The 72089-nt window shown below is 40.7% G+C and overlaps 2 protein-coding genes across 8 annotated transcripts; one reads left to right on the top strand and one right to left on the bottom strand.

Moving 5' to 3' along the window:
- The first annotated feature begins 18521 nt into the window (after positions 1–18521).
- On the top strand, positions 18522–25763 carry ATP4B (ATPase H+/K+ transporting subunit beta). 2 transcript variants are annotated; one of them, XM_042039361.1, is made up of 7 exons: positions 18522–18809; positions 20234–20362; positions 21523–21636; positions 22441–22640; positions 23963–24019; positions 24539–24631; positions 24800–25763. In XM_042039361.1, exons 1-7 carry the CDS (start codon positions 18698–18700, stop codon positions 24959–24961), a joined length of 867 nt encoding a protein of 288 aa, XP_041895295.1. In that variant the 5' UTR covers positions 18522–18697; the 3' UTR covers positions 24962–25763. The 2 variants fall into 2 exon arrangements, with proteins under 2 accessions (XP_041895295.1, XP_041895285.1); XM_042039351.1 differs by having other exon boundaries at positions 23963–24025.
- A 4439-nt stretch (positions 25764–30202) lies between these two features.
- TFDP1 (transcription factor Dp-1) lies at positions 30203–71228 on the bottom strand. Of its 6 annotated transcripts, none has more exons than XM_042039306.1 (12): positions 71130–71228; positions 69639–69720; positions 56804–56870; positions 46246–46352; positions 43026–43147; positions 41437–41602; positions 41096–41242; positions 36551–36619; positions 35075–35226; positions 34347–34513; positions 33703–33784; positions 30203–31535 (listed from the first exon to the last, which is right to left on the bottom strand). In XM_042039306.1, exons 2-12 carry the CDS (start codon positions 69648–69650, stop codon positions 31388–31390), a joined length of 1239 nt encoding a protein of 412 aa, XP_041895240.1. In that variant the 5' UTR covers positions 69651–69720; positions 71130–71228; the 3' UTR covers positions 30203–31387. The 6 variants fall into 6 exon arrangements, with proteins under 6 accessions (XP_041895240.1, XP_041895263.1, XP_041895256.1 ...); XM_042039329.1 differs by having other exon boundaries at positions 69639–69747; positions 71130–71217; XM_042039322.1 differs by lacking the exon at positions 71130–71228 and adding an exon at positions 70513–70625 and having other exon boundaries at positions 69639–69747.
- Positions 71229–72089: the final 861 nt, after the last annotated feature.

Here is a 72089-nt window from a genome sequence, read left to right as displayed (position 1 = left end):
ACTGAATTGAGTCAATAGTTACAAATAAAGAGCTCTGATTTGGGGGGAAGGTGCAGTTTTGTGGTTCTCTGCATCTGTTGGGCTGCACAAGACAGAAAGGGGACAGAACCTAGTTAAAAATAGCTGCTTTCTGCATTTGAATAGCCAGATCTCCACATGCTATGTTTGTCTTTCATTTTAAATAATACTTACATGAAAGTCCAAATGAGTCAGTAGATGTGATCACAGCTGTCAATAGCAACAGGTTCTTACTGCTTTGTCCTTTCATAAAACTTTCAGAAGGGCCTTCATGTCACTGTTAAATTTTGATTTAGGTTCTTTCAAGTAAAGGCATTCTTCTCTCAGCCCAACTCCTTTAGTAATAAATAACCAAATTTACTGATTCACTTGGCTCTTGTCCCTGGAGGGCTTCCTGAGCATAGATTAAAAATGAACATTTCCAATGTCACGTTTTAGTGACTCAAGAGCATTTATGTCCTAAACCAAGTCTGCTTTTATTTTTCATTTCCTTTGCATCCAAATTCCTGCTAAGGGTGATGGCATGCATGAGGGAAGAGGCATCAGTTCCAAGGGCTCTCTATTCTGGCAGTACACTTAGGATAATTCAAGATTTTGATTCTGGTCCTTTCTCTACACTAAAGCTTTTATACATGATGTCAGAATTTGGCACAGTTCAGGTTGGCAAAATGAAATGAGGTAAGCGTAAAGCTTTGGAAACCAGAACTGTACACAGGTCAGAACAAAACAAGGGAGGTATTGATGGCGTTCGGAGTTCAGACTGAGCACAGGTTTCCTGAATGCACTCAGAGACAACTAAGCTGGAACACCAACAGAAGTCACTCATAAACTGTGATATTAATGTGAAAATTATTTAATATCAGCATATGAGAAAACCTCTCTGCAAGCTCCTGGCAATTATTTCCTCAAATCTTATGCTTACCTTGTTAGCAGCAGATATCTGAGAGACACAGGATGTTGGTTTGTACTCACCATTAACAGCAGGCACACAATTGATCCAGGTCCTCAGTAGCCCTTGACTGTGGTGAGATACAAAAATACAAGAGCTTCTCTCTCCTGGATGCCTTTGGAACATGTCTCTGGCACAAGCATCTCTGGGCAGAAACTCAGCCCCATTTTCGTTCAGTTGTAGTACAAGAGAGGAGAAATATTAGATTGTGTCCAGAGGAGGGTGACCAAGAGTGGTGAATGGCCTTGAGTGCCAGACTCGGGAGTATTGGCTGAGGTCACTTGGTTTGTTCAGCTGGGAGAGGACAAGGCTGAGGCGTGACCTCGTCACAGTCCGCAACTTCCTCAAGGGCATCAGCAGAGGAGGCAGTGCTGATCTCCTCTCTCTGCTGTTCTACTGTAGGACACAAGGAAATGGAATGAAGCTGTCAGGGGAAGTTCAGATTAGGAAAAGGTTCTTCACTGCGAGGGTTCACATTAGAACAGGCTCCCCAGGACAGTAGTTGGAGCAACAAGCCTGTCAGAGGTCAAGCAACATCTGGGTGATGCACTCAGTCATATGGCTTGGTTTTAGGTACTCCTGCAAGGAGCAGGAAGCTGCAGTTGGTGAGGCTTATGGGTCCCTTCCAACTTGAGAAATTATATGTTTCTATGTTATGGTGACTGCAAAATCCAACCTGCAAAGCCAGATTCCTTCTGTTGCTTTGGTCATTTTAAGTTGGTCTTGAGTACTCAGTATGAAATGCCATAGTCTTTTAGGGTGAGGAGAATCAATTTAAGGATTGGAACTGAAACTACATTGGGGGCTATAAATCACTTTTCATGGTTTCGCCTCAGTGTGCTCAGCATTTGGGATGCCATGTGGGAAGGCCTAACTCCATATACTCTGAATAAAAGTTCCTGGGCTACGTCTGTTTCAGAGGTCTCAATTCAATTTGGGCAGAATTTGAAGGATCTTCAGCTCATGGGGAAACATCCGTTTTACTATGGCTTGAACTAGAGCTTAAATTTTATGTGTATATCAGATTCCTGCCTTGCTCATGTACATGGTTGTTATCTAAGATAAACACAAGGCCACTTTCCAGCTCACTGGGAAAAAAACCATTTAATTTGAAAAATTATATTAAAGCAGTATGAGCAATAGGAATAAAGCAAGAGATGAAACCATGGTTCCCATTATAATGCAAACAGCTTTTGAAAGAAGTCAAAGAAAAATATAAAACTTCTGATTTATTTATATTGTTCTTTCTGTACACAAACATTTAATACTTTTAATTACTACAGAATCCTTATTAATCTAGAGGACTTCCATACATTTGAACAAAACTGTCTTCATCAGTCTGGAAGATTAGGACCACTTGTTGACAGCAAAGCTTAATGTAACCCAGCCTTCAGAGACTTCTAATTATCATCAAGCTCTTCATGTGCATGCATTTGGGTGTTCAGCTCCACTTTGGACATCAATGTCTCCCTTTTATTTGCCCTTTCAACTATAGTGGACATAAATAAAAACATGAAGCATTTAACATGAAAAATTTCCTTCCTAGAATACTTTGTTATATTTTTTACTTCTTACTTAGACTTTTGGTTTTTAACTAGAAGCTGCTTGTTGATTTATATGATGCAATTTTCTAATTCTATTAAAAATGTTCTGCTACACAGCATCCTACATTTCCCCCACCAAGCAAGAATACCAGGTCTTTAATCTAAATATTACCTCTTCATCTATTTGTATATGACAGCTGTTTGTGGAAAATTCTTTTCACCTATGCCACACCCAACATGTACTGATTTCTCATGCGAGGATAAAAGAAGGACCAGAGTCTACTCTAGAAAGCCTAAACCCGAGGAGAAACACAAATGGAAAGAAAGGAAATAGGACATGAAAATCTTAACTTGGTGCTGTGTACTCAAGAGGTTTCAATTTTGATTTTCTCCTCTGGAAATGTGGCTGAAGCATCCATGCTGCCTGCAAGTGTTTTCTGGGAGGTGTTTCACTAAAAACTTTTGAACCCTGGCCAAAGGGGGACGCCTGAACTTCAGCTCAGGCACATAACACAAGTGGCCGAACACCCTCTGACATGTTCAGGGTGTATATGTGCGAGAGTGTGCCACAGATATGAGGGACCAAGTCTCATATGGGACAAGAGGCCAAGGCAAGACCTTGGCAGGGAAGGAGAATGCTAGAGGAATGATTGAGGAAGAAGCAGGAGGGAGATGGGTAATAAATGCTCTGCTGTTTTAACTCCTCAAATAGCAACTGTACCTCCAGTAAGACATAAATTGACCCCAACCTTATGATGACTTTACAAATAAAAGATAAATTTTAATTAATTGCACAATGAACAAGAGAGAAATGAACACTTCTTTCTATAATGATGATGTGTCTTTGGTAATGCTCTCCTGCTGCCTAAATAAATGGAAGGCAAAGTGTTGTGGTGCTCTGGCAGTGCTACTGGAATTGGATTATCTCCCTTCCTCCACTTGGCATCACAGAACAGTCCCTCTTAGTTGTACCATCTATCAGATTATTAACCACTGCTTCTGATCATGCTCCATCTCTTCCCTTATCTGCTTTTCATTTCTGCATTGCTTCTCTATAATTGCAACTGACCTGCCTCAAGGCCACGAATTATTTCCTATTGTCTTTGAGTGCAACAGATTGTTTGGGGGATTTTGGTGGCTCCCCTCATCTTAGTGCTGCTCACCCCTTGACTGAAATTGACTTTGTTGGGAGCTGGCACTGTCCAAGAGCAGAAGCAGTTCCTACAGGCACTGGTGATAGGGGATGAGGTTTCTGAACCAGCCCAACCTTCATGTGGTGGCAGTCTTCAAACAGCTTTGCAGGCAGCAAAGGTGCTGTGAGCTACAAAATGGGAATCATTGCCCTGCCTGTCCTCAATGCAAATACAAAATATAGTGGTGGCTGCCAGCCCACAGATGTTAGGTGAAGCAATGATTTTTGAATCATGGTCCAGAGGCTCTGGCATAGTGTATGCAGTGCATGCCACAGGTTATGAAATGCACTCTTAAGAAATGCTTCATATATGCAGTCATTGTCTTCTAAAAACCATCACATCAACCCTCCACACAGCCAGACAGGAATAGCCTCAAAGTCATTGAAGTAAATACATTTATTTTTTAAAATCCTAGGAGACAGACAGCCCTTCTTGCTAGGAAGGTGATTAGGCCATCACTTGGAGTCTGGAGTAAAGGAATAAATGAAAGAGATAATAAATCCCTCTATTCATATTACAGATCATGAAGGGGGAAAAACTGGCAAGCATCTGCCACGTAAGAAACTGGTCTGGAAGTTGGGAAACAAGCATGAAAGACCATGACTGGAGTAAGACTTCTCCGGAGAAGCAAAAATACCCGAAATCCCTAAGTACTGGAAGTATCCTACCCAAATAGATAGCAAATACTCAATGAAAATAACATTAATGTTGCTTATTAGATCACTAAATACCCTGTGACGGCCAGCTCTGAGTTGCAGTGCTGAGTACAGCAATGCCAGAAATTTCAGACAGAGAAACTGAATACCAAGTCTGTATTGCTGCTATCAATTACTTTGCTTTCATTTATAAATAATGCTGGTCTGCTTATGTTGCCAGTTAGGAGCTCTAAGACTATCTGGGGTCATATCTCATTCCTTTAGAAAGCCTTAGTTTAGTACATTATATGTTCTAAAGGGCATCACTGAAGAAAGAGGCTCTAAGGCCACAAAGCAAGAATCAGTTGCATGGAAAAAATGAGTTTTCGTCCTGTATCAGAAGGAACCTGAGATCTTCTGCCCTTTTTCCTGTGTGAAAGCAGAGCTACCTACCTCCCAGATTGCCAGTCACTGAGAAGTTGAGCTCACCTGCAGAAATGCTCTGGTCCTTTGGACCCTGGTTTCAGACTCACATTTACTGAACTGAGAAAACAAACCCACACATTCAGAGGAGGCCTGACATCCCCCTGAGAGGAGCTAGTGCCCAGCAGAAGTACCTCTCTGGTGTAGGACTATTCAGTACATTGGCATCTGCACAGGCACACCCATACATATGCAGGGTCAAGGACTGGTGAGCTGGGCTTAGGCGAGGTAAATAAAGTACAGGGGTTTCCATGTGCAGCTACAAATGAAACTCCTCCATACATCTGATCTGCCTGTTGAGACCTGGGAGAGATTTGGCCCCTTTGAAATTGAGGCCCCACTAAGTGATATGCCTACCATTCTTTTTCACTCCAAAATCAACATCAGAGGCACCTAATACATGGGTTTTTTAAGAGGCTCTATGTTATGAATAATTGTTAGGCCCTTTTCTTTTGCTGGTTATTAGTTGGTATGCAGATAACATATCTGTTAATACAACATCTGAAGGTCTTGCCCCATGTGATAATGTTCTTCCACTTGCAGGGATGTTCTTCCACTTCTTTAAGTGGAAGTTCCCTGGGAAGACTCTGCTTTTAACCAATGAACGCATGAAGGTTTCTTAAATGAAGTTATTTTTCTCCTTTTTGTTCCCTCCAGGTGATTTTTATCTTTGCTCCTCCTGAAGCTGGGACTTAGGCAATTGTGGTGCCTATCAGCCTCCTCTAATAACAGTTGAACCCAGTGGCCAGGCATAAACACACTTCGCAGAGGGCTGGCAATCTCAAGGATAACATATCTGGGGGAAAAAGCAACTGGACAATGAAGGGAGAGGGAGTAAATGCATTCACTGCAGAAGGGTTTCAAGGAGAGGTCAATCACATTGGGAAGCACCAGAGAAGTTATACAGGGATAGAAACATGGGAAACAGCCACTGCTGACTCTGCTCATCATGGAGCAGCTTGTCTGAGGAGTGTTAGCTTCAAAAACTCAGATGGACCATTCACACAGACAACATCAAGCCAGCACGTAGATGAACTTCCTGTCCAGCTTTCCAGTAGATTCACAAACAGACGGGTGTCCTGGAATAGTTCAGTCCAGCTCAGTTTTCTTTTATCTACAAAATCAGTTTTGATCTTCTGTGAACAACTTTAATAGACAGTGGTCAGGAGGCAACCCTGGTGCTGGTCCCTACAAGAATCAATTGCTGAGGTCTTACAACCAAGCACTTCCAGAAAAGAGATGTCTTGTAAAAAGTAAGTTGGTTTCCTTCCACTCTCGTCATGGATTGGGTTTCTCTGTTTATCCCACTATACAGGATGACTTTTCTTCTGTACACAAGCAGCATATGTTGAGCAAAAGTGGTGGCATAATGGGTGGCTTCCGGAATAGAAAGCAAATAGGCTGATTTGTGTCACAGTATTTCATCAATGTCCTGAAAAAATTGAAACTCATTTAAAGAAATTATCTAGATATAGGAAGGGAGAGGCAAAATTTCCCATCAGAACCCAGCAAAGTGACACACAGCAGCTGGTGATACCTCCCCAGGCATGTTAGTGCTGCTTGCAGGGGGACCTTCTCCCATAAGGAGAGAAGGCTTTACACTCCCTTATTATGAAAGGACATTTGATAGCCCAGATTGCTCTGCTAGGCAATGTACCATTTATTTATTTATTTATTTATTGGGATTTAATGGGATTGAATATCTGTCTGCCCCTCCTGGATGCATCCTGCTTTCTGCTCTGTATGTGACCAAAAGGCACCAGTAATATTGCGGTGACCAGACACATTGATTTTCGGGGCAGATGATTCTTAAGCTGGATACTGTGTGCTTCTCCCCACATCCAGAAAGCTACAACAGAACTGGAAAAGATGCAAAGATGCTCCTGATTAACCAGTGCATCATCAGTGAGGATAATCAAAGGTACAAAAAGGCCTCTGCACCAGAAATCAATAAATCCCGGAGGGCTCTTCTGTTTGAAGAGAAGATGAGCAGGGGTGGCTTCAGGGAGATCAATAAGACCACGAGAGGCAGTAAGAAAGCCAGCATGGAACAGTTGCCAGCCGTCTCTTCTAATCCAAGCAGCACAGGGCAGCAAGTGACGCTGTCAGGCAGAAGCTTCAAAGGACAGAAAAATACCTGTGCACACGATATGCAGGTCATTTGTGGGCTGACTTGGCAGAGACCTTTTGTTCGTAGGCTCCAAGGTCACCTGGGCTCAGAGAGCACCCAGACCAGTTGAAAAGAGAGTCATCACCACTGGTTCAGATGGGAAAAGTTTCCCTCTGTCCACTTACCCCTTGGAGTCATTTGGGTCCACATCTTATGCCCAGATATGCTGCCTCTCACTCCCAGCCCAGCCTGCGGTGGCTGCTTGAGCAGGACTTCCAACACTGTGGCACATAGTGGGGCTAAATGAGGCCAGAGGGGTCCCCTCTCGTTTCTTGCTGGGAAAGGACTCTCAGGATGCAGAGCAGTTCCCTGTCTCATGGGTGTTGGATCGAGAGTCCCCACAGGGCTCAGCCGCTAGAGCTGGGGAAAAATCCACACTGCAGCTGATGAGATTTCCTGCAAACCATTTGTACAAAAAACCCCAAAACGTAATTTGTACGCAAAGTGTGTGTGCTGGGGAGACTGTCCCTTCATGCCAGCCTCCAAGCCTTGCTCCTGGGACCCAAATGACACGTGATTGTGTTCAGCTCATTTGGCACCCCATACGTGTGCACTGGTGACATCTTATATGCCCTGCTCAGGTTGCTCCTCAAATAGCCAGATTGACATTATTTACTGATTGTATTGGTTTGGTTTGGCAACAGGAAACTGTTCAAGATCAGCTCTGAGAGCCAAAAGGGAGGGATGCTGAGAGGCTGTGCTATCAGTACTGTCCCTGAAAGACTCTGCCTCACCCTTTCCATATGGCTTCATTCTGCTGTTGGAGGATAGAGAAGCCACCCTGGTTGTCCCTACTCCTTGCAGTACAACACACGCCGAGAAACTCTACCCAGTCTTTGTACAGTGATCTCATAGCTTAGGGCTCAGAAGCCATTTACAACTGAATCGGAAAACTGTGGATAAAGTTCCCAAGGAGAGCATAAGCATATAAACGTTGATACTCGGTACTTCACACCTGGCTCAAGAGAAATTTAATTTCCCCTATCCTTAAAACAGTAAAGTCCTCTAAGTAGCAGTAAAAGCAGCTTCAACGTAAAAAGGACTTTACAATTTTTAATAACTAAGGATCTACTTAATAAGCAGATTTTTTTCTATTAATCATGTCCTTTCTGTGAGGTGACCAGTAATTAGGGTCAAACACACCAGTACCAAAAAGCTCTGTGTTTCTGATCCCTGCTCAGGTCACCTGTACAGGCATGTCCTCACCTCCAGAAGCAGGTCAGATTTTGCTGGTGGGCCCTCCCACAGCAGCTATTACTCCCGTGTTGACAAAAATTACCTGACAGGTTTGTCCATCTGCTGTTCTTCACCCTGAACCTTCTCACTGATGCTGTTGGTCTGGAAGTACAGTGCCAGATAACACACGTGACAGTAGATTACAACCTGCTGTCTCATCCATTCTCACTGTCTAGGAGGAAGGTATATATTCACCAAATTATTCAGATCAGTGGAATTGCACATGTGCACTCTTAAAACATATCACTTGAAAGGAAACTTCTAACAGCTACCACACATGCTCAGCTTTTACTCCCTATTGTGCGGGTATGAGGGGGATCAGTGCTGGTCAGGATACTGAGTGATAGTGAATATTGATCCTCTTGTCTGTCTGTCTGGAATGACATTGGTTTATAAATGTATTTGCAGAAATGTTTAGGAAGGCCCAGATACATGTGCATGCATTCCTTGTGGGCATAAATAGAGAAGTGCCATCAGCCTAAATCCATAATCCCCCTCCTGTACCTCCAGCAATACAGGATCCAAACAACTAGACTTTTGGCATTTCAGTGGAATGACACTACACAGGAATCAGCAGTGGGTGTGTACGTATGCACACAGCTACCCTGCTTCTGTCCAGTATGCCTGGGGCATGTGGCAGCTCTGGATGAGTGTTGGTATCTGTAACTGGGCCCTGTGGTGCACTGTTGGGGATATAAATAGACATTCAACTAGGAACATTCTGGATACTTCCAAAAATTATTTTAGATTACCTTCTAAATAAGACAAAGTTTTAGTGAGCCCACATTGCTCAGGCACTTAGACAGCAAACACTTTCCATCATAAGCATTGCCAGCAAGCATTTTCTCACTTGCTTAGCACAAGTGCATCCTCTTTGCAGGGCTTTTGGGTGGCAGCTCACGGGGAACACTGCCCACTGAGCACAGGTAATGCACTTTGCCTTGTGGTCTGGGCTCTGACTGCCCTGGAACAGTTAATGTGACTGACATGGAAATCCCCAAACCCAGAAACCAGCAACCACCTGTGATGTGAAGATGGATGCTGTGTCCAGGAACAAGGCCAGTTACCCCTATTAGAAGCACCCCATTGGCAGCAGCACAAGACGCAGCTGGAGACAGGCAAAGAGCAGTGGGATATGTGGTGGGAGAGAACACTGGATGAGCGGCAGGATCTCTGAGCAGCTGTAAAAGCAGCAGCGAGAGGCAAGGAAGTAGAAGGTGAAACAAAGGAGAGAAACAGAGCAACAGAAAGATAAATGAGGAGAAAGCATGAGCGACCTCATCAGGGAGCAAAACTGCATTCTTTGCTATCCTCAAGGTGCATTGAAAGCTTTCCTTTCTCTTTCAAAACTCATCAGCTTCATCCAGGTCTCAGTGCCAGAGCTCTGGGTCCCTGAGGATGTGTGTGAAATCAGAAATAACCCACATTTTCCCAGTTATTTGGCCACACGTGTGTAACGTGATCATTGTAATCAGGGTGCCTCTTGCTGTGAGGGGGCCCTGGGGAAGTGCCCCTGTGGCTCTGCACTGCCTGAAGAACAAGGCGATGTGAGGAAATGCTGCAGCCCCCAGCGCTGCCGCTACAGCTCCAGTCAGGGCTGCAGGCCAGGTTGCTGTCCCAAAGGTCAGGGGAACGCTCTCTCCACCCACTCAGCAATGGCCAGATACTGTCTCTCCCAGTCCAGCAGCAGAAACACCTCGATGGAAATAAAAGGTTAGAAAAAAGTGGCAATTAAGTGCATTGAGGTAAACGGGGTCACTGGGACATAAGAGGGCTTGGAAACAGTCCCAGGTGCAGTAGTTCTGGGTGACAGGAGGGGAGCAGCAAAACGTGGTGGAGCTTCAGACCCCAGCAATCCTTTGCAGGAGTAGCTGACAGCCTTTGCACCTGCCCAGCTGCATCCCATGCCCAGCTTTGGGACCCAGCAGGCAACCACACAGACCACAATGCTATGCGTCCCCAAGAGTACCCTGGCCTCAGCTCAGGTCTTGTGACCTCTTACTGAAAGTCTCCATATCATGTTACCCATCCTCAGAGCCTCCTGCTAATGATTCATATATCAATAACTGCATTATGCAGTATTGGCATTTATAGTGACTTTACTGAGTCAAGAAAAAGCAGCTGTTTACAGGGGCAAAGAAATCAAAGATCATCAGTGAGACCTTCTGCCGTGTACCTCCCCACTTAAGAGGGTGCTGCTGTCTTGGGGCCATGGTAAGGAATAGCCTGCTCAGCTCTGTTGTACTGCTGCACTGAATGATGATATTGTTGTCACAGCTGCAGAAGAGAGATTGGAATTGAATTTTAGGACATTATGAAAATCTGGCCAGGGAGGAAAATAAAAATACTACATAAAATCTATTTCTGGGCATGTGTGTTTCAGGACTGGAAAAAGCCTTTCTAGAATCATCAAACATGGCCATGTCCAAAATAAGTTTTTGACAAGTCTCATGAATGCCTGCTGTGTCTGTGTCCCCCCAATAAACCTACCTAAGGGTGCTGGCTCCTCTTTGAGAATGCTTTAGGGTGCTGGCTAAGTGGATGTCTGCTGCTGTGCATGAGGCAGGGCTGTTATTCATTAAGAGTACACAGCATTGGACTAGGAAACTTCAAGGAGGCCAAATCGTGCTCCACAGATTTATGAGGGTAATGGGGGGCTTTGCCCTGGGACCAAAAGCAGATGGCTGGCATGGTGTGAACCCCACTCATAAGGGCACCCTTTTATCTAAGAGTTGTGAAATGCAAGCTCAGCCCCCTCCCCTGAGCACAGACAATCCCTGCTTTGGGCAAAGAAAGCCATGGGTGCCATGCGAGTGTTCCTGTGTAGGAGGCAGACCAGACCCCCGAGCTGCCCTCCTCAGGCGACCAAAAATCCTGACTTGCAGGAGATCCCAGCAGGAGACCCCAGTGCAGGCTTCTCACCTTTGGGTGCTGCCAGTGCCTGCCTGGCATCACCAGAGGTGGGAGCACGGCCCACGACGCCCGGATGGAGAGAGACAGGCTGGAGAGGGTCAGCACAGAGCGCACCTGGCTTGTGGAAAGGTGCTGTGTAGGTGACAGGAGGGGAGCAGCAAAACGTGGTGGAGCTTCAGACCCCAGTCATCCTTTGCAGGAGTAGCTGACAGCCTTTGCACCTGCCCAGCTGGTATGGATCACATCTCTGTGTGCCTCTGGTTGATTTACAGTTTGTATAAACTACTTAAAAAGATAAACTTAGCTCCTTTATTTAAAAGACTCCAGTGAACAATTCTGTGGTCTCTCACGTTCCTGCTCTTTGTTGTTTTTTTTCCCCTTGATAACTGCAGTTTTCTGAGGACTGTCATTATACAGATGTCTCTCAGTTCACTGAATACCCTTGGCAAGAAGAGTCCTACCCAGCAGGAGTGGAGGATGAGTGGTGATGGGAGTGGGATTTTCATTGAACTCTCTCTCATGAGTCTCAGGGTTTTTGAAGTCATTGGGGTAGATTGAAGGCTGAATCAGTTGTTTTCTCTCTTTGTTTGAGGGTTTCATGTTCAAGTTTGGCTTTCTGACAATGCTGTATGTGTCAGATCAGAAGCAGGTTCATTGTTTTCTGAGGTGGCCGGTGATCTGTGCCACAGATCCTGCCAAATTCACCAATCTTAATATTTATTTCTAGGAAATCTAGTTACACATTCACAGCAACTGTGATAAATGCAACCAGTACATCTTTGTGCCGGTGTTATAGCTTACAAACAGAAGAAGTTCTTTATAACAACTGGAATATATTTTGAGACCCAGGCCCGGCATTCACAAGTATCTCCACAACTTCTGTTTATAGCAATAGTAAATTCTAAATAGTGGTATTTCATAAGGGTGCCTTGGGATCACAAGCTTCATTATCCATTATGGTTGCTGATCCCAGGCACTCAGATCAATATAAAGATGTACTGATACTGAAATTCTAATGCATAGCCATATTCTGAAATGTTCCAATCCCAGCAGGATGACAGCTAAACATAACAGTGTCATAAATGCTCCTAACCTGTTCTAGTGAAACATTCAGTTCTACAGTAATTTTTCTCAGTCTGGTCTTCTTTTGAAATGTTGACTCAGACAGCATTTGAATTAATAGTGTCTCCATTAAAAGTGTTCACTTTTTCTCTCTGAAGACTCAGTTAAATCCTGTAGCTAAGTAGCCAAAAGTAGAACGTTTTCATCTTTAGCCATGTACCTTTTTAATGCCAGGTTGCTAAAGATAAGATTTTCTCATAAAACAGTGTAGCTTAGGCTGGTGGTTTAATGTCTCTACAAGTAGGTACAACACAGAGATAATTTGATACTAAAACCTGCTTGTTCTCAGCCCTTGTCCTCAGATTTCTCTCACCTCCTTTTTTGTTGAGAATCTTAGCAAAAGATTCTCAACAAAAATCACTCTATCAGGAAAAGTCTTGTCTTTTCCCACTTACCAACATTTCCTGGAACAAGAGAAATATTTTTGCCTCTGGATGAAGACTGAATGCATTATTTTTGCTGTTTCCTGAATCATTTAGACACCATTTAAAAATGCCCTTCAGCATGACTCATTCTGGAGATGTGCAAAGTGAGATTGGCCATGGTTTCTAGAGCTGTGCAGTGATGTGCAGGTCACCACGGAGGACCCTGGGGCTGATCCCCATGCACTCCATCCTCATGGGCAGCCCCAGAGGGATGCTGCAGTGGCTGCTCATGCCAGCACCCTGCTGCTGCTACTTGTATGGGTGCAGGACAGCACCACACAGCTCCACTGTCAGCCCTGCTGTAGTGAGAGGTGGTGAGAGTTGAGTCTTTGGGAAAAAACCAGAATTTTGAGTCCTTTATATCGTAACACCATTCCGTATGCTTTTTGATAGCTCAGAATACTTTATTCAACCAAGTCTCTTTTTATCCAGTAACAGGAGCCACATCAATAAAAAGAGCATTGGTTTGTTGTTGTAACAACAGTTCCAGAGAGACAAGGACTGTTAAAGAATGTGTGCATGTTAAATTGAGCTCATTAACAGCTGAACAGCCACTGTGATTGTACTGGAAGAAAATTCTACATTTTCTAGCTGGCCTTGCTTCCTGATAGCAGCCTGGAAAAAAAAAAATAAAATTCTGTTAAATATATATATAAATGATTGTTATTAGTAGGAGAAATAAGGCCTATAAGGATTTAGCCCTTAACAAATACAGTATTAATCAGACTGACATCAATGGAGGAATCGGCCATGCATATTTGAGGAAATTTTCAATGAGGAAGAGGGCTATCTGTAAAAGTAGATTTTCCCAGTGGCATTTTAACACCCACAGCTTGAGACGACGCTTTCCACTGGTATTGATTTCTCACCTGGTTGGAGCTGACCTTTCACTGCACAGTCTGATGCAGAGTAAGGTCCAAACCAACACTGCCAAAGGCTTTGCAAACCTGCTGTGTGCAGGAAAACCCTGATGGCTCCAGCCTCCCTTACCTTAGTTGGGCTCCCCGTGGTGTTGAGTGGGGCAGGAGCTTTCAGTGCTTGCTGGGGACCAGGTTCTGAAGATGTGACAAAGAAAACAGTCATCTTCTCACCAGGGTCTGGCAAGGCTCCTCCACGGTCAGGGAGTGTCCACTTTGGGTGACACCAGGTTACATTCTCCAAATACACGTGAATTTGCAATTTAATAGGGCTGTGGTAAAAAAAAAAAAAAAAAAAACCAAAACAACAAAAAAACCCCATATGTAATTTTGAGTGGCTTGTGCTGAGACATCATGTTACCAAGCTGACAAAGCAGCATTCCTCTCTTTAGGCCAGATCCCAAAGCAAACTTAAGCCAATGGGCACATTGCCATGGATTTTAGAGGAACTGAGGTTGGTGAGGCCACATCTTGACCACCATTTAATTTTGGACACCTTATTACCCCCAAGTCACTGACAAGCTGGGAGGAGTTCAAAACAAAATGGCAGTAACATAGTTTAAGATAACTGGCTCAGGAAGGAAGACTGAGGAGTTATTCAAGTATTAATACCTTGGCTAAGCAGTATCTCAACAGTCTTTGAAGTAAGGAGGCATAAAGGAAGGAGCAAAAGGTAGAGGGGAGCAGTATCTCACAAGGTGACAGTGCCACTACAGCCATGGTGAGGTCAGGCTGGGAGAAGCCCAGGTTTGAAGGCTGAGTCAGTTGAGGGATGCCTCTGGATGTCCCTGCCTCTGGCTGTCCCTGCCACCCACAATGCCCCACCATCTTAGGACCCCAAGAAGAAGTGGAAGGGGAAATGCAATATCAGGAAAAAAGTGCAGAGGCTGAAAAGTATGTGTATGGCTTTAACGGCGTTATTCTTTCCTGTTACAGCTAGATTTGGAGTAATAATGATCAAACTCTTAAAATTTCAGCTATGTTATCAGTAAATTCTCGGCTTTACTTGATGAGTGTCCCTTTTGTCCACAAACAAGACTTTGAATGTAATGAGAACCAGGGTGCAGCTTTGCAGGTGGGCATTCAGCTGGGCATGTGGCTTATTTTCTTGCAACACCACATGAAACGCTATGGCCTGCGATAGCCTGTGCAGACAGAGACACCTTCCCTTCTGTGGAAGGTGATGAGGTCAGAACTGCTGGAGGTGTTTCACGGGACATTTAATGTTTCCAAGGACTCCATTATTTGCCATCATCTGGAAGACACCACAAGCAGTAGTAAGTTGCCCCAAACCAGCAGGCTTTGGTGTTCAACCATGTCTGAAAGAAACACCATTGGGCTTTGCTAGGTTTATTTTTGAGTTCATTTTAGCAGTTTTTCGTAGCAGTAATTTCCTTTGGATTCTCAGGAGGCAGAGGGGGAGTAGAGGGATCTGGCTAGGCTCATGGTGGGGTCAGCAGCCCTTGGACAGAACAAGAGCAGGACAGAAAAGCGGAGACCAGCCAAGCCCTGAAGAAAGGCTGCTTTGCCTTTTCCACTGCCTGATCATGCTGTGCTATCATAAACCCAGCACAGCACTATTGCCAATACCCTCCCTTGCTCTTATTGCTTTCCCTGAGGCTGAAAACAGTGGGAACATCAGTTCAGTTCAACTTCAAGATGTTTTCACTGTTTTGCTTCCCTGAACTGCTCAGGCTGCAGATCAGATGTCTTTATTTCAAACACAGAATAACTGTTCTCCCCAAACTTGAAAAAATGCCAGTATATTTTCTTTTGTCAAACTGCAAAATACAGGAGAGAGGCAAGTGAGAGGGATTGTTAGTGAAACACAATGCAGAAAAGAAAAAAACACCAAAAAAAATCACGCCTCAAACTCTGAAACTGGAGTTTCAGAAAGCTGGATGCAAAGAGTGTTCTTTCACTGTGCTACACCATCTGAGGGATTGGGATTCTCTTACATTCTAAATTCTTTATTTCAGAAAATTTTCAGGAAAGATTTTTGCCCTCTCCATGAGAAAGGCAGAGAAAGCCTGACATGTCCAGTCACCTTCTGACTTTTTAATACAGAAGACAGACATGGTCCAAAGGCATAGACCTCACTTCTACCATGGAAGGAAGATGAACTTCCAATGCCAGCCTAGCATACAAGCCCCAGGTACATGAGGGAGGGAGCCCATGGGATCCTTCCCCACACCTTGCTACACCAGGATGGATTCTCCTGCCAGCTGATGCCATCCATGCTCCACACTGGGGAGTCAGTCACTAAGGCATCAAGGGATGAACACCTCCTTCAGGAGACAGGCTGAAATCATGGCGCTTGGAGAGGCAGCATCATGGAATCACCCGGAGTGGTGCTGGCAATGCTCCAGTAAGGCTGCAGGCAGTGACCAGTCCCTCCTGGTATTCCCCACCACCACCACCTGCACAGCCTCCGCAAGAGGGAGGAATCGGTGCCCTTATCACAAGTAAACAAAGTTAATGTTTTATTAACATTGACACCGAGTTCCCAGTCAGTGCCAGGTGAACTTAGAGCAGTTCACGCTGGTATGGCATGGAAGGAGCCTGGGATAAAGCCAAGCCTGGTGTGCCAAGGATTGCTGGCACACAGGTCTGCTCAGGACAACATCTCCAAGGGGTAACATCTCAGCCTGGATCTAACGTTTTAGGCACAGTGCTCCAAAAATGGCCTTCAAACTTATTACTCAAATCCTAATTGTGCAAACCACAGAAAGAGGAAAGGGCTTCACCTCCCTGTTTGTACATATAATTCAGCTACCTCTGGTCACAGGAGTGTGACCCTTGCAAGCACATTCTCCATTGGTTTCTTTTGGAGTATCTTGGTCTCCCTGAGCCTAGGCTTTATCTTGCTGGTGCCTTGGTCAGCAAGAGAAAAAGTGCAATGGGTCCTGCCTAGCCCTGCCCACCACCATGCCTGGGCTGTGCAGGAGGGGATGCCAGGCCATGGCCTCACCTCCAGCCTTGTGCCACTCCAGATTCCTGAGGAACCTTCCCTCTCTCCTGCGTGACCTTCCCTCTCAGCCGTCCTTCCCTTTGGTGGCCAGCCCAAGGTCAGTGGTGCAGGCATTAAAAACCAGCCAAGAAAAGCAAACATTAGTCCCTCTTTGAGCAGCTCTGGGTACATTAAACTCAACAAAAGGCTCTGGGTCAGGGGATTGGCACTGCATTGGGACCAGGGCTGGCTGCAATGGCCAAGTGCCAGGGCACTGTGGCAGAGATGGGCGCTGATGGGCAGCCCTGCAGGGGCAGGTGAGGAAAGGGGGCACGGATGAATCTTGATGGACTATAAAGCAACAGGGAGCTTAGACCAGCCCTCCTGTGGGGCCATGAAAAGTTGCCTATTGGTCAGTAACAAGTGTCCTGACAAATTACTGCAGTGTCCAGGAGTCCATAGAACAGCAATTATTCCATCCTACCTTGATAAACCACTTCAGACAGGCAGCGCTCATTTTCACTCATGCACAAACTTTCCAAGAGAATCACAGATTTGTCACAGCTGCACATGGAGGCTGCCCATGGCTCAGCCATGCCGAGCATCCAGCAATTCACCAGGTTCCAGGTCAGCCTGTTTGCAAGGTGGTGGAAAATCCCCAGGTGCCCAATGGGAAACTTCTACACTCAGAACACTTGCTCTTAAGAAGGTGCTGCTCTTGATGGCCCTTCTCTCTCCATGGTCTCTGCTGCTGCAGAATAGAGGAGGGACAGGGGACAAGTCCATGAAGGTGACACGGCTTGGGAGCAGGCTGTCCATATACACAGCATGCAGCACGTGGCCCAGTGTCCCCTCTGGCCCCCTCATGCTGCCACTTGGACCTCACCAAAGACATAATTAATATTTTTGCATGTGTTCCCAGGTCTGGGTTTTGGAAGAGGGGAGGGCAGCTCAACAGGGCGTTTCTGTGATATGAAACAGGGGAGACCTATTGCATGCTCAGGGACAAGGGGTAATGGCCTTAAGCTGAAGGAGAGCAGGTATAGATCAGATACTAGGAAGAAATTATTTGCTGTGAAGGTGATGAGACGATGAAACTGATTGCCCAGAGAAGCTGCGGGTGCCCCATCCCTGGAAGTGTTCAAGGCCGGGTTGCATGGAGCTCTGAGCAAGCTGGCCTAGTGGAAAGTGTCCCTGTCCATGGCAGGGTGGGGGATGGAACCAGGTAATCCTTAAGGTCCCTTCCCACCCAAACCATTCTGTGATTTTGATTCTGGCTTGACTGCGTTGAGCTCTATCCCAGTATCAGTACTGGCCCCTCAGGAACACTGCTCCATACTGGTTGCAGTTGGATGTCCACGTGCTGGGTGCTGCACTGTGGTCCCAGCTGTCATCTAGCTGCCATCCATTGCCCCAGCCCTTCCCAAGCCAGTGCACAGCTCCCCACCTGGCTGCTGTGCCACCAGCTCTGCTGATGTCAAACTGGCTGATGTGGAATTGGAAAGCCTCCATGTTTGCTCACCAGTCCAGTTGTCTCACAGACTGGTGGATGTGGTGCACCCTTAGTAAATCCCAACCACCTTCTTGTCTTCCATCTGCTTGCTAATAGCTTCCAAAAGTAGTTGCATACTTAACAAGTAATTACTTATTTTCTAACTGTCCCCCTGCAATACCCTATGTTCCAACACATGGCTACACATTGTAGTGGGATAACTATATCTACTACTTTCAGGTTAATTGGAAAAAAAGAAAAAAAAAGAAAACCAGAGAGAAACAAGTTCTCCTTTGCTTTATCTGTTCAGATAGCAGCTATCACGCAGAGTCTATCGCAAACCCTACAGGCACTTGGCAAAATGCGTAACTATGCTGACCCACTAAGGCAGTCAAGAGAAAGGAGAAGGGCATTTGATAGGAACAAACTTTCCCTTGCCAGCATTATCAACACCCTTTATAAAGAATTGTATCTGCAGCAGGTTGATAGTGGTGAGCAGGGGCTTTCATTGGCACAGGAAGCAATCTCGGTGACCTTCAGTGGAGAAGAAGGTATAAAACCCAAAGTCTTTTTCTTGGTCAACTGTCTGGGCACCAGCTGAATTTCTTAGTTTCCAAGCAGGACACATTTTTGGGAGCTTTTTTAAGAAAATGGCAACTTTAAATGAAAAGAAGACCTGCAGTGAACGGATGGCAGATTTCCGGCGTTTTGTCTGGAATCCAGAAACAAAGCTCTTCATGGGAAGGTCCTTAATTAACTGGGGTAGGTTTTCATGTGCAAGATTCTTCTCTTCCTTCTGGCATATTTAAAAACTGGGGGGGGGAGGTGTCATCCTAATGAGTGGGACACAATGTAGATATGTTGAAGACAGCAGTTCTCATACGTGTTTCTAAACCACTTTTTGGGTGGCCCTATGAGCTGGATCAAGTAGATCAAAACATTGATCCATGTAGTTCCTGCAAATGTATGACTTCAAAGTGGTTTTGAACCAAGCACTTCAAAATGAGAAAAATTAACATGTTAACAGGTACCTTACTAATAGCTAGGGGTGATGGTTACAGTGTGGTTTTCACATTGCTAATTAAAAGGGGGTTCAGGTTCATGGAGAAATTTGCTTACTTGGTGAGTTTGTCCAATTCTTTGGAAAGAAGTTTTGTTTTTCTGAAATTCATTTCTGAATTATTGTCTGCTCAGTAGATCTTGTTTCTTATCACTGTCTGCTAGCATGTATTTCATACTAGCAGGTATTTCATACCAGCATCTATTTTATACTCGCAAGTATTCCAGCTGAGCCTCCCTTCCTATAGCCAAACTTGTGTCTACAATGATGATCTGTATCATGATCTACATTCTGGGAAGGGAAGCCTGGACCATTGTAAGGAAGATCCATACTGTTCCCACAGACTGTAAGAGTAGCTGCAAGTTCCCAGGTGATTTTTTTCTATCACAAAGCCTGTGTGTGTAGCTTATTGGCTACTCCTAAAACCAGAATTTTACAGACAATGCAACTGAAATGTGAGCCTTTCCAGTTGGTAGAGAAGAAGGTGCTACAAGGCACCTATGATTAAAAGGACAGGTTTCTAATAGCACCCTCCCCAAAACAACCACTGGCTGCTTGTACAGCACCAGCCATGTGTAAGACACTTTACGCACATACAGACAGAAACACAACATTACTCTCACATTATCTCACAGCAGAATAAAGTAGCAAGATGGCACATTTTGCTGTTGGTGATTTCAGCTGTATAAGGCAGTGCAGTGATTATGGGTCTAAACCCAACACACATTAAGTACTGACATCTGTCATCCAAATAACAGAAGGAGAAACTTGGGTTTGTCAAAGAAATACCTCATCATCTGTGTCGCTTTGTCCATGTGTAGTAAGTAGATAAATGGTCTTAATATGTGGAATTACCTCAAGATGCCACATAACCTTTAAACTTTAAATAATCTGAGCTCAGCACCAGCTTCTTCAAAAATCCTTGTAGAACTATACAATTTTTTTGCTAGAAGAATATTCCTTTGAGTGTAGAGAAAATATTCCAAAGCACCTATACAGGTAAAACTTCCCTGGGGACAAGGGTGCAAAGGAGACGGCTGCTGCTGCTGGGATCATCCTGGCTGCAGAAAGAGCACTGCAGGGCCTTGCTCAAAACATGAAATTCTGCCCTTATTCTTTTTCACAGTGTGGATCAGCCTCTACTACCTGGCTTTCTACGTGGTGATGTCGGGGCTGTTTGCACTCTCCATTTATTCTTTAATGAGGACGATTAATCCATACGAGCCGGATTACCAAGACCAGCTGAAATCCCCAGGTACTGCCAGCGTCCTGCAGCAGCTGCATAGGACTGGGCTGGGCTGAGAGGCATTTGGGCAGAGCCCAGGGCTTAGGGTGGGCCAACGTGGAATAAATCAGGTTACTTCTGCCCAAACAATCCCTGCAAAGTTTAACCTCTGCCTGAAAACACTTTCAGGCTTTAAAATAAATCTGGCACATTTATTTACATATTGATATATGAATATACTTATATATTAATATATTTATGAACATATAATATGAAAAATTAATATATCTATTCATTTATTTCATCTTGCTATTGGGATGACCAGTGCCTGCCTGTAGCAGGTCACCTTCACGCTGCATAGGCAGGGGTCAGTCCCTGGGGAAGTCCTAGGTTCTGCTCCAACCCCCCAGCATCACAGACGGCTTTGGGGTGCCCAACAAGATGTAGGGCGATGGGATGAGCAGCCTGGAGTGGGTATTTCCACACTTGCCAGCACCATGGAGAGTCCCTGGGAGAGCAGGAATACCTTGCCCAGCAGGATGTGCTGTGCCAGTGGTCAAGGAAGTAAAAATAAGACAAAGATGCGGGATTAGGAACACAGATCTGTGAGACATGAAAAGAGATAGGGGAGATGATCAGACACCATCGGTGCACACTGCTAAAACTTCACACCCCAATGGCTTGTTTTCACAATGGGAGGGGAAAAAATAGCCCTAAAAATTATTCTGTCAGATGCTTTTGTATTTTGAAGTTTCCACTCCCAGTATTCAGCAAGTTTGGTGTTTGTTGGGAAAATTAATTCCTGTGGCAAACTATATGTGGCTTTTTCAAAAGCTGTTTCTCATGCTGCCTATGATCTGTTTCTTTAACCTGATGTGACTGTTATTGCTAACAAGTCCTGGGAAATCCAGTGCAATTGCTGGAATGATTTTACAAGCTGTTCTTGTAACAGCATGGATATATGTGAAAAGAAAATAATGCAGCAGCAGCACAGGCTTTAGGGTTTTGGTTGAACAACTCACAGCTGAGGTGGTTTCTGTACATTGTTAAATCCTCCCCAAAAAGCCTGGGTGATCTTCTACATTCACAGTGAGTCTTGATGCAGCATAATTGCTACTGTCAATTTAAATAAACAAATCTGTGCATGGCACCTCTCCTCTGCTTTGTCTTCCCTTTTCTTCCTCGTGAAGGTGTAACCTTACGACCTGATGTTTATGGGGATAGAGGACTACAAATTTATTACAACGTATCCGACAACAAAACCTGGGAAGGCTTAGTGACAACTCTTCACACTTTTCTGACAGGTAAAAATAAAGTTTCTTGCATGAAAGTGAAAAAAGGTGCTGCCTTATCTCCCATACTAGGTCTGAGCACCTTAAGTCAGTGCTTCCACTTTACATTTGTCCTTCTCGAATCACAGATTTTGAGTGGAAAGTGCATCTTCTGAAAGGGATGAGCAAATCACCTCATGAATCTATAAATCAAACATACGTACACATCTATTAAAATCCAGGCTCTGCTTCAGGGCTTTTACTTTGTTTAATCCTAAACAGACTTAATAAAATAGACCAACAGAAAGTCTGAAGGAAGATGGAGGACAAAAAGTCTTCAAAACTAGTCTCATCTAAATTAATCTAATTAATTTGTGTGTGACTAGAAACATCAAAATGCCACAATATATCTCATAAAGCTGTTGCATGGTGTCATGAGGGAATACAGTCAAAGTAGGTTATGTGCTCCATTTGCCTGTCCATGTCTTAGCACATTTATATTACTATTGAGCCTTAATATTGTAATTCTTCATGTTTCTCATGCACATACTGAGAAAAATTATATTTGAAATTGACTTTATACGGAGCTATCAACACAAACTGCCAATCTTAATTCAATTTGATCCCTTTTCTTTTGCTTTGCTTGGATATTCTAAAAAAACACAACAAAACTGAACCAAACCCCTAAACAGTTTAAACTTTCCTTGTTCCGTCTAATCCCAACTTCACTTGAAGGACAGTCTCCCAAGATAGAATCTCCAGCCTGATGTTGGGATGTATAATTTGCATATGAAAAGCTTCAGAGGGGATTCTTTCTTTCTTCCTTCACACATCTAGCATATACACCAGCTGCTCAGCATCTGAACATCAACTGCACCAATAACACATACTTCATCCAGGACACCTTTGATGGCCCGAATAAAACAAAACTATCCTGCAAATTTACCTCAGATATGCTTCAAAACTGCTCCGGCATCACAGATCCAACTTTTGGATTTCCAGAAGGAAAACCCTGTTTTATTATAAAAATGAACAGGGTAAGTACAAGTTCAAGGTGCTGAGCAGAAAAATTTAAGAGTAGCTTGAGTCTCCACTGGGGAGTTGCTGTGTCTCTGCTGCCATGGGTTCTAAACTCTGCTTTGTACTGGGAATCAAAAATCATGTGCTTTTCCCTGGCAGACCTCTGGAGTCACCAGGGAAATCCTGAGACTTTTTCATCATCTCTAGGAAAGTAACATAGGGCAGTGATCTCTGAACTGACTCTCTACAGCTTTGGGTTTAGTTTAGTTTAGTTTAGTTTAGTGTCTCTGTAAGGCTCTCATCCCACAGACTAGCACCAGAAGAGTTTCCTCCTGCAATACCACAGCCCTGTGCCTTCCACTGAGGCATCAGGATGTTACAGTAACTGATGCGGTTTCTGAGAGGTGGTATCTTATTTCTCCAGGTGGCAAAGAAAATCTTTAGAAGAACCTATACAACCAAAATTCAAAAATGGCAGATATTTTTCTCAGGGAAAACCACCAACATGTTTTTTGGAGAGGAATAAAGGGAATTTTCAATGCTTTAATTTTTTTCAGGACACAGACAAAGGCATAAGCACTTTGTTTCTGGGTAAAATTCTGAGCCTTCTGATTCAATTTCAGTAGAAAGTGAAGAGCTCGAATTCTCCACCAGTTTCTGACAGACAAAATCATTGCATTTTTTGTTTGGCTTGCACCTTAGGCATTTTCAAGAATCTGTGCAAGCCCTAACTGAGAGGGGAACTGTGCCCCTGATTCGGGCAGGTGAAACAGGCTTTTTCCAAAAATGCCTTCTTCAGCAAGACTAAGTGCCAGCCCCAGCAGGGAAAAGACACGTGGATAGTGACCAGGGCACTTCACCTCCTTTCACCTTTGCTGTTACAGGATGCAACCCCACTAGCTTTATAGGATCAAACCAGCCCAAGGGTTTTTCTGCCATAACCAAGGTTTTCTAAGAAGGGTAAGATCAAAAGCATGGAGATTCAGCTTTTCCTTTACTGACACACAATTAACTGCTTTTAGAGACCCCCTGGCTGCCTGGGCATCAGCAAGGGCAAGTGGTATGGGTGGGTAAATGAGCTGGACTCGGAGGAGGTGCAGTGCTACTTGCTCTGGCCAGGCTAGAGCCCATCTGCAGTGCCCATCCCAGGTAATGTTGAGTCCTGCTTCCTAAGTATCTAGCCACAACAGTTTTTCACCTACATAAATGAGATTATTTGTTTGACAGAGTCTTACATAACATACTAAGCATCTTTTGAAGCTCAGTTCTCAAATAATTGCTTGCTCAGATTTATCTCAAAACAATTTCCAAGTTGACCAAATATGTGTTTCTTTTTCAGATTATCAAGTTTTTCCCTGGCAATGGCACTGCACCAAGGGTGAACTGCACATATGTGGTAAGGGTATGAGGTCTGAGTCCCACACATTTCAAGCACTGCCAGCTCAGAGAGCAAGAAAGTGCAGTGGGGACCAGAAAAAATACACTTGCAACTCTGCAAATCAGATCCCAAATACTTTGAATATTCTCAGTTTCCTTAGAAGACATGCTAAGGAAAAATACTCCAAGTTTGCTTTATTTTAAATCATCTGAAAATGTGTATTTTCATGCAGCAGAGAACATTTGCTGTTTGCTTTCAGCTCCCTGTAGTGACGTCCATGCCTCAGCGCAGCTCCCTCAGGCTCTCAGCAGGTCCAACTCACTGAATTCCCAACTGCTATCAAAGGACACTTGCCTGCTTTTCTTGGCAATAGTAGCAGTGGGAGATTCCCACTTTTATTTGAAAAAGAAGACTGGTGCTAAACAACTTGCTGAACTTGAGCTTGAACACACACTTAGCAGCCCTAAAACGCTTGCCTCGGGCTGGCCGATGGTTTCCTCGCCAACAGAGCTTCTTCCTCTCTCCTTTTACAAACAGGGTGAGGAGTCTCGCCCGCTGGAGGTGGATTACTACCCCATGAACGGCACCTTCAACCTGCACTACTTCCCCTACTACGGGAAAAAGGCTCAGGTGGGTACTTTGTATTTAACTTTTCTTCTTTCTCTTTATGTAAGGTGAAACATGGAGCATCTCTGCAATCCTATGAAAACTGGAGAGGCTATTTTTAAGACTTCATTTTTAAACCGGTAGCATAAAATTAAAGTATTTTCTTCCTATTTTTTTTATGTCTCCTCCTAGCCCAGCTACAGCAATCCTTTGGTAGCTGTGAAATTTCTCAACATTACAAGGAACGTAGAACTTAAAATAGTGTGCAAAATCATTGGAGCTGGAATTACCTTTGATAATGTTCATGATCCATATGAAGGAAAAGTGGAATTTAAACTGAAAATAGAAGACTGAGCAGCAACAGAGACATTTCTGAAAAACGTATGAAGAGTAAACTTAACTATTATCACATCCATCTATATTTATTTTCTCACTATGGTTCCCATATAACTTACAGTGCAAAGATACATTTTCTACTGTAAGATGACCCATACAGCTAAAAATCAAGATCCTACTCTCAATGTGTAAAGATTATCTCAATGTACATAGCTTAATATTTCATGGCTACAGTATGCTGCTGCCTTCATGCAAATATTTGTACAAAACAAGTTTCCCCCAAAGGGTGCAGCTGTGCCTTCAAGGAACAAAAGTATAGACTCAAACCATCATTTTCAATCACTTTTCAAAACATAACAAATAATTGATGTATGATACTAAAGTTTGGTTATTGAGAAATAACTAGATAGCTTGAAAAGGAAATCAATACTCTGAAATACTAGCAAGTAATTCAATTTTTAATCTCTCTTGTATAGGATGTATGAAAGTACATTAAAATCATCTGTATCCCAATGCATTGGCTTTTTGCCCTAGTCAGCTGAGTCAATTTTTTAGCTGACAAATCGAATGACTGCAAAAGAAGCAAACTTGAAATCTGTCCTCTAGCTTACAGATTTCACTGTACCACTTACCTCTATGTATATAACCTAATAAAAATGACTGGTAAGACTGTAACACCCAGTTACACCCAGGATACTGTTGCTTTAACTAGAGGTTGTAATTTGCTGGGGCTTTTGTTTGTTTGGCATTTTGCTGTTGTTTTGTGTTTGTTGTTTTTGTGATGGTTTTTTTTATCCAGTAAAATAACCCTGTATTGCAATGATGAGTTTTGGGTTACTTGGAGTAATCTGGAAGATGCTGAAATAACACCAAATCTTTAAGTGAATCTAAAATTTGGGCTGACCTCAAGCTGTCTAGACCACATTTGGACAGGACTTTCTCACATCTTTGACACTTATTTTTTCACACTTCAAAAACTGGCACTATAGCATTATTTCAGTCTGTAAGAATTATTTTAAGGTTCACTAAAAATCAGCATCAGCAGTTGCCCAACATTAATTACTGGAGTTCCCTGTTTCAAGAGTATGTGCTTAATGTTCTGCTTTATTTTTAATAAATTCTCTCAAGTTTACATGAATAAAGAACAGGAATCTTGCCTGAAGTGTGCTACACCTTGCTGTCTTTTTAACATGCTATAGTGCATATGCTCTGACCAGGTAGGGCTGATGAAACTGCGCTATTTACAGGAACGTACCATGATGTGTACACAGCAACATGATAAAAGATCAAATTTTTCAGCCTAAGTCTGGATTTCAACCTGTTCAAAACATCCAAGAATTTAACAAAAAGGTCATGGCAGAACAAAGAAAGGCATTTGTAATGGTATTACATAGGTGATTTCTGATTAACACCAGCCTCTCTTCTTTATTCTCTTCCACATCAGAACATTCTGCCTTTACCACGTCTAAGCTGTGCATCAATAATCATCATGATTTTCTCCAATTGTTGTTTCACAAAGTGGCATTTATTGAATGTGAGGACAGCAGGGACCCAACTGAGTGAGAGGCAGATGGTGCTAGGTGAGAACCATCATCATGCCAGACAGGAATTTCCAGTGTAACCAAATGCTGGAAAAGTCAGAAATACCCAATGCATTGCTGGTTGTTGCCCTTCTTCATTCTGCTCTCAGCATGAGCTATATTTCTGCTTATTAGAAACCTCATCTTAAAGGAAGACAGTCTTCACTTCAACCTGCTCATTTAACCACCTTTTCCATCACAGGAGTGTGGTACCTTTTGACATCTTCTGAAGATAAGCTGAGCTTCCATTAATTTTCTGATGAGTCTGACAAGCCAGATGACCCACTTGTTAGTCTGTTCCCAACACTGGCATTTTCTAACATGGTTTTCTTTTCTTTCCCTCTCTCGGATGGGATCCATACGGTAATTCAAGCTGGAAGGCACCTCACGTTGTCTCCCATCCAATCCTGCCCAAAGTATGCTCAGCTGTGAGGTCAGACTCTACATTGCTTAGGGCTTTTCTCCTGTCTGGTCTTGAAAACCCTAATGATCGAGTCAGCACAACCTCTCTGGGCAGCCTGTTCCACAGCTTGACCATCCCAAGTTCTTCCTCATATTTAGCTGGAAACTTTCCCATTTCAGTTTGTGCATGTTGTCTCTCATCCTCTCATCATACACCACTGTGGACTGGCCCCACCTTTGCAATAATCTTCCTGCAGCACTGGAAAGCTGCCATCAGGTCTCTCAAGGCTGCCTCTTCTCCACGCTGAACAAGTCACTCTCCCTCAGCCTCTCCTCATAAAGCAAAACTGCCCCAGCCCACTGAGCATTTTGGTAACCAACCAGAATCCATGGAAGCTCAAGGACAAACCAAAGGTCAGGAAAAACCCTGGAAAAATCTTAAATCCTAAATTTAGAAAGTAGTGACACAAAAAGGCTGCTCTCAACGTGCTGGCTCATCTTTGCTTTTCCTGATAAATGAATGACAGTTAAGGCTTTAACAATAAAATGTGTGTGATAGTAGCTTCATCTTTCTGGAAGCAGACAGGGCTGAGAAGTGGTGAGAAGCTGTTCACTCAATGTAGTTGTAAAGACAAATAGCCTACTACACTTCTCATAAGCAGACAAGAGAAAGGAAATCCCTACAGTAAATAATTATCTATCTGGGAAAAACTGTATATGCTGTCCTTTCTACTGGTGATCATTCCAGCAGAAATACATCATGTTGTTTTTTTTTTTTTTTAAACTTTGGCCTTTCTGTATTAAAGCAGCATCCAATTTTCAGATTTCTCACTAATACAAAGATCTTACAACCTATATATATTAACTTATTAAGGAATGAGGAGATTTGTGACAGTACTACCTTTCATTAAAGATTCATCCTTTCATTCAGTTAAATAAATGGGCATCCATCAAGGGTTAGTACCCCATCAGCTACATTTATTTTTTCTTCTCTACAACAGTTGTCACCTTTCATTGAAGGAAGGTTCAAAAAAAAAAAAAAAAACCCAAAAGCAAACCAAAGAAGTTTCCAAAGTCATAACCGCTTCTCTTTGGTTAAGACAAATTCCTACAGGAAAAGCAAAACAGATTATCTGTGAAACAGGTCAAGAAATCCTTAACTTGTTACACATGTCAAAATAGACAGTCTTTCAAAGCTCAGTAGCACTTAGAAAGCGCAAAAGATGCACACTGCTCCCATGACTTATCTGCAGGACCATTTCAGAGGCATAAATACACACTTTGCAACTCTTCCTCTCTTCTTCACATCATGAAAAAGTGCTGGCAAAGTAAAGGAATTAAAAGTACATCCCTTTCCTGCTACCTCTTACCCCAAACTGAGCCTTTATACCAATTCTCATTCCCTTTACCATCATTTAAATCTTTCTTAAACCGAATTCCAGTTTCTATCTCCTTACAGTATCTTCTCCCACAGATTTCCTCAACAATTTCCTGTCCACAATTTCATGTTATGTTCTGTTCCTGCTTTTAATCTTCATTTTCCATCTGTACACATGCAACCACTTTTTTCCGAGATTGGAACCGTACAGTTTAAAGTTATCTTTCATTTTCCAGTTCCTTTCATGCTATGTCTGACATTATTAAATATGTATTTCTCTGTCTTTTTTAAAAATAAGTTTCTACTACTACTATTCTTTGTAGTCTTTGACTAGTCTTCTCTTGTTTTCTCATTCTTTCCAACTTACACCTTTTTCTCTTTTTATGCTCTCTGCAAAGACCCCGCTATAATCTGTTTTCTCTTTACTGCTTCCCTCCTCCTACTTCTTCACATCTCCTTTCCTCATCTCATCCTGGCCCCTCATCATTGGTCTCTTTTGTCTTTTTTTTTCTCCTCTTTCACCTGAACACTACAACCAAGTGACTGCCCAAAATCAAGCAACTATTTAACAAGTCTATAGACTTTCTCTCATTATTCATTGCTGCCATTACTAGAAAGCTCTCCCAAAACAAAGGTAACACAGAATCATAGAATTGTTTAGAAGAAAATCTTTAAGATCATCAACCAGAAATATAATAAAAATTTATTTTACCCAAACCACTCCAGTGTTCTAATTATTAATTTCACAGATTTATCAGCAACCAAAAGAAGAGAGAAAAGTAACATCTTAAAAATGTATGTTCTGTCACATTTTCACTCCCACCCTGACCTTATTTTATCTGAGGACTATTCCAGAATAAGAAGCAAAAGAAAACTGTAAGATTCTTTCAGCCTCCCCTCCCTAACATCCCTCTACTCACTCTTTGTAGGTAAATCTTGGATCACACACTGGAGAACGCAAGGGAAAGCTAGAATAATCAAAGTTCCTCTGCAAACTGAGCTGCCATTCAACATCAAAGACAACTTGAGTCAACTGTCTCACCCACAACAAGAACCTTGTGTTTAGCATTAGCACTGTGGAGAATGGCATCGTCAGTGAGAAGCAAAACATTCAATTAGCCTCCTCTCCCCCAGATTTTTTCCCCAGGCCCATAAAGTAATTTGCTTGGTTCACTCATGTTACAAGGTCTGATACAGTTCAAAAACCTTCAGTGTGTATCAGCTGCTCTGTTAATCACCCATATCCCACCTTCCCACAGAAGATCTGTCTATGCATAATCCCTTAAAGAAAAAAACCCATGTAACACACTTCACATTTACCACAGAGTTTAAGTGCATCCAGAAGCCCATATCACAGTCAGCACAGCCATTAATACTTTGCAGGGACTCCCTGGAGTTTGTGGAAGTATCAAATCCTGACTGTGACAGGAGCCTGCAGTGACTAAGCCAGTTCAGTATGCTCTTGCAGGTGGGAGCAGAGAATGTGATCTAACAAAAAGGTTTAAGGAGGAAGCATATGGAAAATAGATTAAAACCTGTTTTGAAGATATAGGACTATATGACAGAAAGCTAGGACTGAGGAATATGGGATGAAAAGTTAGGACATTAGGCATGGGATTTTAAACAGAAGCTGGATTGGAGTACTAAGATTGACCTGTCATGCTGAGAAACAACATAAATGAACTGAGGCGGCGTGAAAGAAGAGAATATACTGGGTAAGTTATTGCCTTTTGCATCATAAGGTATCAAGAACTCTAAGGGCAAATTACTAAAACAAAGCAAAAAATCTGGGTCCTCTGTAGCACAGATGCAGTATCCCAAGACAGCTAATTCTAGGTCTTGTGCCGAGAAGTGAAATGTTCTAAAATAACCCTAGAATTAGAAAAACCACAGAGCTTGTTAAAAATGCCCATGCGCGTTTTATTAATAAAAACTAACAGTGCCAAGGTTAAACAAGTCAAACAATTATAGTCTCTTTATATTCCATAAAATATTACAGAAAAGTTTATTTGTGTTTCAATAAAAAGACTACTGTCTTAGAATAGGCAGCTGACAGTATTTGTGCAGTTAATTGTTTGTGAATAAATTTAAAAAGACTACCACCTGCCCTGAAATTCCTTTTATAAAAATGAACTATTAAAAATGATTGACAAATTTTGAGTTAAAAAACTTAAAACATTCTCTATATTTAATTTCAACTTTATAATAGATTACAGGAAGATGCTTATGAAACAAATACAAACATTTGTTTCAGTACATGTCTTTATATGATAGACTTATAAGTATGTAAACAACTATATAATAAAAAGTTTCCAAAGACTGCCTGTAAGAAATCAGGCAAATTTTACCATAAGCAATAAATCATTCCAAACCTTCAAGACATTTTATATAGCTGCACCAACTGGCAGTAAACATTTGCCAAAAACTTTGTAATTCATATGTCCCAACATACAGTGAAAAGTATATAAACTTGATGGAATCATAATGTTAGATATAATTTAAGGGAAATAAGTTCATAACAACATTCCTGGAATTTAACATGTAAAAAAGTAGGACGTATCTTTCTTGTTTGGTTCTTTGGACACTGCATGATTAACAAAAAACACTACTACATTAGCTCACTATCCCTCAAAAAGTGGCATAATCAAAATACACTCCAAATAAATTGCCATTCAGTGTATTCATTTTCCACAGAAGGATAGTATTTTATTTCTCAATGATGTGTCTACATTTTCTTTAGCAAACTTTGAAAGAACATTTGGGGCAAAATTCTTTTTCCTTCAAGTAAAAAAGAAATCCCAAACAAAAAACAACCAACAAACCAAAAACCCCTAAAACAAGAGTAAATAAAGGCTCTGCATTAACACACTGGTATCAAAAACACACATCCACACCACATTTAAAAATATCCTACATAAAACAATCCTTGTTTGCTTATCAGAGGTGCAATTTCTAAACTCAGAACTGCTTACCAATATTCTCCTTGGGGGATGGGGCAAAGTAATTTGAGACACTTCTCCCTAGAACAATTTATTCCTGAAGCCTGCTGAATTTTAACAAAAAATAGTCTACAAGCAAAGGGCATCAGTCGTCATCATCATTTTCATTAAAATCATCGTCATCATCATCGTCATCCCCAACATAAGAAACTGGTGTTTCAACTCTGGAGCCACTGTACTGAGATCCATTGGAACTTGTAGCCAACATCCCATCTCCACCGTTGGAAAAGTCACTGAAAAATAAAAAAAAAAGGCACTTGGCATTGCTTTATGATCTCTCCCGTATCTAGTCCTTTCCTTTAATGAATCTGCCACTGCCACTTTATAAACTGTCTTTAACATATGTCCAAGTTGTCTCCAAGAGGCTGAAACACTCCCCAATAATTTTGAAGTGGTTGTTACTAGGTTTCTTCCTTTAGGTTTAATATAAAGATTAAACCTTTTCACAGGTATCTTATAAATATGTTTTTCAGGTTTCTTCTAAAGTACACAGTGTTAAGGCTACGCAGCTAAGCTCTTTAGAATTTTTATGTAGCCTTGAACACTTGCAAGCGAATCATGTCTTTCAGAGTCACTAATCTTGATTCAAAGACTTGGAAAATTGAGGAATTAATAGCTTTTCCTTAACTCCTTGATATGACATAGCAAACTGTTATGTGCTGTATTTTTAATTTGAAACTGTTTTCTTCTCATTGTGCAGTATTTTATTTTAATAGAGCAAGAAAATTCCTGCCTCCATTATTACTTGCTATTTTGCCAATCTATTTAATTGTTGACTTTTCAAATAGTTTGATAAACTATTAAACTTGGCCACAAATTCTTGACCAAATATTTTTTTTAAAAAATCACAAAAATAGTATCTCCCTTGAAAGACATTCATCATTAAAAAATTGCTTTCAAAAATGTTTGCTAGTAATTTTTTAAATGCTAATCCAACTAATGCACATATTCAATCATCACTTGTTGCTGTATGGAGCCAATTTAATGGTCTATGATCATGCAGAATGAAATTGCAGGGGTACCCCTGAGAAGCTCACAGGAAAAACATATCGAGTAAGACACTTTCAAGAATTTCTGCTGTTCTGCACTTATTCAGCAGCAAGATACAGAGGTATCTGTCTAGCTGTAGTCAGATGACTTACAACAGGTCTGCCATAATTATCTGCAAAAGCAGTTTCAAAAGCAAAGAAAAAAAGAACAAAAAAGAGATTATTCTCGTGCTTCTGTAAACTTGGAAAATACAAACCCAAAATCCGTTCTCCTCTCTTTTCAATAAAAATAGAACTGGATTTCATAACCTGAGTATCCCAGTAAGTAAGACAAAGAAACTGGGATGAAGGTATTGGTAGCAGCATCTTCAGTCTTCTGCAGACTTTATTTAGAGACCTTGTTAAATAAAAGTACAGCCTTTATTTGCCTTGGCAGCACAACTTGTATTGCCATGAATGTTCATGGCTATTGCCATGAATATTCATATATGTCCTATAATTAAACACAATTTGTCACTCCCCTTTTCCAAATTCCTAAGAAATGGAAATGGTAGAAGTTCTTGTGCTCTCACCAAGATAATGAACCCACTCAGCCTCTGGTTTTTTATTGGTCTCTGGCTAACAGTGGCCTATTCAAATTTCAAAGTCTGAAATACGCATGGGGCTCTTTTTCACTACACCATGCTCATTACCACAGAAGGAAACTTAGTGAAAACAGTAGATTTTAGGTACTGTTCAGCATCTCTAAAGATATTTTGGCAGAATTCTCACTCAAGCTTCAATTCCCTTGCACAAAACACGCAGAACTTAATTCAAGCATTTGTTAAGAACGTCAAACATTTCAAAGATCATAGAATCAATTAGGTTAGAAAAGACCTCAGAGATCACAGAATCCAACTGCTGAGTATTTGAGTCAATTTACAACCTTGTGGAGCTCACAGAAGGACATCCTTTTGATTAATACAGCAATAAGAAACTAGTGAGTAACAAAGTTAAATACTAGTTATGGTTTATCATGCTACCACCTTCTGATTGCTGTTTGAAACCCAAAGACCAAAACATTTTCTTAAGTTAGACACTAACGACCAAGGAGTAATCTTTCCAATATTGTATCTTTAGAGAAGTATCTGTTTTCTTGTCACAAACTCTAAACTAGAAAAAAACCCTAAACAAACAAACAAACAAGCAACACATTCAAGATTAACACCACTCCAACCCATTTTCACTATACAGGAAAAGGATTTCTTTAATGACACTGCTAAGAACCACCACAGAAGTGATGTCTGAGAATAAACTTAAAACACATATCCATAGCACACAATCAAAACAGAACTTGTTTCATGAAGCATTTAATATCCAAGTTTCTTTGATGACCGCAGTTTTTAAAAATCAATTGAAAATTTCATCTCACCTGGCTGAAAATCTTGTGCCGTTTGATGCAGAACCTGATGAAGATGTGACATATACACTGCTGATTGATCCCTGAGCCATTTCTGTAAAACAAACAACATGCACTCCAGGAAAAATTCCAAACACAACCATCTAATTCAGTGGAAATGCTTAATCCCTTTAAAGTCCAGAAAAGAAGTCTTGCAGCCCAAACAACAAAACATATTGATGTACCATACCAAAACAGCATAATTTTAAAAAAGGCTAGTGTAAAAACAAAATTTCAAAATACGTTTAAAAACCACATTTATTTGGGAGTGAGCAAGACAGATGACTTCAGTATTCATCACATGCTTGCACTTACTACCTTTTGCCTTTGCAAGTGAATCAAGCATAAATACTGTCCTCTTAAAGGAATTACACACTGCCAAGATCTACTTGGGTGGCATAATGCAAAATGTTTTGCAGAGAGCAGCAGTCCATTCTTTATCAGTCACTATGTCATTTGCTCCCTAGGGCACAGTAAAAAGTAGATAAATTTGAGAACTTGACAGAAATCTTTACCACAATCCACTGGAAATTAACCGATCTAAGGTATCTTCATGTTTTTTCTTAGAGTCCTATACTAAGGAGGAAAACAAAACAACTCTTTTTGGAGTAACTAACCTGTCACATATGGTTCCAGAGCTTTAGGAACCAAACTCCTTGCAATTTTTAGGTCCTCTGCTGAACAGCTTCCAGATTCTAGCCCACAAGCCATTCCCATTCGTTTTAGTACTTCTATATCATCATGAATTTCAAAAGTATTGTCAAAATTAAATAGATATTCAAACCTGGAGAGGAAAAAATGTCTCAATTAGCTTCAGTAACTTTATCTACCTTTCCATTTTCAGGAATAGCAGCACTTCAAAAGCTTTATACACAGTGTTAAGTGTGTTAGTGACACATCACACTAAGCAATCAAATTTTTCAAGAATTATGTATTTGCTCATGACTTCTTACATTCAGTTTTTATTTAGCTGATGAAAAACACACCTTTTTGAACCAAAAGTGGGGAACAGCAGTCCTGAAAGCTAAATCAATTTTCAATTCTACTGGCTGGATTGCATGGTGTTAAAGCCAAAGGAAAACACTAAAAACACTACTTAGTTAAGTATGACATAAAATGTCAAGAGAGATGCCTAATATCTCTAGACAGCAAGTCTTAAATAGGTTATCAAATGTGAATCAATTAGTCAATTAAAAAAAAAGCTTTCTGAAATACATGTTCTCAATTTAAAAAAGGCACAAGTAAATTAAGTTTATATTTAATTTTTAACAAATCTACATGAACATTTATTTATATGAACTCAGAGCTCCATCAAAAGCCAGATGGAAAACTTTTGTTAGCTTACTTGTCATTGGAAATACTGCAGTCAATCACTGTCTTCTTGCTGGTGTTCACAATAATAAATGGCAAGTGGATGACAGAATTGGAAGGTGGAGGTCGGTTTGCCTGCTGTTCTGCTTGACGGTTTCGCTGGACAAGGTTCTTAAAGGCAATTTGCTAGAAAAAGCAACAGCGATATCAAAGTATGAATGAAGCTTTTAGGATCACATTAACAAAATCCCACAGATGAAGAATTCCAGCAATGGTTGCAGCAAGTAAATGCAGAAAAGGACAGAGAGCGTTTACCATATTTCTTCATGTTAAGATGCAAGAAGAGTCACTGAACATTAGTATTAAAAAAGACAATACAGTAAAACTTTACTGAGAAAAAAAATGCACATTCTACTAACTACATCAGGATAGTTCCTTGGACAGATCCCTGACAGAATGGAGAGATAACAATGACTGGAAAAATAAATTTTCATATAGCATCCTACTTCCTCTCCATTTACTCTTCCCTACTAGCTACTGCACTTCAAAAAATACACAAATACACCTGAATGTTAATATTGAAATGAATTATATGCTGAAGAAGTTAATGTTTGGGATTTGACTATCTGGCAATAGGTTTCTGAATTACCTGTTTAAGATTAGTGACTTTAACATCTTACCAAAATTGTTTTTTACAATGGAATGTTCCCATTTTAAAAATTAGCAATTTGAGTAATTAAAAACCATTGAAACTTAAGTTATAAGTCTTACAGTAAGCTACTGAACAAAAAAAAAGGTATTTTTCTGGTCATGAAATCAAATGAAATAAACAAGAATTAAGACCAAAATCAAAGCCAACACAGAGACTGATGAAAATCAGGCAGCTGTCCCACAGCTGTCTGTACTTTCTTTCTGCATCCCTGAAATTCTCATTCCTACTGTGTAGGTAACGCAGCTACCAAGGGATACATTTCAGTGGACCAGCAGCACAGTGACTTGGGAAACAGACTATTGCTTCCCACAGTGTAGTAGGGGAAATCTGGGAAGGAGTTCAGCCACTGTTTCACAGCTGTCAAGCCACTTACACACCAGTGCCAGCGAGTCTCCAGAGGCACAATGCAGAGCATTATGGCAGACAACCTCCAGTCACTTAATTATATCTATGGATGCTAACACGGAAGAAAATTTTACATACAGGAACCGAACTGGAAAATTCAGAGGGTACACTATGAAATACTGCTCCTATCAGCATAAACAGTGTTTAAACATACTTGAAACTCCAAACAAATTCATCATAACTGATGGAAAGTTGATTCCTTCCGCAATAGCAATGGCCAACAGCATGGTCCCAGCTACATAAACAACAGCATTAAATAAAAACTGCATACACCTTATCCTGAAATTCACCTCTAGTCTTCCTAGAAGATTCCCATCCCTCAGACTCAGATAAAAAAGGAGGAATACAGATATAAGTTACCTTGCCCTATAGACAAGAGTACCTTGACTGTACCTGTAGAATGAGTTCTTGTAGTTGAGACTGTTTTTGCTTTATTCTTTCAATTCTTCTCTGTTTCTCCACCTTAAGACAGAAAAAAAGGACTGGTCAGTTTGTTGGTTTTAAGTAGCATTTTATGCCAACATTTTTTCCTAAAATCATTTCAATACCAGAGAATTGGAAGCATGAGATATCATATCAATCAATCACTAATGTTCTACACATAATTTAGAGAATTAACTATCAAGACACATCAGTACTAATAGAAACTAAGAAAAAGCAGAGTTAGAACCCTGGGGAATAAAATACAGCAGCCTGTGAAGAAGATAAAAACATCTTTGCAAACAGAAGTTATGCCTCAAGGGGTTACTGGAATTCTCTCAAAGAGGCAAAGGTAGACAAGAAAGATCTACTTGATGTAGAGCCTGTTGGTACTGGAGGTGTTGGAGAAGAGCCATGAAAGGTGCTTAAAGACACAAAACTGATATGGAGCCCAGCTTTCCCAGTGGAAGAAGCTCCCCAGCAGATTCCCACAACGACTTAACTGACAGACTGAGACTCAAACTATAGACAACCAGATGAAGGTGACAAGGTGACAGAATCTGCTGGCAATGATGGGTTACTGGGCATAGTAAAAAGAGAGTTTGTCATAAAGCAAACTCAAAGTGTCTTATAGCACTTAGTGATTACATCATCTAAATTATTTCTGGTAAATATAGTGTGGTATGTGTGAGAAAACAATCGAATCCATGTATACTTTAGAATTCAAACGACATTCAGTAGGGGTCTTAAACTACAGTATCTGCAAAATCCATCAGCACAGTATAACAAGACAGCCAAAAATTTTAATTATTAGGCAAGAAACAGAGAACCAAAGAGAAATTACCACTACATTACTCTATGAAGCAGAATGTTTACATCTTGATTTCTGTAGGTCTGATGGTCCTTTTTCAAGACAAGCACATGAAAGAGTAATCAGGATCATAAGTGATTCAAAACAGACTCCATGCAAGAGAATAATGAATAAATTAGGACTCCACTGAAAGGAGAATGAAATAATGGGGGAGAACATGAGAGATCCCTATAAAACAATTAATAGGATACAGAAAGTGAGTAAGGAATGACTAGGTCACCATCACTTCCAATTAAAAAAAATATTCAGCAGACATCAACTAAATACAGTATGTTCAAAACCAAACAGAAGGTATTTCATAAGAAGCTTCTCAGGCACCTGAGACTCACTGACACAAACAACCCAATATTAAAAGCAAACACTGAAAAAAGAGTAAAAATTTGTGGAAGAAATATTGAGGGCTATTAAATAGAAAGATAATGTATCTGCCTCAATTATGCCTCAACCACAAAATTACAAAAGAAAACATCACTAAATACCTTCTCTCATCACTCACAAAATAAATAGGGTTGGAAGGGACTACTGGAGGTTATCTATTCCAACCTCCCTGCTCATGAAGTGTCCCCCCCAAGCACATAACTCAGGATTGTGCCCAGATGGCTTTTGAGTATCTCCAGGGAAGGAGTCTCTGGAATATCTCTGGGCAATCTATTCCAGTGCTCAGTCACCCGCACCGTAAACAAGTTCTTCCTCATGTTCAGGTGGAACTTCCTGTGCATCAGCTTCTGCCTGTTGCCTCTTGTCCTATTGCATGGCACCACACTGAGAAGTGCTTGGATCCATCCTCTGACACCTCCTGTCAGATACTGATAGAGAGTGATGAGGTCCCCTCTCAGCACTCCAGATGTGCCTCACCATGGCTGAGCAGAGGGGCAGGATCACCCCCCCTTGACCTTCTGGCAATGCTCTTTCTGATGCACACCAGGACACCACTGGCCTTCTCAGCCATAAGAACATTGCTGGCTCATGGACAGCTTGTTGTCCACCAGGACTCCCAGTCCTTCCCCACAGAGCTGCTTTCCAACAGGTTGCCCCCAACCTGTACAGGTGTATGGGGTTTTTCTTCCCCAGATGCTGGACCCTGCATTTGCCTTTGCAGAATTTCACACATTTCTTCTCCACCCTTCTCTCCAACCTGTCACGGTCCTTCTGAAGGGCTGCACAGCACTCCAGGGTCTCAGCCACTCCTCCCAGCTTGGCGTTGTCACTGAACTTGCTGAGGAGGCATCTGCCCCTTCATCCAAGCCATTGATGCGTAATTTAAACAATTCTCGACCCAGCACTGACCCATGGGGGACACCAGTTACAGGTCTCCAACCAGAATCTGTGCCACCAATCACAACCCTCTGACACTGTCATTCATCCAGTTCTCAATCCCCCTCACTATCCACACTCCCTGAGCTTGCCTATGAGGATATAGTGGGAGACAGCATCAAAAGCCTTGCTGAAGCCCAGGCAGACACCATCCACTGCTCTCCCCTCCTCTACCCAGTCTGTTATCCCATCACAGAAGGCAATCAGGTTGGTTAAGCACAATTTGCCTTTGGTGACTCCATGCTGACTACTCCTGACCACTTTCTTTTCTTCCACATACTTAAAGATAGCCTCCCAGGATAGACCATTCCATCAGATTCCCAGGGACTGAGAGGCTGACTGGCCTGTAGTTCCCCAGGTCCTACTCTTCCTCCTTCCTAGGTAACTGCTACTCTCAGCCAAGATCCTGAATAGACAGACTGCTGGCCCTGAAAACAACTTATTTTTTTTAGATCCTTAAAATGTGCAACTAGAAAGGAAATTACTCAAGTTAAAAATTCATATGAATGTAGTTTTCTGTTTAGTTTTGATGAAAAACAAACACTCCCCTACCCCCCAAGTGTACACAGTTAAAAAAACAAAGATGCAAAAGGGCATGATGCTATATTACAAAAAAATTTTTTAAAGGATAGGATCAAGTCTTACAATTCAGCATTAGGAAATAAGCCAAATAACTTCCTCTCTCCAAAAAACATAAAACTCACTGAGACTTTTTTTTATCACATACAAGTAAACTACACTGCCTTACAGACTACTTAAAGACACAAACCTTATTAACTGCTCCACACCCTCTGTTTTTGCATTAGCAGGACATATTTTACCAAATCTAATATTCTAATTTACACACAAAGAACAAGTTTAAGAATATTTTAAAAAATAAATAGTCGATGAGGATGCCCTCAAACTCCGATGTTCCTTATAAACTATTTGGCCTGTTAGGGGTGAAACTAAACAGTATCAGATAGAATAGCAAAATAAACTTTATTAGGCATGACAGTTTTACAAATTAATCATTAGCCTTCAGAAAGTCACTGTATTACACTCATGGTTTAATTATTCAATGGTTAACAGAACTCTTTCCTCCTCTTGTGACAGCAAATTAACAAGTTCCCACTTTCTTTTTAATTGTAAGATATCCCTGTTCCCATCTTAAATGCATGAAACTTCACTGTGCATCATTATATTCTACGTTGCTTTTTTTACTTCAGTACTAATATTATCCTACTCTTCTTTAGGACATTATCAGTCATGACATCAAATCCAGCTGGATGAGCCACACTTCCTTTTTTTTTTGCTCCAACATTGCTGGCAATGCCATACTTTGTGAGACAGATCCAAGGAGATCTACTTTTAAAATCCCTCCAGTTAGCTGGTTCCCTGTTCAGCACACAGCATTGCCATCTTGGAACCTCTTCACCTTCCATACTCACCCTATTAATTATGCCCCAATTATCACTCTCTTAACTAATAGTTTTCAGTTGGGATGATATTCAAATAAATCTCAATTAATGATTAGACACCCTGTATTTACTTTATCTAGACAGCAATTACAGTATTAAATGAAAAATCAATTATCAGTATCAAACAAAAATTAGAATTATCCCTTTGTAGATAAGGCTCCAGAATACTTTTGTTCCACTTTCCCCCTCACTTTGGCAGCTTCTACACTGATTTTTTTTTAGTCCTGCTGAAGGAAATTTAGACTTATTAAGAATAAATACAAAGTCTCATTCTGTTCTGATGAAGTGAGTTTACTTCAGTAAACCTTAGTAACTTTATTATTCTGCAAATATCAGGATAGTAAAAAAATTCTGTCAGAACTTACAAATCTCTTTCAGTATAAAGCATTTCACTTCGTCCCCAAGACATGGAATAAGGAAGTCTGACATATTCATGTAAGAGAATTGTCACAAAAAGCTATGACCTGCAGCAATGGAGATGCCTGTATATACTGACCTGCATGCAATATCTATCATCACAGATCTATTTATCTATTTGGCATCTGGAGAAAACAAATCTTCCTGACTCCTGAGAGCACCACTACTGCAATGTTGGAAATACACATTAATCTTTGACTACCTTCCACTAAGAACCATTTCACATGTAAAAGCTGTATTTGACATAAAAGAATTAAACAAAGACACATTTGAACAATCTGGATGCTGAAGAGTTTTTGTTCAGTACATACAAATAGAATAAAAACAGTCTAAGAGGACCATACTACTCTATTTTGCTATCTGAGAAGATTATAGGCACATATTGTATCAGAACATATTAAAGCTGTAAACATTTACTCAAACACAAAGCCATTGTGAACTTCCAAATGCATATACCTCCAAGTTCTGACATTCCTGAGCCGAGTTAGTAGGTAGACCAATCCATTTGATTTCCTTCTTCTCCTTAGAGATAATGTTCATGGCCATAAGGACATTTAAGGCATCATAGACACGTCGTCTAATATTCTTCTGGTCGTAAGCCTGCTGTAGACATAGTGCATTAATCAAAAATATACCTGTGCCAAAAATATTTGAAAATAAACGTATTACAGCAAATGGGTAAACTCGGATAACATCTGAACTGTTTCATTTAGCAATAGGGTTAAAACAGAAAAATCTCAAAAGAAAATTCTCTTCCCCCATTCAGTTCACATGTAATTGACTTCCCATATACTTACTGATTCATTTGGTGAAATGTGATTATCAGTGGTAGTGAATTCTGCAACCAACTCGTCTGCCACCTCATTGTATGAGGTGGTTCCTTTTCTTTGTACCTTCTCACAAACCTTCATAGAGAAATGACGTAAACCCTTGCCATTCTTCTCGCCTTTTTTGTTCCGCTTCCTAGATATACGTATAATATATATTTTAAGAAGATTTGAACTTTGGAATATTTGATGTCTCTTTTTCAAATACAGGCACACTGCTGTAAAAAACCCAAGCCTTCCCTTTTCTTCTGCTTCTTATCCCTTCCCAACACTCGCTCCTACATTTTTTCCCCGACAATTTACAATATTTATAAACAATTCTAGTATCTTGATGCTGAAACACAATACAAATTTATTCTTTTGCCAACTTTGCTAGCTCCAGTAGAATCACAAAATCATAGAACAGTTTGGGTTGGAAGGGATCCTTAAAGGTCATCTAGTCCAACCCCCCTGCACTGAGCCAGGGTATCTTCAGCTCAATGAGGTTGCCCAAAGCTCTATCCAACCTGGCCTGAAATGTTTCCAGTAGCAGACAATAAATTAACAACAGGGATATTCCTTGAAGAAGACAATAAAGAAAACCTTCCAAACTTCAAGACAAGGAGAGATAAGGAGATAAATACTAAAACATGAAAACTGAATCAGAGGAGAGAACTTTGTTGTCCTTTTTAAAAATTTTTATTTTTAATTTAAAGTAGCACATAGATTGAGCATTTTCTATGCAATTTGATACTGATACTGACTGAACAGATAAAGTCTGGTATTGTTTGAACTCACTAAACATTACACTATTACTATAATACAGATTTGAAGTTATACAGTATATGAAATTGCTATTAGAACTTCAAAGTTACAAGATACAAGCAGTATAACGACGTTTTCTGCTTTGCAAAGTTTTTTAAATAAAAAGTTCCTTGTAACTAGAGGAAAAACACAAGTATCAACAAAATTAGTTTCAGCAAGGGGAAGTCTCAACTCTTACATCTCATTTCACTGTATAATTCCAAAGCAGAAATCTATTTATGTGGAACAGGCCACTGATAATAAATTTAGTCTTAAAGCAACTACATTTAACAAGATGCCCTTAAAACAAGCTTGCATGAAAAAACCACACCAAAAGAATGCATTCCTTGTATTTAATACTTTTTCCCAAAAACGACTACATTCTTATTTCAAATTATACTCTGGGATACCCTTGTTCAATCATAAATAGACCGTATTTTTCTGAAAATACACCAGCATAAGAGAAATCATAGAATGAAGTCAGCAAATTCCTGTGTCCTTTCAGGAGCTAAATTTTCTAAATGTTAGTAATGTCAGAATATCTACCAGAGTTTACAGAAAATATTCTGCATTCTTTTACAAGAAATGAAGAGGTACTCATCATTTTGTGACTACTCCCTATTTTAGTACAATAGACTTCAGTGGAGAAGTGCTCTTGATGAAAAGGTAAACAGACTTTCCCACACTGCTACCCTGAGGAGTACATACACTATCACAACATTTAAAATAAAAGTTCCAACTGTTTATTAACCCTTTCTAGCTTTCATTTTGCTCACCCAGCAGACCACGGCGAAGAATCTCCAGTCTGGTTCTGTGATGCAAAATGTGTGTTAGGTGTATGTGGGCTTCCTACCAGGATAGTATTTTGCGCTGAAGGTCTCTGAGGTGTACCGATAACCTACAGTACAGATAAAAGAATTTGGAAAATGGTTAAGAATTCCAAGATATTCAAGCGACACAATTGAAATGATGCATTATCCAAACACTAGTACTTTTCTCTACATATTTCTCTTACATGCATCTAATTTATACACACTAGCATAAAAAACTTCAGACTATGGTTAATATAGTTAGAGCACTCCCTAAGTTATGAGCATTTCTATTTTAATCTCCTTAAATGAGGTTTTCATGCTTGCTGGATTTCTTAACACTTTTCAACACCAACTTGGACAAGATCAAAACACGCACACACTCTTTCCCTCCACGGAAAATGGGGGGAAAAAAGGAGGGAAAAAAACCCCCAACCCTACCAAATAATGTATAAGGATACTGCAGTAAATTACAGTTAAACTATGAACATAAGAAAAGCTGAAAATCAGTAAAACCAGAGAGAAAATACAGAGCTGTTGCAAGAAGCCTCTCCTCTGATGTCAGCCTCTATCACTAGAGTCAAAACCACTACATTAGAGGTGAGAAAGAGTACGGGTGAACTTCCCTCATGACTGCAGTGAGAGACATCAAATTAGGCAAAACCATTCCATTGCAAACATGTTAAGAGCACACACTTGGCTACAGTCTTCCAGCCTCCAGGTGTGTGGTCCTGAAGATGTGTAAATTTGATCATAAGTAGTAATACATACACTAGCACATAAAACTGTGCCCTCCTAACCTCTGAAGCTAGCTAAACAAAACACCCACTTTTGCAGGTGATGTTTTTTATCTCTTAATTGTTTTAAATGTAACTTTCTAGAAAATATGGATTTAGGGGAAAAAAAAAGATACCATACAGATTACTCTTTTGTAGAAAGATATACCTACTTTTTTGGAGCACATTTATCTCCCAGAGGAAACAGCTGGTTGCATTCCTGACATCAGGTAAATGAAAAAAGCATCAAACAAATCTAAACCCATAACCACCCACAAGCTTGCCATATTTTCCTGCAGCTACATTCCGTCTGAGCAGCAAAACTTAATTTTTCTTCATTGGGCCAGCTTCAATAGTTTAGCCTCAACAAGAGTAAAATACAAAAACTGAAAATGAAACATTACACGTGTGAAAGTTACATATACGCTGCCAAAGGGAGTCCAGTGACTGCTAGATGTCCGTGATTTCAGCTGCCTGGAAAGACAAACAGCTGTATTTTTTTCCCAAATATTCTCTTTATATTATGCCACCTCTCTGAGCAGTTAGCATATAAATTTGTTACATCCACTTCTGACAGCTAGAATATCTTAGGTACTCCTTTCCAGCAGCTTTGTACCATACTTGAAAACTTTCTGTCTCTTATGAGAAGCCAAATAATCTCCTCTATTGCTTTCCATAAACAAAATTTCTGATTGTAGGAAATGGAATTGAGGGTGGGGAATGTGCTGGCACAGGACACATGTGAACCCACTCACTTTCTTCCCACGAAGAAAAATACTATCAGTATTGATACCAACTGGTCTGTCTCACCAAATGTCTCCAAAGAGCGTGAAAACCACCCATGTGCTATTCAAGTAAGTAGACTAAATGGAGAACTGAAGAACGCTGTTAGCTAGTTTCTATTCCCTAGGACACAGTGACAGAAGACTGCAAGAGATGATTTAACACCTTGCTTGCAGAGAGTCCCACTCTCTAACCCCCTAGCTTACGAATTCCATGAGCAGCCCCATCATGGTACCACACCTAGAATTTCTATCACTCTGCAATAAGATGAAAGCCAAACCAGTATGGGGGCAGGGGGCAAGGACAAGAGGAATTACAGCTGGAGAAAAAACAAACTGACAGCAGCAAACCCTGGACCTCTACTGCACTCAGGAGTGTCCTGAAATAGTCAACACTACTAAGGAAGAAATGAAGTGTGCATTGTTATCCCCTGGTCTTGATACTTTTAAGAAAAGATTTTGCATGCCACCTGAAAGAACAATTCAGTTTCAACATTTAACCCAAGTATGTACACAGTCTCATGACAATGCCCAGAAAGGACCACTGTTGTTCCAGTATGGCCTATGATCTATAAATAAAACACTCTTCTACTGCTGATTACTGATTTTAAATTAAAAGAATGCCTAACTACTCTGATTTCATTTTTTATGGAATTTATTGATGAAACACCTCCTACTGAGAGACCAATTTCATTCATTTAAACTCACTTGCAAGTGGGTACAAGAAGTAGTTAAGTCACCCCTGCTGCTGGAAATACAGCACAGTGAATGATCTGCACTACATCTGAACAGGTGAAGGGGTACAGTTTATAGATTCAGGCGGCCTCAATTATAAAACTCTCCTTAGACCCAGCTTAAGAGATGGGAAAGGCAGATAGGAAACTGCTTTCCTATCAAGTAGAAACCCAAATATAAGACATTCTAGTTCAGATGTTTGTAAGTTACAGTTGCTTTCCAGAAGATTGAGACCAATTCTATTCAGATCAACAAATTTTAATTTTGATTACAGCAAGAATTAGTATAACCTATGTATTATCTATTGCATTATAAGAGTCTTTGAAACATCTAATTCCATATATCTCACACAAAGCTTGAAATAAATATTCCAGCAAAAGAATACTTAAATTAAGCAGTAAAATATAATTCTGTTTTCAATTTTGTTCCACCTAACTCAAATCTCCATAAAAATGTGTTTATGGACTTCATTTACATTTTCCTACGCCAGAATTCAAAGCACAATCTGAAAGAGACACTGACTTTAAATGGGAAGACTAACAAAAGATAAAGCCACCTGAATAGTGAGGTAACAATGTTGATTTGAGAGTCATCTTTGAATTTCTTTATGCAATACACATTTTTTTAACATAAGTCTATTAAAATTAGAAACAAACTTAAATTATCTGCCCATGATAAGTGATACAGACTACCAAGATACATCAGATTTGCAGTATATGTAAACAATACTGCAAGCAATAAAAACAATTAGAAAACCAACCAACCAAACAAAAAACCCCTCACAAACAAAAAAAACCCCAAAACAAACAAAAAACCCCCCCAACAACTCAAAAAAAGCACACGCCCCACAAACAAAGAAACAATTTTTAAAAAATCCCAACAAAGTCTCCTTACCACTTGTTGTGCAATGTTGACATTAGACTGTCCGAATGTTTTTGGCAGGAGCTGTTTTCCAATCGTATTTACTGTAGAAGGATGAACAGCCAATAGAGAAACAACCCCTGAAACAAATACAAGTAGAGAGCTTCAGGTCAGCATATTGTATTATTTTAGCAAATAGTCTCATCTATACTACCTATGCATATTAATGGCAATTAGCCCTGAAACATGTAGTCTCAATAGAAATGTAGCATTTACACATTTGAAGCAAAAAAAGAAATCAAGATACACAGTATGTTCTCTCAAACTTTCTTCTATATAACCTGATAGGTCAATGATATAATACGCTTTAATTCCTTGTATTTCAATTTTTCTCTTAAAGAACAGTAAAGGAGGCAACCAGCATTTGACAAAAAGCATAAACCTCTCTTCTTCTACCCTTATCCTTTGTGGCTATTGAAATATTTTTCAGTACCACCCAAGAAACATGCCCAATGCCATAGCATACAGCATAGCCTTCTGAGACATGCTGATCCACAGGAGATAAAATTTGGCTGGAATGGGCCTTTCCAAGAGAATATTCCCAGCTTTCCTCTAAGTGTCGCCTCCCAGCTGAAGGCAGGGAATTAAAGAACAAACAGCTTCAAGCATCATTACTTCAGAAAAATACATGCAACTCAGCAGACAGACCCTGCAGGAAAGGTTGTGCTCTCTCTGTTCATAACCCATATGCAATCAGCACTGGTAGGTAAAGCAAGTCTTAAGCCATGTAAAAGATAAATCAAAAATAATGACCCAGGTATCCACCAGCAATCTGATGCTCCATGATACAGTTTAGAGGAAAGAACCCCAAACCCACAAATTCAATACAAACAAAAACCCCCCAAGCAACAACAAAACAGAGGGGGGAAAAGAAAAAAAGCAACAAAGACTCACTACAGTAAGAAAATAATAGACAAATCAGTCTTAAAATACTGGAGACTTTTTTTTTTGCCAAATCAACTTTTAAGTGTGGTTGTCAGGTTCAGCAGTTGTTTCTCTGAGATCACTTTTAAAGGGGCCAATGGGGTCAGAAGGGTTTGGTACAACTCTCATTCTCTTTTTCTCACTGTCCAACATAGATGCAATAAATAGGCATTTTTACAAGGGCTGTATCAGGAGGGCCCTGACTGGTCCTTGATGCCTATCATCCCTCTTTACACATTCAGGAAGTCTACAGGAAGTTGAGGACAATTCAAATCTTGTTTAAGCCCTTGCTTTCCAGAAGGCTTGTATTTCCCAGCTGCTATTACTACACCATGTCAAAGGGACAGTTTCACATAAGAATCTACTCTCAGTGATCAATCTATTCCCAAAGAGGATGCAGCAGTATGTCCTTCTTCCATTATCAACCAGCTTCCCAGTGCTCTTTCAGAAAGTCAGCAGCTATCCAGTTTGTAACATAAGTCTATTATGTCTTCCTGTCCCATCAAGTACACTCATCATTCTCATGACCTGAATTGTGTTTGTTCTTCCTCTCTGCAGAATACAATAAATCAATATAAACTACCCTGGCTAGCAGTGCTTATGTAGCTTCTTCTCAGCTTCCTGGAAGGCTTTTTTTTTAAACTTCTCCTCATTTCTTTAAAAAAACAAGTGCAACCTGAAGACTGTATTTCCAGTATAAAACAGGAATTGTAACTGCTTTCCAAGGTTAAGACACCTCATCTATTTGATCACCTTCCCAGAATCACAGAATATTCTGAGCTGAAAGGGACCCACAGGAATCATCAACTCCAACTCTTGAGTGAATGGCCTATACAGGGATCAAACCCCCAGCCTTGGCATTATGAGCACCATGCTTCAACCAACCTTCCCTTACCTTTGACAGTCCTTGCTGCCCATGCTTTCTAGCTCTCCTGCCCTTTCTATTGCAGGTGACAGGCATACGTACAGTATTCATGAATGTTTTATGTTAAGGAATGCCATACGTTATTTATATCTCTATAACTCATTTTCTATTTTATTACCTGTTCCTTTCCAAGTAATTCAAAATTCAATGTGCTTGTTCCCCACCAAACACTGATAGCACATTTTCATTAATATAAGCTACGATGACTTCAGCATCTTCCTTGGGTGCTAATAGCTCGCTTGGGATACTCACTGTACCAAGTTCAGTTTTCACCAGTTGTTGACCCAAGGGAGGACCATCCCATTCTATCACACCTTAGTTTACCAGGCTGATGAAGGACCTTGACAATAAAATTTATTATTTTTAAAAAATCCAAGGACATCACTCCGATTAGATAATCCTTATCCACATGGTTGTTGACTCTTTCAAAGCATGACTTTAAAAAGACGTAATTGCAGACCCTCCCTCCAGAAAAGCCCCGTTGAAGGCCATTATCACATCTGTCCACACTGTACTGCTTCTCTGTTACACACTCAACTGAGCTGCCTAACAGAAGTGTAACTTACTCATCTGCAGTTATCTGAGCCCTTCAGGAATTGGTGCAGGCTATGTGGCTCTCTTTCTTCTGGTACTGTATCAATTATACACATACCAAGTTACAAGGATAGAAGTGCCACTGCTAGCTCCTTTAAGAATTCAAAGGTAGACAATTTTCTGACGAGTGTTACCCATTCATGCTATGAATTTTTTCCTAGGACAGCTTCCAAATATTACTTCAGTAGGACAATTTCATAAAGAACAATACTGCCATGAGACCCTCTACAGATGCACTTAAGAGACTTAATTATTCCGGTATGTTTAAAAATAAAGTAATTCTTTATGCTATCTTGTCGTTTATTAAAAAAGTTTACACAGTCAACAAAGACAACAATGTCGTGATGATGTAAGTCAACACAAGTGCAGAGGTCAGGGTCAGTGGTTAGGAAGCAGATGCTCAGGAAAGCACCAGGGGGTCTGGGCAGACAATATGCTGTGTGTGACCCAGAGGTGTTCCCCTATGCTAACAAAGACTTAACCACATCCTGGGCTGCATTTGGAAGAGTACAGTAATAACTGATTATTCTCTCTTCTTTCAGCACTCCTTACACTGTCCCTGGATGACTCTGCTCAGTTGTGGGGCCCACAGTGCAAGAGAGGCATTAGCAAACAAGAGAGAGTGCAGCCGGAATACACCAGTGTGCCTCAGCTACTGGAGTATATCCTGCACAAGGAGAAGCTCAGGGAGCTTGGTAAGTGCAGCCTCTGGAAGAGAAGGTTAAGGTGGAGCAAGGGGTGTTATTTGCAGAAATCTAATCACTGCCTTCAACTATTAAATGGAAATTACAGAGATGATAGGACACAACAAAAGGAAAAGAGGGAATGGTCACAAGTTGTTGCACAGCAAATTCCAACCAGGGAAAAATGCCAAAGGCAGTGCACAGCAACAGGCTGCGTAAGAGGTTCCTTGGTGATACACAGCAAAATTCAAGAACTGAAGGCTCTGTGCGTCAAAGCTGACCCTGGTTTGAAGGCAAGGTTTATTAGACTGCCTCCAGCCTCCTGTTATTATTAATTTAATTTTCTGAACAGAAATAGCTATCTTGCAACTAAAACATCAATGAGAAGGGAAGAGCACACACTATGTTTCTTTAAATTTTTAAATTACATTAACATTTCCTGTGGCGCTGTGCCAGAATTCATGCAACTGAACCAACCTAGCTCTATACAGAAATGACAAGGTTCATCTTTCTGTGCAGCACAAACTGATTGGCAAGGAAACATAAATGTAAGTGAAAGAATAGTAACATGAGCTTCACAGTTCAAAGCAAACTCAGAGTCAACTTGTAAAAGCTATCATACAATATACAAAAGAATATAAGTGCTCAATTATACAGAAAAAAAGACTTTTTTTAAAAGGATATTTTCAATGTCTCTGTCCAAGTGTATTCTATTTTCTCATTTGCCTCACATACAAACATTTTTCTCATACTCATCTGCATTTTCAAAAGCTCATAATATGTGGGGGGTTTTTGTTTGTTAAGTACAAGCAGAAGTAATTGTATCAACTTAGATCTGCGAGTGACTGACAGCTCAGTTTCTCAAACAAATCTTACTATTAACTTCTTAATTACTGTTACTCTGCCATCACTGCAATCCCAATAATCCTGTACTTTGCAGACAACATACAGTGTATATAATAGCATGTAAAAATTAAAACCACAAGTTTGCAAACAGTTTTGCTGGCATCAACTCTGCTTTCTTTTCAAAACAAATACTGCTAGTTCTGATGTATCTTTTTTTCCCCCCTGAAGACTTTGAGAGCCACAGGAAAATGCCATGTAAAGCAGAAAAAAACAGTGTATATAAAAGGATATTACTACTACTACTACTACTACTACTACTTACATTCTCAATGTCCCAAATGTTTGGAAAACTACTTTTAGTAACTTATAAGCAATCATTAAACCTCAAGGGAGGTAGAACTTCATTAATATGATGTTCCAGAATACCTCCAAATACAAGATGATGATTCAGGTGGAATCAAGGAGTAACGGCATAAAAAACTTGCATATCAAAAAAAGCGGTGCTCTTTAATGAAACCTGTTATTTATCTGTCTACAAACAAGTAGACAGATAATCTGTGTTACTGGTTAACTGGACCTTTGCTTGCATATAAAAACAAACCAAAAAGTTTTACCAAAAAGAAAGAATCCATTGCAGAATTTTGGCAGTTTAAAGGACTGGTGATACAGTTAATTAAGAACATTTTAAATAACTTAAGATGACACAGAAAAAAGACACAGTACATCTAAAGTCAAAGAAACGAGTGCCCTCTGCAGACAACGAGGTAAATCTCCTGAAAAGCCGACTGCTCCAGTTCTTGAAACAGCAGCGACTTTGAATTTGGTGTTCAGGTTAGAGAGGATGGGCTGAGGTATTCCTTGCCTCAGGAGCAGAAATTCCATTCATTCTAGATGCTGTACCATTTTCTGAAGTAATCTGCCTTTATGTTTTCTTTACTTGTGAAAGAGAGAGCAGTCAACAGAAAAACAACTCATTCCCTCATAATGCAGTCTCTAACAAATTTAAGTTTTGACAGACAATAGAGGTGACAGTTATATCCTGGGAGCTGATTCCTCAGACGTCACTCCTGTAACGCGGAAGTTGTTAACGTCTCTGTCGTGAACATCACAGATATTTTATGTTATTTTATTAGTTAGTTGTATGCTAACTTTCAGAAAACTGAATTCTTTTTGAAGGTATCTGTGTGACAACACAGATGATTGTCTCCAGTTGCATGTCAAGTCAAGTAAAAGCACCTGTACTTACTGAAGAAGCCACACCACCGTTTTAAGACAACAAACGTGCCTGCACAGCAATTCGGAGCTTTTGTACAGACATCCATGTCTCCCAGTGTGTAGTACTCATTAATTGCCTACATGAACACAGACTTCTATGTGATTCTTACATCCTTAGATATGACTAGTAATAGTTCAGCTATTACAAGCCAGTTTTTCCAAGTCTGTGTTGAAATAAACTGGGGTTTACTTTTAGACTTTCCAAAATACCATTTCTACTTCCAGCAACAGTTTTATTTCCTTAGATTGACTTTAGACAATAATTGGATTTACCTCAGCTGCAGTAATACATATGCATTTTATAACCAATTTCAAACATGTATCTGTTTGCTGAAGCATAATTCATGGGTTCTGAAAATTGATCTCTAGTTCTATTCCAGAGGAACAATTCTAGTCACTGTTAAAAATTAGGGTGAATGAATTTGCAAGTAAAAGTAACAATAACATTTCACTGCAAGTTTCCTGTCATATAAATAAAAAGAACAAAACAATCTTATAGTTAGGCAGTGTTGAAATATGAGTCTAAACACACCTTAAAATGTTACATATTTGACTTTGATTTTTTCAGATCTGAAATGTAACTATATTTAGCCTATAAATTTGAAACCTTGTTTTAAAGTGTAAGTGGTGAAAGGAGCTACAGTACATACCCTACAAGCATTTTCTGGTTACAAACCAATAATGCCACCTACTGGCATAAGAGAAGATCCAAATTTTCTTTCCGAGTAATTTTTAACCTAAGAGCTTTAATTTCAATACAATATTAATACCACTGGTTACCTTTTCCCTTGCACCCATCTGAAGCAAGTAATTTCTTTCATCCAAATTTCTCCACAAGTGAGGGGCAGGATTAGAATTGAATAGTGTTCTATTTAATGCTGAAGTATCAACACTAATCTGAATATGGCAAGGACCAGAAGAATGTGGCAGTTCTCTCCAAAATGTAACCTCCGCGAACAGCAAAATTTATTGGTTTCTAAAATTCACTGTCAAATACCAATAGAAAACACAAACTCATGAGGAAGTTTTTACTAGTTCAGCCCCTATTAAAAATTCTTTCTATCCTTCCAAAACTTATGCTTTTGCTAACTCTCAAAATGAATTAGCCAGTTGGAAAGCACCTTCCCAGTTACCAAGTGAAACAAAGCTTTCACAGTCATACTGTTTTTTCAGGCTATATGGAGTGTTACTCTCCAGTAATGGAAATACACAGGGGTATCAGAAAACACGGGCAAATTTACAGGCAACCTTTTCTGGAGGTTGTACAAGCACTGGAAAAAACACGAGTTGCCATCTCATTTCTACCACATATAGGCTGATACCTCTTATTTCACACTAAAGATGGTTTTGAAGAAATAAATCTTTAGAGCATTTTCTAGAACAGTATTTTATGTGCATGACTAATTTATTCAAAACTGTATGCATTACTCACTATAAACAAAACCTTGTGGGGTTGTTGTTTGGGTTTCTGGGGCTTGTTGTGTTTTTGTTTTGGGTTTTTTTACATACTATTTTCTCCTCTTAACACAAATAAAGTCAGTCTCTGCTTTAAAACAAAAATCCTAATCTGGAGTTCATGGTTGAGACCAGTCTCTCCAAAATGAGCTACTGCTGAAGCAAAAAGGTTGTCTACACTGGTAACCTGTTTCTGACAGTGGACATTCATGAACAGTCAGGGAATGAATGTATGGATAGGACTTGCATACAGAGATTATTCTCAAACATACCCTCTCTCTCTCAGATTCCAAAACTTTAGGACTTTTTGAGCAAGAAGTTGTTCAGCATAACTGTTCAGCAAGATGGTTTTGTCTCTTCTTCATTATTCACCTAAGAAACAACAGCAACATACCCTACCACCAAAACTCAAGTCTGAAAAGAATTTATTCATTTACCATGTTTTCTGCCTGTGCAGATTAAAAATTTACAGAAATTCATTCACAACCTATTCTGAAAGCATTGTAACAAAACTGTTCAGGCTGTGAGAATTTTTGCATCATAACCTGTTTTGGCCAGAAAAGTCAACCTTGGCTTATCTATCATAGTTGACTCATATACCTACCACTTAGTCACATACCTTATAGACTGCTGACAAGGATGTTACGGAACCATTTCAGTTACAATTTTCCGCTCTTTCTCTTTAACCCTGTTTTTGCAAGCATGTCCTTATGACCCAGCACACAAGTCATTTTTTGTCCTGTACCATCCCCCTAAAACCTTTATTCCTCTGACAGCTGAACTCCTCCTCCTTTCACATCTGGCTAGCAACAAGTAGAAACTGAAGCAAGTAACAGATTTCTCTGTCAAATTTTCATTCTTAATTCACTGAGTCTTAAAGTTGGACTTTTCCAAAACTATGATGGAATGCACCCTCTGGTATTACTAGTCCAGGGACCTGGAGTGCTGTAGGAGCGTAAGAATGAACTTCAAAAAAGCAGCCAGGCTCCTGCATTCTCCCTCAAGAGCCTGCCCAATTACTGCTGTCAAGGGCAGCAGATTGGGTTAAACAAACCACTCATCCAACACAGCAGGGAGATTTGATCCCATAACCAATATCAATCATGCAATGTACTCTCAATCTCTTTCTTGTGATTGACTTGCAACTTTCAGAAAAGACTCTTTTCGTTTTAAGAAATACAGATTCAAAGGGGAAGGTGGAGAAAAAACAAAACAAAACAAAAATCCCAAACAAACAAACAAACCCACCAAAAAAACCTTTTAATGATGACCACCAGAAAAGAACATGAAGATTTTTTCCCTAACCACCTTCAACTGATCCTAAAAAGTATACCAGATACACTTCTGCTACCCTATGGAAAACTTACTCCATGATTGCTCTGGACTGAATCCTCTCCACTGTGAAATTAAGAGAAATTTTGCACAGATTTAAAAACATAGCAGAGGACAGCACTTTGTTGATATAATGGCATGCAATGCAGACAGCTACTTTTAGAGACAGCATAGTACTTTTGTGTATAGTTGTCAGTGTCAACATTTAAAGACTGGACAAATACCCCTAAAAATTATAACAAGTGGCGAACGAAAAAAAGTACTACTGTAGTGAATAAATTCTGATACATACCTGAGCACTTTAGTGACAAAATATTTGCAGCTTTAAGCTCTGATTGACTACAGAGCCTGCACATAAAACACAGACAAGCTAGAGACAAAACATAAACTGATCAAGCCAAGAGAAATAGTTGTTTCTTCTCAATATTAAGAATTAGTTGCTGTCTATTAACTTCAAAGAACTCCCCTAAAAGCAATGAAATGCAGAAATTGACTGAGGATAGTCCAGTTTGCTGTGTTATACATTGAGAGTAGAGCTCGACTCTCAAACTGGACAAGCTGCAGGCCTATAATAAACTATTTAATAACTTGAATTTATTTACAAAATTCTGTAAGCAATAAAATGCCCTCCAATTTGACCACTTCTACTTAAAGAGCTATGTAATAATGGAAGAGTCATATCTCCAATTCTTGCTGTCTAGACTGCACTGTTTTGACTAGCTCTCCACTGACTGTAACAGGGTCTAGACACAGATGCCTATGTGGGTGCAAAATGTACCCTCCTAAAGTCTCTGCCCCAAAAAACATCAGTTTTACTGCCCACAGGGTTAGCACATATGGTACAGCTGTTAAGGACCAGGTACCTACTTGCACACTTTAGCTCAGGGGTTTGTGACTGTGCTTACAGATAAACACCTGCACCAGTTAATACATGTCTTTACTCAACCCTTAGTGCCCTCTCCACAAAATGAAGAACAGGACAGATTAGTTGCATACCCCCCCCATTCATAAAGCAATGTATATTTTAGACAAGGAAGCGTCCAAGACAGAGTCCTGTGAGATGCCAGTAAGATACTTGCTGTACCTAGTGGTGCTGACAGAAATTAAATGGGTTTCCTGAAATGGTATATAAAATACTAGAGCAGTAATACTAAACGAGTTCACCTGAACTGGACTACAGGTTCATCTGAGAGTACTAGAGTATTCCAACAATGCTTAAAGTCAGTAGATTAGTCAAAAGTAAGGTTTATAGACAGTGAGTAAATGATTGTCCTAATATACATTTTGCCCTCCTTCATACAGCCTATCAAAGGACACCATCTGTCACACACAAGAATAAAGCAGACTGTCATTATTTGGAAGGAACAACAAATGAAAATGGCCATTTCGCCAAAATACCTTGTGAGATGCCTATGAACCAAACATGATGTTGCATAGAAAAATTACTGATCTCTCTATACAGAAACGACTGACACTTCACTTGTGAGTCACACATACTGTTCTAGTCGCTTGTATTCGAGAAAGTTGATGAAAGCAATCGAACAGGCTCAAAGAATGACAGTAAGAAAAACACGGAGGACAAAGAGCTCATCTGATGAGCAATCTAGGGAACACTGGCTAGCTGACCTGTCAAACTGGTAAAGACTGTTAAGACACCCAACTGTTATTTATGAAAAGTATGGAAACATACTGGAGGAAATTATTAACCTGAGAAACAATTGTCACCAGCAGAATGCATAAACTGACAAGAATATACTTTACTGGAATTAGAGAGGACTTTTACCATCTCACTATGAAAACAGCCCTCCCGTAAGAATATACAAAATGCAGTCTTCAAATGTAGCATAATCAGTTTACAGAAGAGCTTACATGGCATAGCTGTCCAGAACTGCAGGTGGCTGGAACTCAGTGTTGCTTCTGTTTTTTCCCTCAGCTATGCTAATTGTGAAAGTTCAGCTCCTAACTCCCCAAATGTTTAGGTACTCTCAGTTTTTGAGCTCACGTATCAAATTCAAGTTCAAATTTACATCCTGTGTTTTATTAAATTGCTTAATGACATTACATTATCATACATGCACAGGCATTATCTGCAAGTCCAAAACAGTGCTGTTCACAATGTATTTTGAGATAGTGCATCCACTCTGCTGCAAGCTTATCATAAAAACTGTCATAACCCATTTTAAACTTCTACCCTCCTGCATTTTTTTTCCATTTGCTGAAACACAGTGCCCCAAAGATGTTTCAGAACATCCTGGTCTTTATACTTAAACACAAGCTACACTAAGGAGATCACATACGGGATGACAAACCACCACTTAACTGCACCTGTAGTTTTAAGACAATTATAAATCACAGCAAACCTACAGTTTGCTTAATGATCATATAACTTAAGAAAAACTTCACAAAAAGTATGCTAAGAAAGCAGTTTAAAGCCAGTAATATGCATAACAACTAAAAATCAAGAAATGGAGAGTCTTACTATGAATTGTGTTCTTACCTTTTCCAGGACTTAGGTTTTGGTCTATAAACACCTTAAGCTCTCCATTGGTTTCAATTAGTCCAGCCTGTTAAAGAAAGCAACTTTTATTAAATTTACAAACACAGATAGCCTTTTATTATTAAAGATGAAAGGTATCTTACCAGAAGCCTCTACTGCTACTACTCTCATTTTGTTACAAATATGCCACTATGTACTGTTTGGGGTACAGTACTTGTCAAATTTTAAGGTTTAGATTTTATAAACACCATATTCTTAAAAAGCAAGCAGAAAACCAGTTTACACCTACTTCACTATTTGTGTCCTAAGCTCTTACAGTGTGTATGCACTGTTTTAACAGACAGCTGAACACCCTTCTAATCTGAACCACCGATACTTGCAACTATTCCTTTCTCTCTGTAGATACTACCTACCTAATACAAAAGGTAAAAACATTATAGCAAAAACAGTACAGAGGGTGGAGAGTGCCTTTGGCCATTTTAATCAGGAAAAATATCATTAATAAGAAATATCTTTAGCTTTTCAATTATTATTTTTTTAAAGATCAGAATACAAACCACTTAAGAGAAAAAAGCTATAGGGTGACACACGGGTTTATAAAGTCATCACCATCCTTCAAGAAAGCTCACAGCAGTGGTTACTTTTCAAAATACTATTAATTTTTGAATAGAGAACATGATGCAGTGATTTCTTTGTATCTGCAGACAAAACAGTTCTGAAAAAAGAAAATTAATAAACACAGGACACACTGTTTCCATTTAGAAACAACAGCAAGAAAGCCAACATCTGTACCTAACCACAGCGTAGCCTGTGGTGTTCCAGAGGCTGAAAAGTCCTCAGGCTGTATTTTGCACATAGCAGGTACGTGCAGGCTGCCAACAACCCTGAGCAAGAATCAAGTGCTTTGCTGTCAGTCAGCAGCAAAGCTTCTCCCTTAGAAGTCTACCTGAAGAGCCCTACTTGCCATCTGCCAGTAGTTGGGGAAAACAAGAAAGCCACTAGATGATGCTGTGGAGCCATTATTATCCAGGTGTATCAGACCAAGGATTTCTTACGAAAGACAGGGAACTTTAAGAAACAGGAAACTTTCTCTCCTCAGTGAACAAGGACAGAGGGGGGAGAGAAGATGATAGAGCACTGGGGACAAGCTGGAATTCTGCAAAAGACAAATTTTGCTAAGAGAGGCACAAAGAGCAGTGGCCTGTAATGGCATGGCAGCAATGAGGACCTGGTCACATAAAGAAAACGTGAGTAGACAGCAGAAGTGCTGGATAGAATGAAGAGCCTGTGGCAGTTCTGGCCTCCATTCCCCCCCCTCCTAAAAAGTAACACAATAGCATAGTTTTAGGGAGGCTGCAACAACTTTTCAGTTATTTCAGAACACTGCCTGTTGGCCTTCTTGCCCACAGTAGGGATTTCAAAGATCCACTCAGTTAAACAACAGTTTTACCACCCTATTCAAAGGCACCAAAATTCTTTATAAGCCCAACTCTTTATCACACTTAACTACCTAATTCAGAAAGGCAACAGACTACATCAGACACTTCCAAAGAAAAAGGTATACTCATCCATATGACACCAGTATTGTGTACAAAGATGTTATTAGAGTTACACTACAGCAACATGACATTCCAGAACACTGGAACCCTGTGGAAAACATGAAGAAGAATTTTTGGGTAAGTGTTACCTTATACTCCCATTCTATCTAAATTTCACAACAGAAGTGTTAAACCAGGCAGGAAGTGCAGCCTCATTGTCATCATTTCTTTAAATGCAGTACTTAAGTTTGCATTCCACAGCAGAAAGAGGCTTATATTCAGGACACCTGTAAATTCTCTTTTACATTAGAGTAAAAAAAGATTATAAATGAGACTGGAAAAGCATTTAATTTATTGTGGTTTTGATCAGAAAATCACCAAGAAAATGGCTATTTTAATCTGTAATGTCTTTCCTTTAAGCACATGAATTTAATAATTTTGAATTATTAAATCCCTTCATTGGTTTAATATGCAAAAGCAAACCTGCACCAAGTGCACGTCAGTTACAGTGATATTCCAAACCCAAATATTTAAGCTGTGATATTCAGCAAATTCAAATACTAATGCAAATCACTATTTCAGTAATTGGAAAACTAAGCAGTTCAGTAATCAATTACTTATTGGTCCCTTCAACTTTCTGGGTTTTTTTTTCAATTAGAATGTCTCCAGCATAATCTTCTCTATTCATTTGAAGTACTCAGCCAACCAACATCATAGTATCAAATGGTCTCACAAACTTCAAGTTTTCTTCTGCATAATTAAAGCATATAGTGAAAAAATATTACCCAAAACAACATGCAACTCCAAAACCCATAATTTGATCTAGCATTACAAAGGCTCAGGTTAATGCTACGTGCCCTATACCATGCTTTTGTGTGACTGAAATGACACAAGTCACTGAAAAACTGGAGAACATCTGGGGAAAACACCGCATTTAATCAGTAAAAGAAAACAATTTGTGAAAAACCAGAGAAGAGCAATCACTGAATAACAAGAAAAATCCCCTCAGGGACCACAATACTAATGAACAGTATAGAAGTTATAGTTCCACCATCCTTCTACCAGTGTCTTACTAAAGCTTCACCTCTAGCAGTTAAAATGGCACGTTCAACTCATTTGTAAGCATATGCCCAGAAAGACTCCAAGTAAGGTATTTGGAAAAAATACTGTGTATCCCACAGCAAAACAGCATCGCCAGCTGCTATTATTCGTAGTGAAAACTGATTTCTAGTGAAAATTCTGTTATTCCAGCCTCAGTATGCTCTTCACACTTCCAGACACACTTTTAATTCTAAGGTTAGCAAGACTTATCACTGGTTGAAGAGACAAGTTTTGGTGAAAGAAAACTGAAAAGCAAAACTTCCATCCCATACAGAATTCTGGTCTCTTCGTTCTGAAATGGAAACAGTAGACAAAACATCTCTCAGTCTGCATTTCAAGGACATTCTCACTATTTTTCAAGCCAGGTTATTTTGGAGGAAGCATCAGGATTACTCCTCTGGGACCTATGGAGCATAGTGCCCAAAAGAAAGAAAGAAAATAGAGGAAAATGTGACTATAGCTCCCATTCGGTATATTATAGCCGCAGGTTCACAACGCACCCAAAAAAACCTCAAAAAACAAAAAAGAAAAAAAACCCAAAATACTACCAAAAACAAAACCCACACACACAAAAAAAAAAAAAAACCCACCCAGGAAAAGGTGGAAAGCCCAATGGAAAGGTAACCTTCTGTCAGGAAGGGTTAAACGTCAAGGATTTTCTATTTTCTGATGAGAAAATAGACTTAGTTTTTAGGCCTTATCAAGCTACTTGTAACAAGGTATTTGGATTTTTACTATTTTCCTTTGTATTCTTTTTGTATTCCACATTTTCTTATCTTCTCACAATTCTCAATCTCAGGTTGCATTACCTCCTTTGGTGGTGATCTTTGGGCTGCTTGAAATAATAATGCTCTTAGTATCTGATTTGGAAAGTTTATTCAGTGTGTGCAACTTCACAATTCAGTGAAGCTTTCCTCTTCGAAGACACATGTTGGCAACGTCTACTTCTCTATGGCTACATGAAGAAACCCCTATAATCCTAAACAAGCAACAGATACAGATACAGCCTTTCTCCTTAACACACTACAACAAAGCCAACAATGATTTTAAAAGATAGCTTTTGACATCCAACACAGCATCTAAACTGTAGTAACTTAATATTTTCCCACAGATCACCAGAAAGGAGGGTAAAGCCCACTGGATAAATTAGTAGATCTGGTAATTTGAACTGCAGAAGCTGTGGTGGAGTGGAGATCCCAACCATCACCAAGGTTTGGTCTCAGCTCATTGTTCAGAGCTCCTAAGGAAAAGAAATTAACTGAAGGGCTAAACATATAAAAAATCAACTAAAGTTAGCTTTGGCCTGCTATGAGATCATCGGCAGTCCTAAGGACTGCGAAGTCTATTTTTGTTTTGTTTACAAGTGAAAACTGAAAAGCACTACAAGTGCCCTCAGCCAGAAAAATCAGTAAACTGGGAAGTATCTTTTTGCTGGGACTGAAGTTAATCTAAAACACAATTTTCTAAAGATGCAGAGAATTTCAGTTATTAAAAAAAAAGTCTCTAGGGACTGTGAGAGAATAATTTAGTATCTTACTAACAAGCTACTCCTTGCAGTCTCTGTAGTTATGCATTAGAAAATCAACATCCTTACAACAAAAATATAATTTCTTCCATAGCTTTCCAGCATTGCAATTCAATTTGTTAATAAAAATTGGCATCAAATTATTCACTAAACCTTTAAACTAAACAGGAAAATATGCAAGGTGAATTTGGACTAAAGGACAAGGAACCTATATAAACAAGAAGTTTATCTGACAAAAACAAGACTGAACGAGTACATGTGCTATGTATTTCGGATTTAATCTGAGGCACGTTGTCCCACACTACTTTAACTAAATATTGGGAAGGGTGGTTTTGTGCCACAGAAATTCCTCTTCTACCTTGCTTCTCAGTAATGAGCCCATTTTAAGAACAGTAACTGAAAAAGAACTGAAAGAAGAGCAAAAAGGGTAGAGACACATGGAAACAGAGGTACCTGCTACAAGGTTATTCCTCAGAACAGAAATTTTCGGCTGTCAACAGCTGATGAAGCCCACAGAGCACAGAGGCACAGGACTGGGTTTGACAAGAGGTACAGGTGCCAAAGATACAAGAATGGTTAAAGAATGGGGGCCAGAATGGGATGGTCTGAAAAAGAGACAATTTTGGGACTGTCTGGGAAAGACACAAAAAATGAGCTAGAAAATCAGATGGAAGAATTAGGAGTTGAGGTAGAGGAACTGTGAGTCACTGAAAAAGTACAGGCAATACAACTGATGAGAACCTAAGAAAGCTTTAATGGAACAATGAGATCAAATCCTGTGAGAAGGGATGAACATGGGAAGTGGGAAAACGAATACAACCTAAACTACAACTGAAAGGGGAAATAAGCTGGGACTCAGACAGAGAAGTTCAAAATAAACTAGGAAAGAAGTAGCGACAACAGAATCAGAAAATGGAGAAATTGGGAAAGGAAAGCATTTCCACCCAGAGCTTGTCAGAGACATTTGGTGGTGTTGGGTTGATGGTTGGACTTCATGATCTTGGAGGTCTTCTCTAACCACAACAATTCCACAGTTCTATGACCAGGACGGTGCCTCTGCTGTCTACAGGCATTTGCAAAGTGTACCAGCAAACAACCACCCATCTTGTGCAAAACTGTGCCTAACTCGATCCATGATGATCCCCAGTCATTTTAAAGGCAACCTGTCTAAAGGCCCCATGCCACGCAATTTTACTATGGGCCACTTTACTGACAATGCAAGGTTCTTTTTTTTGTTTGTCTTATTTCAATATCAGGAAGCAACAGAAAATTAGCAGTTACAAAGCAGAACTGGAATAAAGCTTATAATCAGAAATAAACAACCTTTATTCTTCTTTCACCCCTATCCATATGTAAATGTCATTTATGAGAAGATGATATTGAACTACTTCTCCTATTGGTTTCTCACCTCATGCAGGGACCAGAGCAAACATGCTCTGGGAATGAATTATTATACAAATGCAAAAGATTATTCTTATGGGACATCCATTTCATTTTTTGCAAAATTTAGAAGGCAATCAAGGTATTAAGTAGAGGAATATTGTAGAAAAGGGGGGAAAGTTTTTAAATTTAAAACATTTGGATTTCATTTTGAAATTGAAGCCAGTGAGAACTATTCTTTACTGTATAAATAACAAAAACTTTTGAAGTTGGGCTACAAGAGTCTGATCCCTCAAAATTCTCAGATGTGTTATTTTACCGTGTTTCAGAAACCTTTTTCTGAAACAGAGATAATCATATCACATCCTCAGTTCATGGCAGTATCTTCAAGATTAATGTGCCTCTCAAACACTCAGCAATGAGCTACACCATAGAAATGAGCTTTCCAAAGAGTATATTTGAATATTTAGCACCTTAACTAGCAAGGCATAGTCAAAGCACTAAAGGTCTGGATACCACAGAATTGTGAAACCAAATAGCTAAATAAGGTGAGAAGCTCAGTTAAGCATTGTCGATCTTTGTGTGAATACAGGCTCTGCTGATACTGCAGGTAAGTTGGACACTGAGTAATACACAAAATAACACCCGAGATCTCCTTTATTGCAGAGTATGTCAAGACCATTAGCTTCTTGGCTGTTCTTTCTGACAAGAGCAACACATCCAGAATTCAGCAAAAATTAAATTAAGAACTCACTTTGAAGACAAGTCAAATGGTGGTCCTGTCTAAACAGTCAACAGATCAAAACCACCTCGAGTTAAGTCATTCCATGGTGTTGCTTCTTGCAGTAATTCAATTGCTCAAGTGATACAATCCTTGTAAAACTTAAAGATGACATGCTCAAAACTAAATGTGAAGCTGTAAGAACGAAGCAGAATTGAATATGAGACTCCTAGCAGCGAGTATGACACCAAAGCATTGGTTTTCCACTTTTACTGCATAAATTAATCAGAAAATAAAATCATAATTTGAGTCCTTCTGGACTAAATACCCGTATGCAGAGGTACCAGCAGCAGCCACTTCCACAACTACCTTCTGCACCTGTTCTAGGTTTGACTGTAAGAGACTTGTTTTTCTAGCCAAACCCAGACTTCAGAGCAGCTTGTTCACCAGCATCTGAACCACAGCCGAAACCAACAAGTAGTGTTACACAGGACCCCTTCTAAAAGGGGTTCTGCTTCATTCTTACCAACCTCCTTATCAGTGTATTACAAAGCTAGAGTGGCCCACAGCGTAGCTTTCAAGCAAGTCTGTGTAACCAATAATGCAGTACTGGAACCCTTAGCAAATGTAATGTAACACAAGACAAGTAGCCAGAAGCATTTTTGGGGAATATGGACCACTGTCCATCTTTAAAATCAAGTTGCCTGCTACCTGAGAACCATTTCAATACAGATAACATTTAGGAAAGATTGATCCATTCTTCTTCCCACTTCTAATTAGCCATAATAAATCTCCATTAAGAGATACCCAGGCAATCAAATACAAACACTAAAACAGTTGATCCTTAGCATAACTTAACTTCTAAAATCTGCATTTTTGTGGAGCCTGTTGTTATCACAGTGCAGTTATTCAGTAAAATACTACAATATACCTATATAAAAACACTAGTTAACTGGCACATACAATTAATAAAGTTTGACATTAAAAGGCTACAAAAAAATGCTTTATTTATACAAATAAATTGGCAAGGTGACAGGCAACTTCTGAGTTGCTATCTCCTGACTTTATAATACAAACCAACATAAGAAAAATACAGAGCTCTGACTGCATACTTGGAACGTATAAAAGAGAGCTTGAAGATCACTTTCCTTCTGCCTTCGTTGAAAAAGCCTATTAGAAAAATTAGAAACATTCAAAATCCCAAACAGAGATGCCTTTCTAGATAACCTAATTTCATAATATTATTTGATCGTTAGCTTGCAAACTTCTGGACGCGTTAGAACTCACTAAAGGCAAACAGAAGTAGATCAAGCTACTGAGAAGCCACTCAACTAAAACTCCTCTTTGAGATTCCTCAAAGACTTAACTTTTCTAGTCCACCTCACTGAAATTCCCAGTACATAACCAAAAATAAACATAAAAGGCGAAATGCATGCTGATATTTTAAGAAGAGTCTGAAAAATGTTTTGAAGACTTTTCAATACTTTCTAGGGATTCAAAGTGCATCATGTAAAAATGGTCCATATTAATTATTTTTCCTACTTCCATTGGGTTCTTGTTTTTAATCCATCCTAAATTAACTTTTTTAGAGTTGCTCAAGACTGATGTAGAAGTACAACTTCTGTGGTGTTCTGGCAAAAATCAGTAATACAAAAGATTTTTACTTTCCACAAAAAAAGCAGCCCTATTAACCTATCCAGTAAAGCTGTATGAAGAAATCAGTTTGCTGTGGGTTTTTTGAAATATATTCTTTGAGCAAAATATGTACTAATACTGTGAAATAAATCCACTGGATTAAGCTACATACCTGAATGTATTCTGAATACTCAACTAAAATAAACCACTAGCGTTAATTCCTGCATCTGTACTTCTCTTAAATACTAATGTTAGATCAGGTGATGAACTTTTTACAGGCACAATTTCTCACATGGTGTGTCCTCATATTTCCACATGTTCATGGGGCTTCCTTCACAAAGTCGGATGTATGTGCCACATCTTACTACTCAGTTTGATTCATGAAAGTACCACAAAAAACTAAAGAGATACAATAATTTTTATGCAAACTAGGGATCAAGAGAAAAATCCCTCATAAAATAATTCAAGCAAAAGATGACAGTAGAACATAATTTTTAAAAATACATTTAAAAACCTCATTTTAGAACAAGCAGTTCCAAAGCCAACACCACTGTCAGTAACCTATAAAACAGTAACTCAAGAACAACTCTCATGAAAGGTATTTTAGTCTGCGAGAAATTCTGAAAGCTAACAGTGGTGTGTCATTTTTAAAAAGTTTTTGAAGTTATTTTTCAACTTCAAGTTCTCTATGTACAATCTACTTTTTAAATTACTTGAAGGGGTCCATCCACTAATGCTGAACAACAGAAACAACCATAAACAACAGGCCGAGATAAAAATATTTCATTTACGTGACTCATATAGTCTGATAGGTGTAATTTTGGAGATCAGAAGGAATCGTACTCATTCCTTTTGGCTAGCCCCTTTCTCTTCAATATTCGCTGTAACACCATGCATTAGGTACTATCCTCAGTAACAGACCCAGTTCCTGCAAGTGGTTGCTTCAAGAGTACAGAAATTTGGCAGAAAATAAACCCCCTTGCTCCTGCTTCTTCTCTCCTATGCAACACTGAGTCTTGGAGAAAAGATCCACAAGCTTTGCTTTCCTTATGGCTGCTTGAGAGGCCTGAACAGTTCACCAGTGACAGAAGTAACTGACGAGGGAAACATGGTCACCACAAGTTGGATCTTCAGCCACGCTACAGAAGCTGATAATTTAGTAGTGGAAGGTACATTAGCCAATGCTACTAAAAAAAGTATTTGTCGTCTTAATTTACAGATAATTCTCAACATACAACTGAATATAAAAGTGGCCAGCAAGCAGTGCTCAGTCTTATGCTGAGAGCTGGAAAAAAAAATTAGTCTATCAAATTTTCTTTCTTGCTACACTAATTCCTGCTACTTCATTCAATGCTGCATCCTACCTAGTTTTACGCATGCCAAGGGTGGATGGGTGACTACTTGCACACAGGGAACTGCCTTCCCCCCACACTATTACTCCCACGAATCCAATAAGCAGCACAAGCAGACTGAGGACCTCAGCTGTACATTTGGCTCCCCCAGCTCCTGCCTGGAACATGCCACATTGTAAGCAGTGGAAGAGCTCACAGTAGACGAAGCAAACTCAGAGCGACACTGATTAAACAGAAAGAGGAATTCCCGCTAAGATGAAGTTTCTGGAGACTGCCCATATGCAATGACCAAGAAATTTCCCACAGAGTGCAAACGTAGGTGTAGAACTGTACCAAAAATTACTGACCTCAACTTGTCATCCAGACTCTGAGAAGCAATGCAATGATTCCACTTCCAAGGTACACAAGTCCTTGAGATACAGCAGTTGGTGTTCTCTCCACACGTGGTTTTTCATTGTTTCTTTAAATTGCACAAAAAGTAAAGTCTTTCTAGGAACGAAGATGTCCTGAATTGCACGTGATATACCACATCTGCCTGATTCTGTTAGAATTGCTTCTCAGCTTCGCATGGCGCTCATAAACTAAAAAATGACTGTGCTTTTGCTATTACTAGATCACACTGGAAAATGAGTGCTCCTATTTTTCACCCTTTATCTTTACTGCATTTCAGATCCCCTACCCAAAACATAAATTGGTATAGCCACGGATACTTTAACCTTCACAAGCTATTATTTCTTTCTACATTACGGTTTTTCAAGTTATCCAGCTATAACATTGTGATTACGCATTTAAACTCCACCTGCAGGCTCTTAATTAAGGTGCTACATATGAATGTATCTTTCCTCCCACCTCGCAGCTTTCCGACTACTGCCGAGGAAATCAAAGTATTTTGCATAAAACCCCAAAATATAAATTAAAATGAATTTTAAAATCAATGCTTTACTGCTTATTTTCTCTAGATTGTACACTGTGAAAAACATTAGAGGCATACTTTAAAAAAGTAACATTTCACAGAATTTAGACTTGGGTCAAATAGTTCATAAACATTATTTTGCTAGCTTACCTGACCAGCACTTTTGTAATTCTTTATTACTTTACAAAAATATTTCACTGGGTTTGCCAGTACTCTCCATCACACTCCCCCATTTCTTCAATTATCCAGTAACGTCTCAGTCTGCATAATCTTATAAGTATTCGACTTTTCTAGCAGGTCTTATCCAATTATAGTTTTTATGAAGAAGCATCAGAAGAACTGGAAGGGAGCAATAAAAGGAAAAGTGCTCTCCTGCAGCAGGCAGGAAGAAGCACAAAGTAGGAGCATGTTCTGCTGTGGTGCACTGTCTCCACACCTTCCCCTTCTGCAGGGCTCCCTGCTCCACTGTCACCACGGCACGCTGGCCGCAGCATCACAGGACAGCAGTGCGATGCACATCACGCCTGCCCTCCCAGACTGCAGCACTCCAAACATGCCCGGCCATGGAAATACCACCTGAAGGAAGCCCAGACTTAGGACTGTAGCAGTGTGGCCCTTCCCACAGTTTAGCCATCTCAGCTCTGCTGAGAAAAAGGGAAGGAAGGAGCAGGAGCAATCATCAACTATGCCATCTTCTTCACCACTAGATCTCACAGACAATTACAGCACTTGATAGGTGACATGGCAGAACCACAAGCCCTTTATCACAGCAATATTTTCACATCAGAATGTTTAAATTTACAGCAACACAGGTTTTCAGAGACTCAGTGCCCAGAAATTTAGTGATACTGTCCATATCATGCTTAATTCCATTATTCTGTTTGAAAAACAACTTGGACTTCGAACAAAAATATGGAAATAAATCTCTTCCCTTCTGAAAATTAAAAGAAGTGTTACACCAATTGTCTATGTTATGTCTATGTTATGTCTATGCATGTCTATGTTATGGCATTAAACCACAACTCATAGGGCCCATATTCAGACCTGGAAATTTACAATTTCCCAGCATTCACTACACATTTTAGATCTCATGTAATGGTGGTATAGTCTGCAGAAAGGTAAGCAGTTCATATTTCTTCCCTGAGGCAGGTTTGAAATATATGTAGATGTTTTTAAGAACAGGTTAGACAATATTCAGTTAAGATTTCAAACCCTTTCTAGCTACCCTGTTCCAGTGCTAAAGTATACTTAAAATTTTACCTACAACCTGACCTAGATTTTCATTTTTCCAAATTCGGTTTATTACTTCTTTAATAAGGATACTGAAAGCAATTTCTTTTCCTATCTGTAGCACCTTCTTCCAGTTCTTAAGTTAACTATGTGGTAGGTTATTCCTTCCTTTCTTCCTTAACTACTCTCTTTCCTAGAATCTAGAGCTGTCAAAAATAAGGTTTGTTCTTAAATGTCTTATTCTCACTTAGATCTAGTATGAATTTATCTGTATTTTCAGGTGCTAGCAACTCTTCACTTAGTTGATCTCTTTCCCAAAAGCTAGTATTAAACAAATGTACTTTGGTATCTCAATTCTTTTAGCCTGTTTCAATTTCATCTCCTAGTTTAACACTTCACTTTCGTTTTCTTCCCGCTTATATGGCCTATCATTCCCTGAACTCTGCTATCTGTAATGTACTTGGCCACCCTTATCTCTTCCAGGCAAGCTTTGAGTGACTACGTATGTCTGGCTGCTTCTCCAGACATTAAGATGTTTTTCAGTTGAACTACTAAAATTCCCTACAAGATTAAGTTTTTAAACCAATCACTCTTTCATGGCAGTTCTCGCTATTTGAAACTGCAACAGTCCACATTAGACTGCAACCTGCTGTTTAACCAGTGAGTTGTATCACTTTTCCTTAGCTTGCATGCTGTTGTTTTTTGGGGTTTTTGGGTTTTTTTTGAAAGTGAAATATATTCTAGCTTGAATACAGACAAGTATAGTGTCTTATTTTCAATAACAAAACATGAAAGTCCAATTATATTGGGTATTAAGAATGACTGACATCTTAAAGGCAGAATAAATTGAAATTTTTTTTTCTAAGTATGGGAAGGGGTACAGAGCAAACGTGCTCCATGAGGCAGGTCACAGAATCAAAGCCACAAACCTTAATGCCAGCAGTAATGGAAATCTATGATGAAAGTTCCCAGACCCTGTTTTTACAGACACTAACGAGCATCTTTTGGTAGACAAACAACGTACACATATGGAGAATGAACCACCTTCCCTCAAATGTCTGATGCCTTCTTGAACTCAAGAAAGGCAACGTTAGTTGACAACAGTAGTCAACGACAGCCCCACCATCTGAACAACACTTGCTGGGTTTTTTCCAATCCAATCCAAACCCAAGCTGTTTCAGTGTTCAATATGAATGCACATAATGACAACAGCCCAAGTGCTGTTACTAGCATAGGGAATTCTCAACATTAATCACTCTAAAAAAATGGCGGCAGATCTGAAGCTGGGTTATGCTGTCTACAGGAAAACAGCCTAGGCTTGATGCACAGTATAGATAAAGTTCCACATATTCATTAATGCCAGCTATTATAAAGCATGACCCCATTTGCTTTTGTTAACATTCTATGCTTCTACATTTTATGTGCTACAAATATACTTACATCTTTTGCCATGTTACCAAAGACTAAAAACCAGTCGTCGTAAAATCTTGATGGCTGCAGGACACAGGGACAATGCTATTTTCTGGAAAGCAAGCAAAGACAGCACCAGCTATAAAAAATGAAAGAAGGGAAAGTTTTTACAATTGAAATTACTGGCTACTACCAAATACAATTTAGGTTTCTTTTTGAAAAAAACACGTTTTTAAAAGGGAAAAGTTTCCCATCACCACCTTTTCGTCCCTTGAGCCCCACGCTCACGTGTGGGGGGCACTCCTTTCCCGACGGCGGGGGTGAGTGAGCTGTGCCCTGGCAGAGCCCTTCCCCCAGCCCGTGCCCGATCCCACGCGAGGCCGGTCCCTGTCCAGCTGCGCCCCTTCCAACACCGAGCGCTGGCCGCGGGCAGCGATCACGGCCTCCTCCTCCCCACCCCCATTTCCAGCAGCAGGCACAAGTAGGCCCCAGGGGCAGCTCCCCCCGGGGCCTTCCAGCCCCGCTTTTCTCCTCCTCCTCGCAGGCGGACGGGCCGCGGCCACACCGGGCGGCACAGACCGGCGGCCGCCCCCGCGCCGCGGGCACCCCGCGCCCGTCCGCGCCCCCCAGCCGGGGCCTCACCGCCCGGGCAGAGCCCTGAGCCCCGCGCCGCCTCCCCCCGGCAGCGAGGGGCCGCGCTAATCGCCTCGGCGGCGGGGGCGCGGGCAAGGGGGGACGCGCCCGGCGGCACCACCGGCGGCCATGGGGGGAAGGGGCGGCGGGCGGAGTGCGGGTCCGCGCCGTCCCCATCCTCATCGCGCCCGACCCGCCGCCGGCGGCGCCCCCCGCCGCCGTCCCACGCACCCCCCCGGTGCTCCCATCCTCGGGCGCGGGCTGCCCGCACCTGAGCGGCCGAAGGCAGGGAGAACCGGCTCCATCCCCCGCCGCCGCCCCGAGACAGGGACCCGGAGCGAGGAGCGGGAGCACCCCCCGCCCGCCGCCGCCGCGCTGCTGCCGCCGCTTCTGCTGCTGCCGCTGCGGAGGCGCCCGACTGCACATGTGCGGCGGCTGCGCGGGCCTGGCGGGAGGGGGCAGGGGCGGGGGGAGGCGGCGGGACACCGACAGCGGCAGCCCGGGAACAGGGGAGGGAAGCAAGGAGGGAGGAGAGGGCACCAGCAGGGACCGCCTTCCCCCCCCGCGCTCCGGGGGAGGGGGTGCAGGGGGAAGAGGGTCTCCCCCGGCGGGCTGTCACTTCCCAGCGCGCCTCTGCCCCCGCCGACCGCCAGCCCGCCGGGCTCCCGGCCGGCCGCCCCCGCACGCCGCGGCCCCGCACACCTGCCCAGCGCCGCTGCCGCCGAGGGGCTGCCCGCGGGAATGGGGGGCGATGCGGGAAACGAGCGGGGACGAGCGAGCGCAGCGACCTCCCCCCTCCCACGGACCCTGGGCGCGCGACCCCGCCACTCTTCCCCTGTCTCTTTTTTTTTTTTTCTTAATAAAATTAAAAAAAAAATTGAAACTTACACTTTTGTGCGTCCCCCTGACGCTGCGCGCTGACGTCACGGGCGCGGCGCGCCTCGCACGGGCACACGCGGAGCGGCCAAGCCAACCCGCCCGCCCGCCGCTCCAAGGCGCGGAGGGAGCCGCGGATGGAGCATGCGCGGGATTTTCGCGCCTTCTTCCGACTCCCCGCCCGCCCCGCGGTGCCGAGCGGTGCCCGCGGGTGCGGCCGCGCTGCCGGCGCGGAGCGGGACTCGGCCGTGCGGTTTCGTTGCCACAACATCCTGCTGCCGGTGCTTCCTCATCGCGTTTTGTCCGGCCGTTACTCGAGCAAAGTTTCGCTTGCAGCGATCGTTGCTAAAATTAGGGATTTTGTGGTAATCCAAGGGAAAGTTTTCCTTTGGGCGGTTGCAGCTCTCAACCTTGCGCCCAAAACTGAAGTACCTCGGGGCTGTGCAGCCTCTGCGTGTAATGACGACTGCAGGAACAGAGCACGTTAGCGAGGGTTGTGCGATGTAATTACATCATTGTCCTGTAAGTTTTGGCAAGAAAAAAAACCAAAAAACCTGCAGCGTTGCTGAGGGGCTACAAAGGCAGGGCCGTAATGGTGGAAACTGCAGGGAAGTAAGGAAAGCTCAAGAGCTGCGTTGCTCGTAGGAGTGGATGCAAGGCTGTTTGATGGGGAGGAAGCTATGCACACTTCTGCACGCAAGACCAAGCCTGCATGGCACAAGGTTGCTCATAACGCAGTGAAGAGGGGAGCAGGAAGTAAAAGGCTCGTTCTTTCGCTAAAATCATGTTGCTTCCTGGGGAAGAAGACTAGTTGGGAATAGAACACACGACCAGCAGAGCCACTCCATTGCGGCAGCAGACAAATCCAGCAGAGAGAATGCTGGAGAAGATGGATTTCACGAGTCGACAAGATTAGCATTTACTTTTACACCTTACTTTTTCTTTTTTGAGATATTGAATAGTTGTGCTTTA

The sequence above is a fragment of the Corvus kubaryi genome, unplaced genomic scaffold, assembly GCF_017639235.1.
Source record: "Corvus kubaryi isolate FWS band 111438036 unplaced genomic scaffold, C.kubaryi_AGA036_p1.0 133, whole genome shotgun sequence".
Classification (NCBI taxonomy): domain Eukaryota; kingdom Metazoa; phylum Chordata; class Aves; order Passeriformes; family Corvidae; genus Corvus; species Corvus kubaryi.
Note: the sequence above shows the minus strand (reverse complement) of the source record. Positions and strands in the feature narration are given on the sequence as shown.

Coding starts and splice junctions, on each gene's coding strand:
- TFDP1 (XM_042039306.1), bottom strand. Junction 41,243..41,436: donor ACATTTCACCAAATGAATCA/GTAAGTATATGG, acceptor CTATGTCTACAG/CAGGCTTACGACCAGAAGAA. Junction 35,227..36,550: donor TACAAGAACTCATTCTACAG/GTACAGTCAAGG, acceptor TGCTTTTTCTAG/CAAATTGCCTTTAAGAACCT.
- ATP4B (XM_042039351.1), top strand. CDS start 18,698: ATGGCAACTTTAAATGAAAAGAAGACCTGCAGTGAACGGATGGCAGAT. Junction 18,810..20,233: donor AAGGTCCTTAATTAACTGGG/GTAGGTTTTCAT, acceptor TCTTTTTCACAG/TGTGGATCAGCCTCTACTAC. Junction 20,363..21,522: donor AGACCAGCTGAAATCCCCAG/GTACTGCCAGCG, acceptor TTCCTCGTGAAG/GTGTAACCTTACGACCTGAT.